Below are 72,089 nucleotides of genomic sequence, written 5' to 3' on the forward strand. Positions count from 1 at the left end.
CGTTTTGATTTTTGTTTAATTTTTTAACATGATGGTTTACTATAATCTTTCAGATTTTATATTTTGGGGGAAAGCTGAATTTGTCAGCTAAAGACTGATTAAAAATTTTTTTTTATTAACCATGAATATGATTGCTGTGTTTTTTTGTTTTGGGTTTTTGTTTTTTTATATGTCTCTGATTAGTATTTTTTTGTAACAGTTGCTTCACAGTTATGGTGTGATTTGCAAATCAGAAAAGAGAGATTTGAATAACTACTTTGATAAATGTAGAAAACCAGAGTAGTCTGATTTTTTTTTAAAGCTCAGTCATATATCCTTAGGGGATCTATATCTTAGACAAGCAATAGCACAGGCTACCTGATTGAGTTTTTATTCTTAATGAACAAAAGCTAGGTGCTACACACATGGTCCCATTTTCCTCCTACAAGATATTAAAGTTGAAAAGAAAGCAAGAACATGCAAATTTGGACATAAGAGCCATCAGGCATCAGCTTCCTACACAGATGTAGCCAGCCCCCATCTTTTTACATAGAATTTATAGGTAGAAGTGTGGACAGTTTTAAGTTGGCTTAAAACTCAACATTCAGAAAACTAAGATCATGGCATCTGGTCCCATCACTTCATGGCAAATAGATGGGGAAACAATGGAAACAGTGACAGACTTTGTTTTGGGGGGCTCCAAAATCACTGCAGATGATGACTGCAGCCATGAAATTAAAAGACACTTGCTCCTTGGAAGAAAAGCAATGACCAACCTAGACAGCAATTAAAAAGCAGAGACATTTGCCCCCAAAGGTCTGTCTAGTCAAAGCTATGGATTTTCCAGTAGTCATGTACGGATGTCAGAGTTAGACTATAAAGAATGCTGAGCACTGAAAAACTGATGCTTTTGAACTGTGGTGCTGGAGAAGACTCTTGAGAGTCCCTTGAGCAGCAAGGAGATCCAACCAGTCCATTCTAAAGGAAATCAGTCCTGAATATTCATTGGAAAGACTGATGCTGAAGCTGAAAGTCAAATACTTTGGCCACCTGATGGGAAGAACTGACTCCTTGGAAAAGACCCTGATGCTGGGAAAGATTGAAGGCGGGAGGAGAAGGGGGTGACAGAGGATGAGATGGTTGGATGGCATCACCAACTCGATGGATATGAGTTTGAGCAATCTCCGGAGGCTGGTGATGCACAGGGAAGCATGGCATGCTGCAGTCCATGGGTCACAAAGAGTTGGACATGACTGAGCAACTGAACTGATGGACCGAAAGAAGAGAATGCATGTTCGAAAGCTGTGTATTAAATAAGAGCACACAAATGGGACGCTGAGAGGATATAACATTTTGCTCAGGAGAATCCAGGCTTAGATTTTTCTACTAGCCTTCATCTTGCCCTCTGCCCAAGACTGGCGTATTCCATCAGAAGAAGTCCAGGGAATTGGAAGATCAACAAACATTGTTCTGTCTAATTTATGTCTCCAAATTGTTATAATGGAGAAAGTCTATTGTCTGTTGGGCCAAGGAACAAAATGTGTAGTTGATGTTGTTTTTAGCTGCCCTGAAAATGAATATTTAGGGACAGATCCCACCAGAGCTTGTAATCAGGGCTTACTTCTTTCAGTGCTGAAGGGTAGGGAGAAGCCCTGGCAGCCAGGACCCCAGAATGTAACCAAGGCTTGGCTAGTTGGATGCTCCAGCTTGATGTTCAGTGGTACTCAGTTGGAGTAGTTAGAGGTCATTCTTATGCTGCAGTGGAGTTCAGTACAGGATTCAAGCTGTTAGTACAAGTGGTGACTCTTGTACTAATTAATGGTTATTGCAGTGTTACTATAGACTGTATTGGTTCTAGCAATTTTTTAGTCTTCTGGTTTGTTCTGTGAATTATCAATAACCTTCCAATAAATCACTTTTCTGGTATTTGCAACCAGTACCTTGGCTGGTACAAAAGAAAAAGGAGGACATCCTTTTTAAAACACTTAACGATGTTCAAGTATCATGTTTTCCTGGTAGTTTGAGATTTCCTTTGAATAGAGAGTGAATGCTTTATTTGAAGAAAAAAAAATTCTTGATGTTGTTGAGACTTCAAGTAAGACCCCAGTTAAATATGTCAGGCCTGTGGGATCCCTCTAATGTCTTCACCAGCCTGCGATATAGCACCTGTACCATCTATGTAATATACACAGGAACATAAGGTATCTGCCTGTATTGATTCCAGGGAATGAAAGCAAACAGTAAAAATGTTTATGATATAAATTAAGTCCACATTGCTACTTCTAATCTTTTGAGGAAACAGAAGATTGTGTTTGTCAGTATTTCATTTTTGATCAGTTATTTGTGGTGGAAAGAAATCCATTGATATTTCATAGATGACCCCAGGTAGAACTGCTTGAATCTGTGTCTTCAGCCTTTGCTTGTGAAGTTTGACAGTCTTCTAAAGTGTCTCTTTAATAAAACACACCTTTAAATAACTCTCTCAGATTCATTCCAGCTTCTAAAGTGAGAAGGTGGCTTGAACTACCACTGCTGCCAGCTCAGCTGTGGATCTGAAATATCCAGCTGTGCCTTCTCTGCCTCTCTCATCACAAGTAACAGACTTTGCAATCAGAGTCTGTCTGACACGTGTGTTGATGTGTGAGGCGAGATAACATCTAGTTCACTGTATTGACTCTTCTGAGTTAGACCATAGTAAACATTTGTCTTTGTCAGCAGTTAAAGCAACCTGATTGGAGGATGCTCAAGAATTAGAGACACCACCACCACCCCCTTCCCCTCGCCAATAGTGTGCTTTTGTCTAGGTCTGCATAGACATAGCAGGAGATTTCATAATCAAAGAGAATTGATTTAACTGTTAAGATAGACCAGTCATGTTTAAAAGCTCTTTCTCCTCTCAGGAAGAAAAAATCTAGTAATGGCCCCACTCTGCATCATATTATGTATGATCTCTTTTAATAGTTATTATAGCAAATCAAAAGGACTGTTTTTGTGATTAGCCACCATTCATACTTACCATATCCCCACTCTGCATCATATTATGTATGATCTCTTTTAATAGTTATTATAGCAAATCAAAAGGACTGTTTTGTGATTAGCCACCATTCATACTTACCATATCAGATCAGATCTTTGACCAAATGGACAAATGAAATAAATCCAGACCCTGAGTTATCTTGAATTGTACACTGTGAGAAGAGTCCTGATGGGTGGTCACAAAATCAGTTTTTAAGAAAGCACTATTCTAAGTGAAAAGTCTAATAACCACAATCACAATAGATAATAATACCTATTATTGAATACTGTTCTGAGTATTTTATATATAGAATCTCATTTACTCCTCCCAAGAATCCTTTGAGATGACCTTTGCTTTCTAGATTAGGAAACAAGTATTGGTGAAATAACATTCAGATTGTAATAGGTTTGGATGTCAGGCTTGTCTGACCATGCACTGAATCAAACCATGTGGTGAATTACTGGGGAGCATATTCTACCACGTGATAAATGCTGTACCAGACACTTAGGGTCCAAAACTGAATCAGAAGTGGAACCTGCATTTAAGTGCTCCAAGCCCAGTGGGGGAACATTGACTAAAGATCACCTTTATTTGATAGAACAGTGAATATTAGGACAGTGGAATAGAAAAGGTGCTAAGAGAGTTTAAAGAAGGTCATCTCAATCAGATTAAGGGTTGTAGAAGTCTTCCTGGAAAAAATGATCATGTAGCTGAATTTTAAAGGATAGCTATGTGCCAGCCAGAGAGAGAGAGTGGAAAATCATATATAGGCAGAGGGTCAACTCCTTTGACCTGGAGCATGAAGGAGGCTGGGTCAGGAACTGCAGATAAGTCTGTGTGGTTGGCACGAGGACTATGTTGAACCCTGGTTTGGATACTTTATAAACATTATGAACATTATGTCATGTCATCTCTCTAACAACCATTGAAGGCCAGAAATAAAGCAAAGTCCGGATCATAGAGAGCCTATCTGCTTAGATAAGGAGTTTGGTCATTTTCCTGACAGCTATTAGTAGTGCTAGAGAAGACTCTTGAGAGTCCTTCGGACTGCATGGAGAAAAAAACAGTCAATCCTAAAGGAAATCAACCCTGAATATTCATTAGAAGGACTGATACTGAAGCTCCAATACTTTGGCCACCTGACGTGAAGAGCTGACTCACTGGAAAAGTCCTTGATGGTGGGAAAGATTGAGGGCCGGAGGAGAAGAGGGTGACAGAGGACGAGATGTTTAGATGACTTTACCGACTCAGTGAACATGAGTTTGAGCAAACTCTGGGAGATAGTGAAGGACGGGGAAACCTGGTGTGCTGCAGTCCATGGGGTCGCAAAGAGCTGGACACGAGTTAGCAACTGAACAACAACAACATGGTAACCATGGAAAGATTTTACATCATGGGAATGATTGATGTGCTTTAGGAAGATCATTATTAGCATTTTGTAGACAGAGTTGGGGAGAAGGCAATGGCAACCCACTCCAGTACTCTCGCCTGGAAAATCCCATGGGCGGAGGAGCCTGGTAGGCTACAGTCCATGGAGTTGCGGAGAGTCGGACATGACTGAGCGACTTCATTTTCATTTTTCACTTTCATGCATTGGAGAAGGAAATGGCAACCCACTCCAGTATTCTTGCCTGGAGAATCCCAGGGACTGAGGAGCCTGGTGGGCTGCCGTCTGTGGGGTCTCACAGAGTCGGACACGACTGAAATGAGTTAGCAGCGCAGCAGCAGACAGAGTTGGATAAGACCCGAAGTAAGGACACCAATTATGGAAGAGACAGTGTGTTTTCCAGGAGATAATGTTGACACCCTGATAGTGGCTTTAGGGCTGGAAAGGAACAGGGAGATGGTAGAGACCAAATTGGGCAGATTTAGAGTAATTGGTGACTGAGAGCTCTGTGGGGCTGAGCTCCATCTTCTTGGAGCCTAAAGGTTGTTAAGTGAAGGAATGCTGTATGGTTCCAAAATATGAAATAGGATTTCCACTGTTCAGGTCTACAAGGAAAACAACTTTGATTTGATTTGTTCTCCTGTTGACTATTCCAAGGCTTCCCATCTCCAGTTCCAAAAGCATGAAGAGCAGAGAGAATCTGCTTTGTTGGGATTTTTCCTGGGAGATTATTAGATGACCCGTAAACCCACTTGAAGATCTACCTAGGGATTCTAGCTCTTTTTAAATATTTGCATCCCCTGATTTTTCCTAAGTGTACTAAGTATAGAAAAATGCCATTGCTAAGGAATTGTAAACGCGTTTTTGGTAGTGAGTGTATTTTTATGCACTACTTTTCATTTAGAAAAACTGTTTAGAAAGTGACCAAAAAAGAGGTTCAATACAAAATGTATTACTGTCTCTTTCATGTTCAGCTAAATTTGTATCTCTTTGCTTTTTTAGGGGAAAACATAATTAATTGTCTGAAAATGACCTAGGTGAAGCCCTGATTTGTATACATCTATGAATGTGCATTTAGCTTGTATCATTACACACAGTCATACCTGGGGAATTTACTGCTAGTTTTATTGGATAATTCTGTCATTAGAAAAATTAGATACTCTGTCCAGCCATTGTAAAAGAAAAACTACATCTTAAAAACCAGAAAGATGTTTATTTTCTACTTAGCTTCCTCTTTGAGTTTCATTTTTATTTATAGAAAAATATCCCCCTAATCTATTTCTTACATGAGAAGACCTGAACTTATGGATTGCTAGAATATAGGAGAATCTTGAATTAGAGTGCCTTTAGTCTAATTATCAGATACACGCCTCAACTTTTAAAACTCAACTTGAGGCTTATCTGGAAATACGTGTACCGGGACTCGTGAATGCCACTGATCAGGATGACTGATGCGCAGACTGGGAGCCACGTGGGCCCCTGGTCTGGTTCAATGCCGCGGCACTCTCTTCCATTCAAAGTCTCAAATGTCTGCCCCTCTGCAAAGCCGTGAGGCCAATGTCTGTAGCTGCTAAGCATGAAATCCCCTGCTTCTGTTTGTTTCTTTTGTTGCCACGAGTTAATAGGGACAGAGACAGGAGACAGCCCAGAACAAAGCAGAAATAATGGAGTATTTCACCCCAAAAAGGAATGTGGATTGAGAAATACAAAGGGGAAGGCAAAGACAGACTTAGTGTCCTGAGGCAGTGTGATGTATTGGACAGAAGCCTCAGCCCTGAGACAATTCTGGGCCAAAGCCTTCATCTATGAGCTCAGAGCAGCCTGCATGGCCGAAAGGTTTGACCCATCTTATGTAAAAACAATTTATTGTTTTTTCCCCAACTAGGGTCTTAAAGGGCCACAGGATTTTTCACCTCAAAAAGTGGATTGCCCCTGTAACATGGAGAGGAGTCGTCTGCTGGGATCTGCCTGGTGATCAAGGGCCTCTTCACAGTACTCTGTCACCCTGCTGATTATTTCTGTAGCCGAGGGTGCCATTTTGAATTTATATTCTTCTCACATCTTTTGCAAGACCTACTATGTAATCCCAGACATAGAGCATTTTTGAAATTCATTTTTCTTCTTGCATATGGAAAGAAAGGGTTAGCTAAGAGCTTGCATGTTCATATAGGCTGTCTCTTTGACATGAATTTCCAAATAGCCCAGTTTATTCATGTATTTTCTCCTATACTCTTCCCTGACATGTTTTATTTTGTGTAGTATTTGCTTGTTTTATTTACTTTATTAAAGTATAATTTACATGCACATATATTTTAAAGGAGAAAATTTGAAGACTCTTCCTTTAGAGGTTTTTTCCCCCTTATTTACCATGCTCAGAATCAGAAATCTCTGCCATTAGCATGGGCTTTTCGTCAGAGACAGGCTTTGACCTTTCCATAGGACAAAAAAAGAGTTAAATGCAAGAAGCAAACAGCAGGAAAAAGACTCTAGCAGCCCTCCAGCGTCCTCTTTTCTTCCAGTCCAGCCAGCTCCCCCTCCTTCTCTGCTCCCTAAAGTCAGCCTGAAGGAACCCAGTTCCTTTAACTCTCCTGGAAGAAGGATGCAGTTTTCTGCCTGGAATGAAAGGTACTTCAGCCATGAATGGGACAGTGCAAAGAAGGAAGCATCACTGAGACTCACATCTTCCCCTTCCTTTGCCAGACATCTGTCCAGTTACACAGGCAGGCTTGTTAAAGCCTCCCTTCACTCCCTCAGGACAACATCCCTGACTCCAGACGTGGCTGTACCAAGGCCAAGAGGACATGAGTAAGAGCTCTGGAGCCGAATGGCCCTGGTTGGAGCCCCAACTCTTGTCTCTTACAAACTGTCTGGCCCAGTTTTGTATCTGTACATTGCCCTGTTCACAGAACGCCCCTAATTTCGCCTCTGTATGACACACCCTCGGGTATTAGAGGCTTTTCATTCCCATCACTCAAAAATTCCTCTGGAGCCAGACTGCCAGAGTTCAAATCCTGGTTCCACTTAAACAACCATATTTAACTTCTTTGGGCCTCCCTTTCCCCATCTTAAAATGGGAAGTGCAAAGTACTTTTCTCATTGGTTTGTTCCTAAGAGTAAGTGAATTAACACTCACAAATCATTTATATCTTGTGCTTAATATAGTACTGATCACCTTTGGTTTTGTTTTTGTGTTATTAGGACACAATTCTTCCTCATGTCTTTTTCAGAGTTTAAGAAGTTCTTTCAAGCTGTATAAACATTTAGTTGTATTTTCAAAAGATAGACTCGTATTTTATTATTATAGACTTGGGAAATATTTAAAAATAATATTTTGTATATTAACACAGTTAATATTTTTTTTCAGTGAACGTGTTTAGCGTTAGAAAACATTCTAGAAATTGACTTCTTTTCAAAATCTTTTTTGTCATTGTGAGAGTTGGTAAAGGTCAGAATGTATAGGTATCTCTTTGGTTTTGAAACAAAACCACCTAAGAAGTATACCCATTTCAAGTTATGGGTGACTTTTCTCTTGCTTTTAGGTACCAATTAACTAATTTTTTGTTAATCTGACAAATATTCATTGAGCAAAGTGCTAGGCCCCATCTGAGGGCTCCAGGGAAAGATGTAGTCATCCACCATAGGAAACCTCTGGGTTTTGTTTGGCAAGACCTGTTTTACTGATAAATAAGGAGGAGATAGTATGGGGCTTGGGCAGTGACTATATAGCTGTGGGAAGCCCCAACACTGACAGAAGAAAACTTTCCAGGAACTCTACAGAGCCTCAATCAAACTGAAATCATGTACAGAATAAAGTCAGGTAGTCAAGATGAAAAACAGAGCATCACTTGAAGCAAATGCCATGTCCCCAGAGGCTAGGGATTAAGTGAGACGGGATGGTAGGAGACACTGGCAGTGCAAGGGCCAGTGCCGGGGGGAGGATCTCGAGCAGGACTCGGTCTAGAAATGTGAATTGGATGGCAGCTCTGCCTCTCTGCTTTGGTGCCTGGCCACCCTGGGTGGCTGTAAAATTAAACTTTTTGACCGAGTAATCAGACCAGGGATTATTGGGTCAGTGTGCATAAATCTGTTATCTAATAATTCTTGCAGGAGTCAGGAAAAAAATACATGTGGCCTAATATTAACCACAGTGCTGGAAGTATGTTAAAGGACCATGAGTGGAAGAAAGGAATAGTTCTCTCTGATGGAATTGGAGACCTTCTGGAGGAGATGTCATCTGAGCAGAACTTTGAACAGAAATTTGTCAAGTAGAGAAGAGGAAGAGCCTTTCTTTCTGAGTACACAGGACCTGGGTGGCATAGAAACACAAAGTGCTCAGGCTGTTTGAGGGACTAAGAGTGATTTGGAGGATGGCTGGCATCATTAAGGTAGAGCTGTAGAGGGAAGAGTGATGCATGGCAAGTGCTTCATTAGTGCTTTACAGCGTCGGGTTGTTGAACAGTTGTTCAGTGAGTCCTGCCATGTACAGTTCTCTGCCAGTTTACCAATGTCTGGTACTGTCCCTAGCAGAAATGGGGATATTTTAAGATAATCTTGCTGCCTTGGTGCTAGACCACCAGGCTGAAATACAACTCTTCACCCTGGCGATTTAATCTTTTGCTTTTTTTTTTTTTTCCTGATACATGTATGTGATCATCCTCCTTCAAGAAAATATTCTTGAATATTTTGGCTTAGGCTTTTTGGCTAATCTGCCTTTCGGCTCAGGCGTATACAATTTGTCCAGAGTCTACAACACAGAGTTACTACTGGTGATTCAGTGTTGCCCTCTCTCAAGACATTGGCTCACCGTTTCTCACATACAGTGTTGGTAGAAGCTTGTGAACTTAAGCTGGCGGGAAACAACCTCTTAACATCATGGGAGAGAGACTTGGTTCTTTTGGAAAGGAACAAGTCATAACCGACCCTATGTGAACAGACCTACGAACTGAGCAGTCTAAGCAAGAGACCATGACCTTGGTTGTCTGCTGGCATCCTCCATGCAGACTCACCCTGTTCTCTGTTCACTTCCCTGCTGCAAGTGAAGGTTAAGCTTTGTGTCTTTTAGTGTCTTTGGTTGGACTGGGATGGCATGTGGGGCAGCTGTGGGCCGGTGGAAGGGAAGTAGCATAGACTGGGCTGCATGGTGGACTGCCAGGCCCTTACCCAAGAGAGATGACAATCATCTAAGATATCTTAGTGAGATGAGGCAAGGTAATAAAAACACTTACTTACTTGTATGTTACCATCTTGTAGCATAATGCATTGAACTAATGCCTCATAACATCCTCCTAAAGAAAGGAAGTGGCTGATAGTATTAAAACGTTACTGGTTAATCATGGGGAGACTGAAGCCGGCTAGGTTTATGGGCCTGCACAGAATCATACAATGCCTCAGTGTCTGGCCTGGGAATGAGGCCTGAGTTTTCTGTGTGCTGTCAGGACAGCCGACAGCTTTGTGTTTAGCATTGTACACCGCTGAAAGGGGCTTACTCTTAACAATGCACAGGCTGCTTTACGAGACAGACACAATGAACTTTGGTACAGTATAGTCTAGAGGCCAAAATGAGTAATTTTAAGTAAATTGACTACGAGATCCAAAGCTTCATTAAGTATTAAAGTGAAAACCAAGTGAAAACTGTAGTTTTTAGGGACTGACTCAAAAAACATGAACATTCTTCCCTCATTTGAAGTAACATAGTTTTAAGTGTCTTATTTTGTTGGCTTCAAATCTGACACTTTCCCTGTCAACCATTGGATTTATTTATTTCAAATAAACACCCAAAGAGTCTTATAATAATTGTCAGTTTAACCTTTATGCTTTTTATGTTCCAAAATGTCTTATCTCTATAGCCTGTGTTTTTGGGGTGGGTTGTTTTATTCGGATTAAGTTTGAATTCTTTCAGAACAGTTGAAATACAGAGCCTGAAATTCAAGAAAGAGATTGGGGGCAGAGGGGAAATATTATATTAGGTGTCTTTACCAGGCTGAAAACATGGGGTGGAGATGGCATCATAGGAGGATAAAGAGACGAGATAAAAGACAGGAGTAGAGTAGAATGTCACTCCTCAATTGCCTTTTATGTCAAACACATCTTAGGTGACCTAGAATAAATGAGCAGATGATGTAGATATTTCTGGGTTTGGCTGCAAAGTTTTTACGCTCTGGAATTTAAAAAGAACATGAAGATAAAATTCTGGAACATTTTCCAAAATATGTTGAGTAATATTGGCATATGAATGATAGACTGGGCAATATATGGCAGTCAGTTCAGTTCAGTCACTTAGTCGTGTCGTACTCTTTGGGACCCCATGAACTGCAGACGCCAGGCCTCCCTGTCCATCACCAACTCCCGGAGCCTACCCAAACTCATGTCCATCGAGTTGGTGATGCCATCCAACCAGCTCATCCTCTGTTGTCCCCTTTTCCTCCCGCCCTCAATCTTTCCCAGCATCAGGGTCTTTTCAAATGAGTCAGCTCTTCGCATCAGGTGGCCAAAGTATTGGAGTTTCTGCTTCAAAATCAGTCCCTCCAATGAACACCCAGGACTGATCTCCTTTAGGATGGACTGGTTGAATCTCCTTGCAGTCCAAGGGACTCTCAAGAGTCTTCTCCAACACCACAGTTCAAAAGCAGCAATTCTTCGGTACTCAGCTTTCTTTATACTCCAAGTCTCACATCCATACGTGACTACTGGAAAAACCATAGCCTTGACTAGGCAGACCTTTGTTGGCAAAGTAATGTCTCTGCTTTTTAATATGCTATCTAGGTTGGTCAAACTTTCCTTCCAAGGAGTAAATGTCTTTTAATTTCATGGCTGCAATCACCATCTGCAGTGATTTTGGAGCCAGGAAAAAAAAAGTCATCCACTGTTTCCACTGTTTCCCCATCTATTTGCCATGAAGTGATGAGACCAGATGCCGTGATCTTAGTTTTCTGAATGTTGAGCTTTAAGCCAACTTTTCCACTCTCCTCTTTCACTTTCATCAAGAGGCTCTTTAGTTCTTTTTCACTTTCTGCCATAAGGGTGGTGTCATCTGCATATCTGAGGTTATTGATATTTCTCCCGGCAATCTTGATTCCAGCTTGTGCTTCCTCCAGCCCAGCGTTTCTCATGATGTAGTATAAGTTAAATAAGCTGTGTGACAGTATACAACCTTGACGTACTCCTTTTCCTATTGGGAATCAGTCTGTTGTTCCATGTCCAGTTCTAACTGTTGCTTCCTGACCTGCATATAGGTTTCTCAAGAGGCTGGTCAGGTGATCTGGTATTCCCATCTCTTGAAGAATTTTCCACAGTTTATTGTGATCCCCACAGTCAAAGGCTTAGGCATAGTCAATAAAGCAGAAATAGATGTTTTTCTGGAACTTTCTTGCTTTTTTGATGATCCAGCAGATGTTGGCAATTTGATCTCTGGTTCCTCTACCTTTTCTAAAACCAGCTTGAACATCTGGAAGTTCATGGTTCACATATTGCTGAAGCCCGGCTTGGAGAATTTTGATTATTATATTACTAACGTGTGAAATGAGTGCAATTGTGCGGTGGTTTGAGCATTCTTTGCCATTGCCTTTCTTTGGGATTTCAATGAAAACTGACCTTTTCCAGTCCTGTGGCCACGGCTGAGTTTTCCACATTTGCTGACGTATCGATGCAGCACTTTCACAGCATCATCTTTCCAGATTTGAAATAGCTCAACTGGAATTCCATCACCTCCACTAGCTTTGTTCATAGAAATGACTGGAAACATGTATAAGATGGAATTACAGGATCCAAGGATGCATGCGTGGTTAGTGCTGCCATCGCATGTTGCCAAATTGCTTCCCGGAACGTGTTCACCATATATGCCACCACCACCACCGTATTCACCAGACGGTAGCACTGAACACTGTTAAACCTTGGTTAGTCTGATAGGTGCAAAGTGATTGTTTCTTTCACTTGAAGTCTCTGTAGTTGGTTAGTAGTGAGTCTGAACATTTTCTGCGGTTTATTAGAGCATGTATTTTCTGCCAGTTGTTGGCTTGACGCTTTTATGCCTCCTTGTCTTTTGGGATTTCAGTGTTTCTTGTGGACTTGTACATGTGAATTCTCCTCTAAGGACTTTAACTCTTCTTTGTGATATTTTTCTTCCAGATTTGTGTATTTCTTTCATTTTATTAACAATGTACTGAAGTTCTAAATGCTTGTAGAATTAAGATCACTTTGTAAAAGTGATTTGTAGAAGATTCAGAAATGTGTGTGGGGGTGGGGGTGGAGGAAAGGAGAGAACACTGCATGCTTTGCCTGCTTTATAATTTCGCCTGAGAGTACAAGTCTCTGAGTGCATCTGATCCCCACCATTACCTTCATGGTCACAGTTTACCTGTCATGCACGGTTCAACAATTCCTAATCCAAGTAATGACTATCAAAGCACCAACAGCCCTCTGGACCTCAGGACTGACTCAGGATTAAATTGAAATCCAAGAGGTGTGGTAACATTGTCCTTATATTAAATTTTTTTCTCATAGCTCCTAGCACTGAATGATCAAACCACAGTTAGATAATATCTCTTTGATCAATAGCCAACTAAATAAGAGCTTTTTAACTCTCCCTCTGTGAGTGCTTAGTCACTCAGTTGTGTCCAACTCTTTGCGACCCCATGGACTGTGGCTTGCCAGGCTCCTCTGTCCATGGAATTCTCCAGCAAGAATACTAGAGTGGGTTGCCATGTCCTCCTTCAGGGGATCTTCCCAACCCAGGGATCAAACCCAGGTCTCCTGCATTTGAAGGCAAATTCTTTATTGTCTGAGCCCCCAGGGAAGCCCATGAATACTGGAGCAGGTAGTCTATCCCTTCTCCAGGGGATCTTCCTGACCAAGGAATTGAACCGGGATCTCCTGCATTGCAGGCTGATTCTTTACCAGCTGAGCTACCACTGAAGCCACTTTCCCTCTAGATCAACATAAGAGTAGAAATATCAGATAATCTCTAAGGAATTTTCAAGTGGATCTATTTAATAAGTGTGAACCCAGAGAGTTACCATCATTCATTATGAAACATTCATACTTGCTGTATTGGTTGCTATCATACATAAGAATTCCCTATTCTACACCTATGTTCTCTGAAAAGTAAATCTTGAGAACCTCTTCTTAAAATGACTTGTTAACATGGAGGGAAAATGTTCATGTCTTAGAATCAGTGTTAGAAAATAGTAAAGATATTCGAGAATAGCCTTAAATATTCAATTTGTTAGGTTTAAAAATAATGGAAAAACTGATCTTCACAGATGGTACTAACTGTGTGACTCTGGGAAAATTGCTTTATTTCTGAATCTGTTTCTTCTTCTATAAAATAGGAAAAAATTAAATCTTTACTCCAGTCCTACGTGGTATGAGTTGTATCAAAATTTATGAATTGTAAATCATTAACCCCATCATGCTCAGATATTCTTTGATTCTTAAGCCAAGAAAATTAATTGGTAGATCAAGTGGCATAATTCCTCAATGACTCCATTGAGGCAGAAGAATGGAGGACTATTGCTTGTTGCTCAAAGCACAGCGCTGGGCACTTTTATTTATACCTTCTTATTAAACCTGCAGAACACAGGCTGCTGCCCCCATTTCAATGATGAGGAAACTGAGACTTGAATAAATTATCCTGCTTTTCTCACAGTGACAGATGCTCACCTGTGACTCATTTATGGAATTTTTTCCATTTAATTAGTGCCTAATTTGTTGGACTTGTTAACCAGTGACCTACATGACATGTCCATTTTGATAACTAATAAGCATCTCAAACAAGATGAAAGACAAGCTCCTGAACAGTCCTCAAAACATGTCCTTCCCACTCAGCAAATGACAGCTTCCTTATTCCAGGTGCTCAAACTGAAACCTCAAGAGTTGTTCTTAATTCCTTCAATTGTCCATCACATTAGCATATGAAATTCAGTTCAGTTCAGTCACTCAGTCATGGTTCATTTCTGCCCTTTTCCCTCTAGCCTGTTTGCGCAGAGCTGCCAGAATGAGATCAGCCCTGGGATTTCTTTGGAAGGAATGATGCTAAAGCTGAAACTCCAGTACTTAGGCCACCTCATGCGAAGAGTTGACTCATTGGAAAAGACTCTGATGCTGGGAGGGATTGGGGGCAGGAGAAGAAGGGGGCGACAGAGGATGAGATGGCTGGATGGCATCACCGACTTAATGGACATGAGTTTGAGTAGGCTCTGGGAGTTGGTGATGGACAGGGAGGCCTGGTGTGCTGCAGTCCATGGGGTTGCAAAGAGTCGGACACGACTGAGCAACTGAACTAATCCCATTAGTTGGAACTGTGTATCCAGAAGCCAGCCTATTCCACTCCACACAACAGAGCCCAGGGGGCTCATGGGCTGTCAGCTGTACAGTGACATTTACCTACAGGGGTCCTTCTGATGTATTGGCACATGGAACCAGGAACGGTGAGTCTCCCCCTCCCCTCCACTTTCAGTAGTCCCTACATCGTCATATCAGCCACGTCAATTTTCCACAGAAGTCCCAAGGAGGACAACAGCAACATCTCATTGCACACCCAGCAATTAGACATATCTCGCAGTAAGGCCAGTGTTGCTGCTCCGTCTACAAACAGATTTCCTCCCTCAGACAAGGGAGAAAATGTAAGACATCTAACAGGCACAATACAGGGGAGATGATGACCAGAAAGCTTAATGCAAGCAGTAAGCACATTCTAAGATAAACCACACCTGCCTGTGAATTTTGTCCTCATCTGCAATACAGTTCAGAAAACTCAATGGTTCAAGGATACAAGAACATGTCTAAAATCACATATACAATGTCACCTAGTTCTACTTTGGATGTATAAACCACAACTACTCCATTTTGACTTTCAAAATGATTTCCTTCCTCAATGGCCAAAGCAGATGTACAATGCATATCTGAACGATGACAGAATGGTTGCTCTGGTCAGTAAAATTTACGTGAAACCATGTGTAAACCAGAATGACTCCCCCCACCTCAATATGTGCAGATTTTTCGATCAGTTCCCCTTTTGATGTCACATCTTCCAAATCAGAAAGCAGTGATGATCAAAATACCCATCCCTTGATGCTGGGGTGCTGGCTCCTACCCCAGGTTACCCCAGGTTCAGATTATGTCCCTCAGTGCGAGGTCTCCTCTGTATTTCACTAGTTATTCATATTGCAGGAAAATTAATCAGATCTTGTGAGCAGGCTCAGAGGTATATTGATGAGGAAACACTTTATTTTTATAACTGAGAGCCAATGTGTTATCACTTATACCCAACTGTCACACAAGCATGTACATGTGCTTTTAGCAGAAGACTTAAAGCAATGTTGCACTTCATGAGCAGTTACACTCTGTGACAATTTCACTAGATCATTTTCTTTCCAGAACATCAGGGCAAAAGTATGGTTAACACAATAACCTTCATAAACACAGACCTCAATTAACAGAACTAGAATTTAACATCCACCAAAATATAATATTTGGAGACGGCAATGGCAACCCCCTCCAGGATTCTTGCCTGGAGAATCCCAGGGACGGCAGAGCCTGGTGGGCTGCCATCTGTGGGGTTGCACAGAGTTGGACACAACTGAAGCGACTTAGCAGCAGCAGCAGCAAAATATAATATTGCTCTAAAATTACCCTCATCTCCACCAAACAGCCGAATCAAGACTAATTTGCAAAATAAGTCTGGTCAACTGACCATATATGCGCCTCCAAAATGGACAGAGGAGCCTGGTGGGCTACAGTCCATGGGGTCAGAAAGAGTGAGACACAACTAAGTGACTAACACACAGGCATTAGGCCTGCATAATTGCCATGTTACTTTTAGGTAGGGGTTCTCTGGTGGCTCAGATGGTAAAGAATTGGCCCATAACACAGGAGATCTCTGGTCAGGAAGATTCCCTGGAAAAGGGAATGGCAACTCACTCCAGTATTCTTGCCTGGAGAATTAAATGGAAAGAGGAGCCTGGTGGGACCATGGTGTCACAAAGAGTCAGACACAACTGAGCGACTAAGCACACAGGACACAAAGTGGCTGTGGTGGAACTCTTCAGAAGTCTCAGACCAAATTCCCCAAAAGCCTCTCAAAGCCAGGAAAGCCATGCCAAAACCTGCTCTCACGCTCCACCGCAGTGAACTTCTCTCTTCTAGAGGTCCCCAAAATACCACAATTCCTGCACATGACAGGAGACAGTCTTTCCCATTCATCTGCTAAGGCTGCTCAGAACCCAAGAGTGTCCAGTATCTGGAGGGACCAGGCAGAGAGAAAGAAAAAAGTGTCAATTCTACCCACAGGTGTAGTTTACCAAAGTGCTATAAATCAAAACCAACTTGAGGGGAAGGGCTTCCTTAATCTGAAAAACACACATCAAAACCAGCAATATTCTAGACAAAACTCGTAAAAGTTATAACCATATTCACTAGTTCACTCAGTAACCAACCCTTTTGTCATTTTTTTATGAAGCCGTCAGGTCTTCCACTGGGTCCACGGTTCCCTGTCTGCTCCACACTCTCAAGGGAAGAGCCGTGTGGGGGCCCCTCCTCCCAGGCAGGGTGGGGTGGCCGGCATAGAACCTCACAGCTGTCGAGAGGGTGAGAAAGAGTCTAAAGCTGCCTTCCATAGAAAACAGCACTTCCTGTTTGTCCAACTGTCCATGTGCGCTCCCAGCGGGCAGTGCCCAGGGTCACAGAGCCAGGGCAGGGCCCAGTGTCTGCATGGCCAGAGGAGTGCCGGTGGAGAATGGGGCACGTTTGCACCTTGAGGAGGTGAGCAGGGTGCTGTCTGGCAGGGACCCTCCCCTTCCAGGCCACGGTGTCTGGTGGCCACCCCTCAGATGGCCTAAGCACAGCAGTGTCACCCTGGAAGTGCCCGCCTGCCTGGTCACCACTGGCCATCCCCAAGTCCAGATGCCCGCCCATAGCTGAGCTTTGCAGCACTTTTTGCAACCAAACTGGCTGGAGTCAGAGGTTCCTCATTTTAATTAGATAGTTCTGGTACCACTTATCGAGTTGTTTTGGGGGCGGGTGGCCCCCTTAAACTTTGGGCCCTCCAGGCTCAAGTGCAGAAGGTGCTGCACAAGCTCTGATAGAAAATGTGGGTGGAAAGGTGAGGGGTCCCCAGGAGTAGGACAGAGTGGCTGAGAAAACACAACCCCGCCCCCCAGGGAGGCCGGCATGTGTCCTGAAGGCAGGCTTCGGGGGTTCTCATATCTTCCGGGTTGAATGGGATAAAGTGGACAGACAAGGGAAGGTGCTGGTGTGTGTATGTATGTGTGTGCAGTATGTGTGCATGTGTGTTTGGCATGTGTGTGTGCATGTGTGTGTGTGTGTGTGTGTTCAGTGTGCGTGTGTGTGTGTGTGTGTTCAGTGTGCCTGTGTGTGCCTGCATATGTGCATGTTTGGCTCTGAGGCTTACCACACTTGAACCCATCTCGCAGTCATACCCCCGTGGAGCTGAGCCTGCAGGGCCTCACCTGGGATGGAGAGGTGGTGCGGGGGCATGTCCCAGAGCTGAGAACTCAGCGCTGACATCCAGTCGGCATTCACCTTGGTGGCACAGGAAGGAGCCGGGCAAGCTCACCTGCCAGCCCATCGGAGGCCGAGCCTGGGCGATCTTGGGGAGGAAATGGGGTGTTGCATAATGAAAACAGGACATACAGAAGACCCGGTGCTGGCGGCGTGGGGGCATGACTCTGAGAAACCAGTACCTGTGGACTTCTCTCCAAGAGAAAGGAGGATGGGCTGGTGGAGAGGGGAGAAGTGCTTTAGAGACAGAAAAACTGAGACACAGAGAGAAATGGACAGAGACATGAAGAGAGACAGACAGAAGTACGGCGAGGGGGGAGAGAGACACAGGAGGTTAAGTGGGGGTTTGAGGAGGAGCAAGGGAGCGGGGAGACAGGGACCAACAGACAGACCCCAGCAGCTCAAGTCTGTTCTCCCTGAGGCTAGAGCTGGCGACTCCCTCCAGAGGGTCCCCCTTCCTCGCACTGTGCACCAGCCCCCTCCTTTTGGGGCTGAGAGGGGCCCAGTCGAGCCTGTGGGCTCCAGGTATGGGAGCTTCCATCCTAGGGGCGATGGAGCCCAGGCACAAGGTCACACGCCCTTCACTCCCCAGAGGCGGTCTCTCCATCTGGTGGGTGTTGCTGCAGTAAAAGTGACTGGACAGGCTCCCAGGATGAAGCACCCACCTGAGCAGCTAAGAAGCTGGGAATGCCTCCAGTCAGGGTCTGAGTGTCCCCTCTCTCCTGTTATGGGTGGGTGTCCTGGTGGTCTGCATGCCATCAGGACTCCTTTCATGGCAAACACATGCCTGGACCTTTATTTTTGTGTTTACTGCTCTCCATGGACAGGGGTTGTCTCTATTCTTAAGGTCCCCTCTCTATAGTAATAGTCCCCTTCTGTTGTCATAGTCCCCCCTCTACAGTAATAGTCCCCTTCTGTTGTCATGGTCCCCCCTCTACAGTAGTACTCCCCTTCTATTGTCATACTCTCCCCTCTACAGTGATAGTTCCCCTTCTATAGTAAACAGCCCCCTCTAATATCATAGTTGGAGAAAGGCATGGCAACCCACTCCAGTATTCTTAGCTGGAGAATCCCATGGACAGAGGAGCTTGGCGGGCTCCATGTGGCCAGTCCATGGAGTCGCAAGGAGTAGGACACGACTGAACGACCAACACTAATGTCATAGTGTTTAGAGAAATAGCCTTCTATTCTCAAAACTTGACTTGTACAGTAAATGTGCTCTGCTACTGTCGTAGTCGCCCCTCTGTAATAATAGTCCCCCTTCATTGTATTACTCCTCTTCTATTGTCATAGCCCCCCCCCCACAGCAATGGTTCCTCTTCTACAGTGTTAGCTCCTCTCTATTGTCATAGTAACAGTTCCCCCTATAGGGTAACAGTTCTCTATTAGAGATCTAATAGAGTAATGAAAGTGAAAGAGAAGTTGCTCAGTCGTGTCCAACTCTTTGCGTCCCCATGGATTGTAACCTACCAGGCTCTTCCATCCATGGGACATGGGATTCTCCAGGCAAGAGTACTGGAGTGGGTTGCCATTTCCTTCTACAGGGGATCTTCCCGACCCAGGGATTGAACCCGGGTCTCCCGCATTGTAGGCAGATGCTTTTACTGCCTGAGCCACCAGGGAAGGCAAGAGTAATAGGGTAGTAGTTCTCCTTTACTGTCATAGTCTTCCACCCCATACACTAATAGTCCTGTCTCCATTGTCATACTTCACTTTCTGTTGTAATAGTCCCCCCTCTGCAGTAAAAGTATCTCCTCTACTGAAATAGCACCCCCTCTAATGTCATAGTCCTACTATATAGTGATAGTTCCCCCTCTATTGTCAAAGTTCCCCTTCTAGTACTGTCATAGTCCCCTCTCTGGAATAATAGTCCTCCTTGATTGTGGTAGTCCCCTTAAATTTTAATAGTCTGCCTCTAATATCCCCCTTCTAGAGTAAAAGTCCTCCATTGCTGTAATCTCCCTCTACAGTAAATGTCCCCCTCTACTGTCATAGTCCACTCCCTATTGTAATAAGTCTGTCTCTGTGGTAATAGACTCTCATCTAGTAATCTCCCTCTGTTGTCAGTATTCCCCTTCCACAGTCAAGTCCCCCTTCTACTGTAACAGTCCTACCTCTTTTGTCATAGTTTCCCTTCTCCTCTAATAGTCCCTTTCTGCTGTCTCTAGTGTATATTAATAGTCCCTTTTCTATCTTAGTAGTCCCCACTCTATAGTAATAGTCTTCCTCAATTTCAGTAGTCCCTTTCTATTGTAATAGTCCCTGTCAGCAGTAATAGACCGCCATTTATTACAATAGCCCCCCCCCAAGGAAATAGTCCTTTTTCTGTTATAATAGTCCCTATCTCTTTGTCATAGTTCCCTCTGTTCAGTAATAGCCCCCCCTCTATAATGATAGACCACCCTCTACTGTAAGAGTCTCATATATGCTATAATAGTCCTCTCTCAACAGTGAGAGTCCTCCTCTATTGTAATAGCCCCCTCTGTGGTAAGAGTCTTCCCTCCATAAATAGTTTTGCCTCTTCTGTAATACAGCAAAGCAGAGACATTACTTTGTCAACAAAGGTCTGTCTAGTCAAGGCTATGGTTTTTCCAGTGGTCATGTATGGGTGTGAGAGTTGGACTATAAAGAAATCTGAGTGCCAAAGAATTGATGCTTTTGAACTGTGGTGTTGGAGAAGACTCTTGAGGGTCCCTTGGAATGCAAGAAGATCCAACCAGCCCATCCTAAAGGAGATCAGTCCTGGGTGTTCTTTGGAAGGACTGATGCTAAAGCTGAAACTCCAATACTTTGGCCACCTGATGCGAAGAGCTGACTCATTTGAAAAGACCCTGATGTAGGCAAAGATTGAGGGCAGGAGGAGAAGGGAACGACAGAGGATGAGATGGCTGGGTGGCATCACCAACTCAGTGAACATGGGTTTGAGTTGACTCCTGGAGTTGGTAATGGACAGGGAGTCCTAGCGTGCTGTGGTTCATGGGATGGCAAAGAGTCAGACACGACTGAGGGACTGAGTGACTGAACTGAACTTCTGTAATCGTCCCCCTCTACAGAATGGTCCCCCTCTATTGTAATAGTTCCCTTTATTATGATAGTTCTCTGTATTGTCATAGCCCCTCCCCTGTGTAACAGCCCCCACAGTATCAGAGTCCCTCTATTATAAATTTTCCCCCTCCACAGTAATAGTCTCCCACTACAGTAAGGGTCCTCCTTTATTATGAGTCCCCTCTCCACAGTAGGGCTTCCCTGGTGGCTCAGCTGGTAAAGAATCCACCTGCAATGCGGGAGACCTGGGTTCACTCCCTGGGTTAGGAAGATCCCATGGAGAAGGAAAAGGCTACCCACTCCAGTATTCTGGCCTGGAGAATTCCATGGCCTGTATAGAGTCGTATACGAACGAGTGACTTTCACTTTCTCCACAGTAACATCCCCCCCTACATGGTCATAGCCCCATTTATTGTTGTATCTCCCCTCTATCATATTAGTCACCTCTCTACAGTAATATTGCCCCTACCTCTATGGAAGCATGCCCTCTCTAGAGTAGTAGTCCTCCCTGAAGGACTCTTATCCTCCTGTAATAGTCCCCTTTCCTCTTCACAATAACCCTTCAGAATAAAAGTCTCTTTTCTAATCCAAATATTCAATGAGATGCAAGTAGAACACGCAGCAAAACAGTATGTCAGAACCCCGAGCACAGCACCGTGGGGAGAACCTGTGGGTGTGTGTGCCCTGTCACGTAGGGTTCCTTTGGTGCATCTGTGTAACCACCCTGGGGACACCTGTGGGTGTGTGTCTGTCTTCCCCTCACAGAGGAGACCTCCCCATAATACAGGTCACCTGCCCACTGGGTGTCCTGTCCACAACTCTCCCCATAACACGGGTCATCTGCCCACTCCTGAGCCCTCTTGTCTCCACATCCCTGGACCTGTGTTCCATCAGAATCCAGGTCAGAGTGTCACAAGCCCTTCATCCTCCCATTTGCGCTGGCCTGAGATGGTGGTGGGTTCACTGTGATGGGAGGAATAATGTCCCATCGCCTGTGGACACCAGTCCTGTACTTGCAAGACACTCTCCCTTCCCCCAGGTACATAGGTGTGGGTCACCCACCCTCTTTTCCTTGTCTGTGAACCCCAGCTGCCTGGTTTCCAAGTGCAGATTCAGGAGTGCTCGGCAGGAGTGCCACCCAGCCTTGGGGCCTCGGACAGCACCCCAGGGAGCAAGCCGGGTGCACCTGCACACCCCGGTGACTTCCGCTCCACGGGGCACTTCCTCCTGTGGGTCTGCCATGCCCTCTGCGTTCTCAATGCACTCAGGTGAGCAGGTGGGGCGTGTGCCACTGAAGTCAGATTCTGCCCCCGTGGGCCTGCAGTCAGACACTGGAGGAGGTTCCATGTGACCTCGTGCACGTCTGTGGGTGGGGATGGGCACGGAAGCGCTCAGAGAATAGTTCTCTGGTGAACGAATGGATGGAGCCATGCAGGGCCACTTCACAAACACCAGGCTCCTAGACCTTTGCTCAGGCCCCCAAACTCACCAGCCCCCTGAAATGCTCACTGGGTCCCCCAAACTCGCTGGCCCCCTGAAATGCTCACTGGGTCCCCCAGATACTCACTAGCTCCTGAAACACTTACTGGGTCCCCCAGACACTCACCAGCCCCCTGAAGCACTCACTAGGTCCCCCAAACTCGCCAGCCCCTTGAAACACTGGGTCTCTCAAGCTCACCAGCCCCCTGAAAGGCTAACTGGGTTCCCCTAACTCACCAGCCCCCTGAAACACTCACTGGGTCCCCCAAGCACTTCCCAGGCTCCCAAAATGTCCATCCACTCTGAAAAGCCCATGGTCCTACCCCCTCAATGTAGGGGCAGGACACAAGGCCTGGGTCATCAGGTGTCTTCCCCTAGTGGCACTGGCCAGCACAGGGTCAGCACCAGCTCAGGACTCGTGAGGGGCTTGTCACTGTGCCCCACGAGCTGCAGTCCAGGGGCTCCCTCGGACTCCGTGCTCTGACCCAGAGGGACTCAACTTCCACGTGGAGATGCCAGGTGGCCGCCTCCCTTCCCCCAGGTGGTCCCAGCCCTCCAGCCCCTCCTGTGCACAAACACACACACACACACACACATACATATATGATGCTGGGAAAGATTGAGGTCAGGAGGACAAGAGGGGGTGACAGAGGATGAGATGGTTGGATTGCATTCACCGACTCCATGGACATGAGTTTGAGTAAACTCCAGGAGTCGGTGATAGACAGGGAGGCCTGGACTGCTGCAGTCCATGGGGTCGTGAAAAGTCAGACAAGACTGAGCAACTGGACTGAACTGAACACAGCTTTTAGAGTTGCTGTTACAAAAAATGGCCACAAGGAGTCAGCATTGCTTTTGCATCACACTCCACTTCTAAATTTCTTTTTTTAATTAATTTATTTATTTTAATGGGAGGCTGATTACTGTACAATATTGTAGTGTTTTTTGCCATACATTGACATGAATCAACCATGTGTGTTCATGTGTTCCCCATCCTGAACCTCCCACCTACCTCCCTCCCCATCCCATCCCTAAGGGTCATCCTAGTACACCAGCCCTGAGCACCCTGTCTCATGCATCAAACCTAGACTGGTAATCTATTTCACATATGATAATATACATGTTTCAATGCTATTCTCTCAAATCATCCCACCCTTGCCTCCTCCCACAGAGTCCAAAAGTCTGTTCTTTACATCTGTGTCTCTTTTGCTGTCTCACATACAGGGTCATCATTACCATCTTTCTCAATTCCATATATATGTGTTAGTATACTGTATTGGTGTTTTTCTCTCTTACTTACTTCACTCTGTATAATAGGCTCCAGTTTCATCCACCTCATTAGAACTGATTCAAGTGTATTCTTTTTAATAGCTGAGTAATATTCCATTGAGTATATGTACCAGAGCTTTCTTATCCGTTCATCTGCCGATGGACATCTCGGTTGCTTCCATGTCCTGTCAATTGTAAGCAGTGCTGCGATGAACATTGGGGTTCTCAATGTCTCTTTCAATTCTGGTTTCCTCGGTGTGTGTGCCCAGTGGGATTGCTGGGTCGTATGGCAATTCTATTTCCAGTTTTTTAAGGAATCTCCACCCTGTTCTCCGTAGTGGCCTTACTAGTTTGCATTCTCACCAACAGTGTAAGAGGGTTCCCTTTTCTCCACACCCTCTCCAGTATTTATTGCTTGTAAACTTTTTGATAGCAGCTATCCTGAGCGGGGTGAGATGGTACCTCATTGTGGTTTTGATTTGCATTTCTCTGATAATGAGTGATGTTGAACATCTTTTCATGTGTTTGTTTGCCATCTGTATGTCTTCTTTGGAGAAATGTCTGTTTAGATCTTTGGCCCATTTTTTGATTGGGTCGTTTATTTTTCTGGAATTGAGCTGTAGGAGCTGCTTGTATATTTTTGAGGTTAATTCTTTGTCAGTTGCTTCGTTTGCTATTATTTTCTCCCATTCTGAAGGCTGTCTTTTCACCTTGCTTATACTTTCCTTCGTTGTGAAAAAGCTTTTAAGTTTAATTAGGTCCCATTTGTTTATTTTTGCTTTTATTTATATGACTCTGGGGGGTGGGTCATAGAGGATCCTGGTCTAAATTTCTTTTTCTGTGCATTCATTGTTTTATTTTGAAATTGGGTTGATTTCCGATACTGTGTTTGTTTCAGGTGTACAGGAGCTGGATTCAGTGATACATGGACATTTATCAATTCTTGCTTGGGTTCACTTTCCCCAGAGAGGGGAGTACAGTGTCTCCAGTAGGCTGCCCTTTGCCATTCAATACAGTTTTTCCTGATTATCTGTTCGATGTATATTAACGCCTGTTTGTTCCTTGCAAATTCTTCATTTATCCCACATCTCTAACTTTTTTTTTAATAATCATAAGTTGGTTTTCTAAGTTTGTGAGTCCCTTTCTACTGTGTAATAGCCTACATTTGCATTAATTTCAAGAAGATACCTGTCAGTAAAACCTTCTGATATTTGTCTTTCTCTATCGGCCTTCCTTTTCTTAGTATGGTATTCACTCTATCCATCCACGCTGTTGTCACTGGCATTATTCCGTTGTGATTCAGGGCTGGGTAGCATTCCAGTGCAGAGGTGCACCACTCTGACTTCATTTTCCTGTCGATGAATAACTTCATTGAATTTGTTGCAGGGAGGGCTTCCCTGGTGGCCCAGCCAGTAGAGAATCCACCTGCCAGTGCAGGAGACGTGGGTTCAGTCCCTGAGTGGGGAAGATCCCCTGGAGAAGGGCATGACAACCCACTCCAGTATTCTTGCCTGGAGAATCCCATGGACAGAGGAGCCTGGCGGGCTACAGTCCATGGGGTCACAAAGTGTTGGACATGACTGAAGCGACTGATAATACGTGCAAAGGAAAAAAAAGAGAAATGAGTATTTTATTCTTTCCCTTTTTTGAGAACAAAGGAGATCAAGAAAACAGTGAGCAGGCCTGAACATTCCTAGTTTTTTTACTTTAACTGCTCATAACTCTGAATGTCTATGACTGTTTGCTTTTCTGCCCCCTAACTCTGCAGGAGCTATGAGTAACATTTTTTCCTTGGACTCTATGCTAAATACATCACCTATCTGGTGGTTACCCTTACAACACCCTTCCCCTTGTACTTACATATCAGAAAGAAGGCCGCGGAGCCACCCCAACTGCCAGAGTCAGTTACTGGGTTATTGACTTCAGTCTAAGACTGTCTTTGAAAAATTGCAGGAGGAAGAGATCTAGATCCTACCCACTTTGTTCCTCATCACTGACACCTGACTGTGAGCCATTCCCTTATATAAGCCCCTAGACTCTTCATGGGCGGGCGGTGGGGGACACAGTCCTTGAGGCATGACCCTACTGTGTTCCCCTCTCTGCTGGCTTGAGAATAAAAGCCACCTTCGTATCTCCTTCAAACTCTGTCTCCGTACTTTTTATTTGGCTTCACTGGGCAGATAAAGCCAAGATTTTGGCCAGCAACAATTCTAGTTCTTGGCCATTGCCAATCGAGCTGCCCTGAAAACAAGGTGCATGGGTCACTGTGAATTCTGATTTTCTCTGGGTCTGAGCCCAGACATGGGATTGCCGGGCCATGTGGTTTCTGGGTGTTTAGTTGAAAAAGAACCTCCTTGCTGGTTTTGATAGTTCCTGCACCCATTTACACCCCCACTGAGAGTGTAGGAGAATTCCCTTTTGCTTCCATCCTCTGCAGCCTGTATTCTCTGTAGATTTTTAGACAGTGGCCACTCTGACCTGTGGGAGGGGATTTTTCATGGGAGTTGTGATTTGCGTGGATTTAATACATAGTGGCATGCTGCAGTCCATGGGATTGCAAAGAGTAGGACACAACTGAGCAACTGAACTGAGTACATAGTGAGCTGGATGAACTTTCTAGATGCTTTTCGATACTGTACAGAGTGACTACAGTTTACCTCTTGATGTTTTCTTGAAAGGTGGCCCTGTTTTGAATTCCTGTCTGATGATCTACCCTGGGACATGACTGGAAGGGAGGGGTCATTTACAGTCCCACAGGCCTTGTGAATATGAAGAGCCCAACAGCACTAGGTTTAACGTTTTTCTGGAAGATGGTTCTAAGGAAACAGCATTTGCTTCCTGCCCCACTCTGGTCCTCAGTCATTGAGTCTCATGGAAAACTCTGTTCATTGATTGTCAGCTAGAGTGGAATGTGCCAAGGCTTGAGCCTCATTTCTCCTTCCCCCTTACCCAGGGTGCCCAGGACACATCCCAGTTTGTGGACACCACTCTGCAGAGGGTGCTGTCATCTGTAGGTGGGGTGACCCTAAGGATGGAGGCTGGAGGTAGGAACCCCAGCCTAGGGGACATAGAGTGGCCAGGGGACCTTGCAAACCTGTTCCAGCCTGGAGGCTCCACCAATTCTTGGGTGATATAGGCTTAGTTTCTCTGCAGGAGGTTCCACCTGCATCTGGAGATTGGGTGCTCATGCAGAGGGAAGGAGGCACCCCAGGTCCATTGTGGAGTCACATTTCCTGGCACATGCTCCCAGCTCCATCTGCACTGAGGCCCTCCAGTCATGGGACCAAAACTAGCTCAGCCTTCAGGGATGTGACACCATCCAGGTCACCATGTCCTGAGGGCAGTAGAGTCAGCCTTTCTGATTCCTTTTTGTATACTTTCATTCCCTATTTTGAATTGGTGGATATAGTTGAAAGACAAGGTTGTCGGTGTTTTTTGTTTTTATTTGGATCGACAGCAATTTGATTCACTTGTACGTAGACGTGTATATCTTCTCTTCCAGGTTCTTTTCCGATATAGGATGTTACAGTGTTGAATAGAATTCCTGTTTACACAATGGTTCCTGGTGGATTGTTGTTGTTGTTTTTTAATAATATAAGCCTCCCTGTGTTAGATTGAATCAGTTCATTACTCCCTGTCCCACAGTTTTTTTTTTTTTTTTCTTTCTGGGGACCATTTACTATTTTCTGAGTCTGTGAGACTGTTTCTCTTTGGTAAAGAAGTTCATCTGTATCCATTTTTAGATCCCAGCTACAAGTGATATCTTATGCTAATATTGCTCCCTGTCTCCCTCACTTCACTTGCTATGATCACCTCTGCTTTATTCCCTGGGACCTCCCATGGCATTCTTTCCTCCTTGTTATGGCTGAGTGACAGTTCATCCTCTATGTACCCCATCTTCTTTATTCCTTATGGGCGTCTTTGGTTGCAAATATTTTTTCCCATTCTGAGGACTGCCTTTCTCTTTCACTTAGGGTTCCTTTGCTGTGCAAATGCTTTTAAGGTTAATCAGTCCTGTTTTCTTAGTTTTGGTTCATTTTTCATTCTTCTGGGCACACTTGGTGGAATTGATGTTGCAGCATGTCGCCCCCATATTGTCCTCAAAATTGTATAGTATCCGTCCGACATTTAGATCTTTATCTTCTTTGAAGTTTATATTTGTGTATGGTTTGAGGGATATTCTAATTTCATTCTCATTTTCATTATTGATGCACGTCCACTCTCTCCTCCATAGTGGCTTTCTCCTATTTTCATTTTAGCAATGGAGGTGGATGGTTCCCTTTTCTTCATAGCATCTGGCAGATTTAACCTTTGTAGAGTGCTTGACAATCACCATTCTGATTGGTGTGAGGTGATACCTAACACCCTTTCCTAATATTTAGCAATTTTGACACCTTTTCATGAGATATTTTTAAAGTGTGAGTTAAAGGTACCTGTTAAAATTGGCTTTGTGATGGTCTACCCAGTTATGAATTCTTTTTTGATGACCACCCCTAGGAGACTCCAGGAGATCAGTTGTTGTTTACTTAGAAACGCTTGGACCTTATGAATATTAAATGCCCATTCAACAGGGCTTTCTGTTGATGGATGGGACTGTGGCCCTCCCTGTTGTTTTACCTGAGACCAAACTATGGTGGAGGTAATGAAGACAATGGCGACCTCCTTCAAAAGGTCCCAGTGCCCCCAACACTGCAGGAGGCTACAACTGACCCGCGCCATGTCCGGAAGCCCCTGGGCACTCACGGGTGAGTCTGGGTCAGTCTCTTGTGTGGTCACTGCCACTTTCTCCTGGGTCCTGGTGTGCACAAGCTTTTGTTTGTGCCCTCCATGAGTCTGTTTCCCTAGTCCTGTGGAAGTTCTATAATCGAATCCCAATGTCCTCCAAAGTCTAACTCCTCAGAATTCTCAGTCCCTTTGCCAAGTCCCCAGGTTACGAAATCTGGAGGTGGGGTGGTCTGTGTACCGACCTGGAATGGATGGACCTGGGGTGGTCTCTGCACTGACCTGGCCTGGATGGAGCTGGGGTGGTCTGAGTGCTGACCTGGCAGGGATGGATCTGGGGTGTCTCTGCACTGACCTGGCATTGATGGATCTGGGGTGGTCTGTGTACCGACCTGGAGTGGATGGAGCTGGGGTGGTCTGTGTGCTGACCTGGCATGGATGGATCTGGGGTGGTCTGAGTGCTGACCTGGAGTGGATGGAGCTGGGGTGGTCTGTGTGCTGACCTGGCATGGATGGATCTGGGGTGGTCTGTGTGCTGACCTGGCGTGGATGGATCTGGGGTGGTCTCTGCACTGACCTGGCATGGATGGATCTGGGGTGTCTCTGCACTGACCTGGCATGGATGGAGCTGGGATGGTCTGAGTGGTGACCTGGTGTGGATGGAGGTGGGGTGTCTCTGCACTGACCTGGCATTGATGAATATGGGGTGGTCTGTGTGCTGACCTGGCATGGATGGAGGTGCGGTGGTCTGTGAGGTGACCTACCATGGATGGAGGTGGGGTGGTCTATGTGCTGACCTGGCATGGATGGAGCTGGGGTGTCTCTGCACTGACCTTGCATGGATGGATCTGGGGTGGTCTGAGTGGTGACCTGACGTGGATGGAGGTGGGGTGGTCTGTGTGCAGACCTGGCATGGATGGAGGTGGGGTGGTCTGTGTGCTGACCTGGCATGGATGGAGCTGCTGTGGTCTGTGGACTGACTGGCATGGATGGAGGTGGGTTGGTCTGTGTGCTGACCTGGCATTGATGGATCTGGGGTGGTCTCTGCACTGACCTGGCAAGGATGGATTTGGGGTGGGGCCAATCTATGTGTTCCTAAGTGACAAGAGTTAAGCTGTGGTTGACTGATGGGTGGGAGAGCTTGTTTATGATCAGGCAGGGAGGAGGCATATACCTGGAGCTTTTAAGTTACCTAGGTCTGCTTTGTTTATTTTTGTTGTTCAGTCCTTTGGGTTTTCGCCATGTTCCTTCATCTGCTGGATGTTTCTCTGTCATTTCGTTTTGTTTAATTTACTGTGTTTGTAATACCTTTCTTGGTTGAAAAGCTGTAGTTCCTCTTAACTATGGAGTCTACCTCTCCTGGGTGGGATTGAACCAATGCCTTGTGATGGTTTCCTGGTTGGGGGGATTTGTGTGTGTGTTCTGGTAGGTGGAGCTAGATCGTGTCTTTCTGAAAGGCAGTGGCTGTGTCCACTAGTGTGGTTTGGAATGTAGGGGTTCAGTATGGCTTTGAGCAGCTTGTCTGCCGATGTGCAAGGCTGAGCTCCTATCTGGCTGAAGGATAGGTGAGGGGTGTTTGGCACTACATCTTGCTGGCTTTGGGGTGTGGCTTAGGCTTAGCGTTGAGATGGAGGCTTTTGGGTGGGCACTCACCTATTAATGTTCTGTGGGGCCAGGAGTTCTCTAGTGATCAAAAGTCCTAATGTCGTTAGCCATCAGCCACTTCCTTCCCCAGGGGATTTTCCCCACCAAAGGATCAAAGCTAGGTCCTTTGCATTGTAGGCAGATTCCTTGCTGTCTGAGCCCCCAGGGAAGCCCTTAGAAAATGCCTGCTGGCACTTATTAAATATTAAACAAATATGTGTTGAAAATGCAGAGTATAGTGATGATTAGCAGAGACTGATTATCATGATAATTATTGTTATTTGACAAGTCTTTGCTGCCAGATTATAGCAGGGATGTGTATGGTAGCATATAGGAACACAGTACAGTTTCCAACTGTGTGTTCATCTGAAAGTTTCTTAGGGTGACGGCAGGTCCTCAATTACCTTCTAAAGACAGTGACAGGATTTCATTGCTTTGTGTTCTTTTTTTTTTAACCTTCCTTAGCTTTTTCATCTGTTTGTTGTTGTTGTACTGGCTAAGTCATGTTAGACTCTTTGTGAACCTGTGGACCGTGGTCCACCAGGCTCCTCTGTCCATGGGATTTCCCAGGCCAAAAAAAAGAAAAGCCAGGTTTTGGGAAAGAGTACATGGGCAGAGACCTCTGAGGACACAGGGATGGAAAGGCCTGCCAGGAGGGGATGAGGGTCAGAAAACTTTGGGTTTACGCAAGGTCTGGGCAGGAACCATGGCTCCCAGGCCTGGCCGTGGACACTGCCCAACACCCGTATGCCTGCCCTCTGTCTGTCCTGCCCCACATTTGCCAGGAGCCCTGCGGTCTAGACTGTCATACTTGCTGAGCTCTAGACACAGCTGTCTGCTTGCACGTGTGTGGGAGGGATGGAGTGCTCTTAACGACTTGTTACGACTCTGGAAAGTGGGACCAAGAGGCTGGGGTTAATCTGGCTCCAAGGAGCTGAGGGCCCTATGTCAGTCCCAGAGCCAGAGGTCAGACCAGAGCTGCTGAAGAAGGAGCCCAGAGGATTTATTGAAAAACCAGTGAAATTGGTTGTTAGAAAGCAGCACTGAAAAGATTACAAACAAAAACCTGATATGAACTAAAGTGTGAAACAAATGTGAAGTGTTGTCACTGGTGTTTTGAAGAAAGCTGGATTAAATGTGTTCTATAATCAGCACGTTTATCCCAGAACTTTCAGTTTTATTTCCACCACACAGCATCAGCAGTGGGCGGTGGCTGTGCAGCGCTGGAGCAGCGAGCAGCTGAGAGGAGATACCCCACGCCAAAGATCAGGAGTGGCGCTTGTGAGGAGATAGATACCCCATGTTCAAGGTAAGGAGTGGTCTAATCACATGGGCCACAGCTTGCTTAACTCAATGAAACTATCAGCCGTGCCATGTAGGGCTGCCCAAGAGGGATGGGTCATGGTGGAGAGTTCTGACAAAACGTGGGCCACAGGAGAAGGGAATGGCAAGCCACTTCAGTATTCTTGTCTTGAGAACCCCATGAACAGTATGAAAGGCAAAAAGATAGGACACTGAAAGATGAGCTCCTCAGGTCAGTAGGTGCCCAATATGCTACTGGAGATCAGTGGAGAAATAACTCCAGAAAGAATGAAGAGACAGAGCCAAAGCAAAAACAACACCCAGTTGTGGATGTGACTGGTGAAGAAAGCATGGTCGAATACTGTAAAGAGCAATACTGCATAGGAACCTGGAACGTTAGGTGCATGAATCAAGGCATATTGGAAGTGGTGAAACAGGAGATAGCAAGAGTGAACGATGACATTTTAGCAATCAGCAACTAAAATGGACTGGAATGGGTGGATTTAACTCAGATGACCATTATATCTACTACTGTGGGCAAGATTCCCTTGGAAGAAATGGAATAGCCATCATAGTCAAAAAAGAAGTCCAAAATGCAGTGCTTGGATGCAATCTCAAAACGGAATGATTTCTGTTCGTTTCCAAGGCAAACCATTCAGTATCATGGTACTGAAAGTCTGTGCCCCGACCAGAAATAAATACTGAAGGAGCTGATGTTGAATTGTTCTGTGAAGACCTACAAGACCTTTTAGAGCTGACACACAAAAAAGATGTCCTTTTCATTATAGGGGACTGAAATGCAAAAGTAGGAAGTCAAGAAACATCTGGAATAACAGGCAACTTTGGCCTCAGAGTACAGAATGAAGCAGGGCATAGGCAAATAGAGTTTTGCCAAGAGAACACACTGGTCATAGCAAACACCCTCTTCCAACAACCCAAGAGAAGACTCTACACATGGACATCACCAGATGATCAACACCAAAATCAAATCGATTATATTCTTGTAACCAAAGATGGAGAAGGTCTACACAGTCAGCAAAACAAGACCAGGAGCTGACTGTGGCTCAGATCATGACCTCATTATTGCCAAATTCAGACGTAAATTGAAGAAAGTTGGGAAAACCACTAGATCATTCAGGTATGACCTAAATCAAATCCCTTATGATTATACAGTGGAAGTGAGAAATAGATTTAAGGGACTAGATCTGACAGAGTGCCTGATGAACTTTGGATGGAGGTTTGTGACACTGTACAGGAGGCAATGACCCAGACCATCCCCAGGAAGAAGAAATGCAGAAAGACAAAATGGTTGTCTGAGGAGGCCTTACAGATAGCTGTGAAAAGAAGAGAAGTGAAAAGTAAAGGGCAAAAGGAAAGATATACCCATTTGAATGCAGAGTTCCAAAGAATAGCAAGAAGAGATAAGAAAGCCTTCCTCAGTGATCAGTGCAAAGAAAGAGGAAAACAATAGAATGAGAAAGTGTAGAGATCTCTTCAAGAAAACCAGAGATATGAAGGGAACGTTTCATGCAACGAAGGGCTCAATAAAGGACAGAAATGGTATGGACCTAACAGAAGCAGAAGATATTAAGAATAGGTGGCAAGGATACACAGAAAAACTGTACAAAAAAGATCTTTACAACCCAGATAGTCATGATGGTGTGATCACTCACCTAGAGCCAGATATCCTGGAATGTGAAGCCAAGTGGGTCTTAGGAAGCATCACTATGAACAAAGCTAGTGGGGGTGATGGAATTCCAGCTGAGTTATTTCAAATCCTAAACAATGATGCTGTGAAAGTACTGCACTCAATATGTGAGCAAATTTGGAAAACGCAGCAGTGGCCACAGGACGGGAAAAGGTCAGTTTTCATTCCAATCTCAAAGAAAAGCACCGTCAAAGAATGCTCAAACTATTACACAATTACACTCATTGCACACGGTAGCAAAGTAATACTCAAAATTATCCAGGTCAAACTTCAACAATACGTGAACCGTGAACTTCAAGATGTTCAAGCTGATTTTACAAAAGAGAGGAACCAGCGATCAAATTGCCATCATCCACTGGATCATCAAAAAAGCAAGAATTTCACAAAAACTTCTATCTCTGCTTTATTGACTAGGGCAAAGGCTTAGACTGTGTGGATCACAATACACTGGAAAATTCTGAAAGAGATGGGAATACCAGACCACCTGACCTGCCTCTTGAGATATCTATATGCAGATCAAGAAGCAACAGATAGAACTCGTCATGAAACAATAGACTGGTTCCAAATAGGAAAAGGAGTACATCAAGGCTGTATATCGTCACCCAGCTTATTTAACTTTTATGCAGAGTACACTGTGAGAAACACTGGATTGGATGAAGCACAAGCTGGAATCAAGTTTGTGGGGAGAAATATCAATAACCTCAGATATACATATGACACCACCCTTATGGCAGAAAGTGAAACAGAACTAAAGAGCCTCTTGATGAAAGTGAAAGAGGAGAGTAAAAAAGTTGGCTGAAAGCTCAATGTTCAGAAAACTAGGATCATGGCATCTAGTCCCATCACTTCATGGCAAATTCATGGAGAAACAGTAGAAGACTTTATTATTTTTTTTCACGTGAGCTGTGTGTCCTTGTGTGACTGTGTGGAGAAGTGCCCCTGGTACCCCCAGTGGTTCCCGTAGCCCACCCCATCCCCTAGGGCAGCTCCTGTCGACCTTGCCTTGTGACCGTAGCCACCTTGCAGGCACCAGCAGCAACTTTATTGAAGCCTGAGTGACACCTGCCCCTGTGACATGTGGCCACAATGTCCCAGGGAAAGTGTGACCCTGGTGCCCATGAGGAACACACCCGCCCTGATGCTTGGGTTTGGCTCGGTCTGCCATAGCACCATGTCCAGGGTCACAGGCTGGCTGCCAGTCAGCCACTAGCTCCCTCTGTATGTGGTGTAAGACCAAGGGCTCAGCAGCGGTAGCCCATGGAACTTTTGGGTCTTGTCTGTGATGGTGAAAATGACCTGCAGGCAGACGGGGCGCTGGGAGTGCTCACAGCCTGGCCCAGTGCTGCCCGGGGCCCAGCATCCCAGGGTTGGAGTCGGGGGACAGGAGCCCCAAGGCCAGCTGGGGCACTTTGGGTGGGTCTGGGGCCTCCCCAGAGGAAGCACTCGGTTTGAGGGGCCCCTGGGCCTGGAGGTTCCTAAGGGTTAAGACACACTGAACAGGTTATGCGAAGGGGACAGGGAGCTGCAGGGGTTTGGGTGAGCCTCTGTCCACAGGGGGTGAGTCAGCCTGACCTTGAGGTTGGGTGGCATGGGCATGGAGTGGTCAAAGCTGGGGGCTCAGAGCTGGTGCCCATTCGGATTGTGGGGGTAGGACTGGCCTGTGGGTCAAAGTGCATCTCAGGGCTCCACCCGTCTGGCCCTCATGCCCATGTATGGTAGAAGCTCTCCTGGCCCCTCTTCTTCCAGTAGCCCTAGGTGTCAAAGGACAGCTTGCCAATAAGCACCTTTATCTGGCCTGGTGGCAGGAGCCCAGGACAGCGGTCGTCCAGGTCTGTGCAACTGGGGAGGGGAGGGGGCGGTGCAGAGGGGCCCCTGCCTGGTCTCCGGGGTCTGTGTGCTCAGTGGCCTGACTTGGACCAGCGTGAGCAGGGCCTGGATGGCTGTGGAGCAGGGCAGCACCCAGGAACCGAGGCTACACTGCCTCACTGTCCCTAGGGAATCCCAGAGAAGGCAGAGAAGCTCCCCGTCCACCCACAGGCAGTTATCACTTCATGTCTGACATGAACAGATTTTCTCTATGAGTAAGTGTACTTATTTACAAACTTAAATAAACTGGGTTGTTCTAACCATACTACCCTGCCCTGGAAAGGGCCAGGAGCCATGTGTCCTGCCAATCCCCGGGAAGAACGGAAGGTGCCCACCCAGGGGGTCCCAGTGGGGTTCTGGGTGGTGGTTAGGGGGTCAGCAGAGGGATTGCAGTGTGCAGACCTGTAGGTCCATGGAGGCTCCTCAGGACAGTAGAGAGCATCAGGACTGGGACGGGTGAAAGAGGAGTGGCCCGGCAGCATAGTGCTGAGAATTGGGGTGAGGTAGGAGGGTTTGGCCTCTGGTAGAATTTCTGCTCCAGAAGGACTGGGGTTATTGTCTTTCTCCTCACGTCTATCCCGTGCCTGGAACACAACCTGGCCAGAGGCAGGTGCTAAACAAATATCTGTCACTGAATGGACAGTCTGAGTGTGAAGGTGCACAGGAAAGGTGGCGTCAGGCGACAGACTGGGGTTAAGCAGATGAGGAGGCAGAGACGAGAGAGGCATACAGGGTTTCTGACTATGGACTCCGAGCCCCATTGGGCTCAGCTCCACCCAGCCTGTCTGTTCCCCAGATAATCTGTTTTTAACAGAAAACTCCCTCTGGCCTTCACTCACTTGCCTGTCCTGCCCTGCATGACTTAAAAAGAAGCTCCGAGGCTGTTCCCAGCACCTGAGCCTGAAGACTCTGAAGCCTTTTCCACATCTACTTGTGCAGTGGTGATGAGTGGCCAAGTTTTGGATGTAGCTTTGTGGTTTTCTGTTTGCAGAGCTCATCTCCACCTGAAGGGCCGCCAACAACTCCAGCGCCTCCAGTGGGGGCCGGTCGCTGGGGACTCCTGTCCTTGGATGTTCCTGGCCCTGCTTCTCCGGCTTCCCCTCCCGCTCCTGTAAGGACAGCTTCCCCTACTTCTCCTCCACCACCACTTCAACCTCCTGAAAGATGTCTTCCTCTAGCAGCTGGAACACTTTCCAGACCGCAACACCTCTCCGTCCTCCAGGGACGCTGCTTCCTCCACTGCCTCCCCACTGAAGAAGGCATCCTCCTCGCCTGGTGGGCCGCCTGCTGCCAGTGACATCCCTGATGGCCCTGGAACGCTGGCAGGTCTCAGGGTCCCAGCACCCTGAATCGTCGGGCTCACACTGAAGAAGCCCTGGGGTCTCCGTGAGCAGAGGACCCAGGCAAGGATGATGCCGACAAAGGTGCTTAATTCAGCCTGCCTCCATGAGAATCACCCGGGTCTCGCGTGCTGTAAGTAGAGCTGCTCTGAATGAGACTAGGACACCTGAAGCCCCCAAGCCTCCAGTCTCAGCCTGTCCCCTGCTACTCGCATGACCTGAATCCAGGCTGTGCATGCAGGCTGCATGAGCCTGAGCTTCCCCACTGGGGAGAGGAGAGGGTTCTGGCCTCTACACAGATCTGCTTTCAGGCCTCACCTCCTGACCCCCCTCACAACCTCTGTGTCTTGTCACTTACCTCTCATGGCAGGACCTTCCTCCTGGGGCTAATACTGCAGGGAGTTGACTCACAGGCCCTCGCCAATGACCTGCTGGCCACACGGGGGAGGTCGTCATACGGATGAGCAGCCCCGAGCCCTCCCATGGGCAGCCAAGAACCCCAACACCAATCGTCCATTCTGGGGAGGCCCAGATGGACCCCACCTCAGCAATCCTGCTACATCCTGGAGAGTTGTGGTCCAACAACCAGTTGAGGAAGTTCACGCTGCGGGTGTCCGGCCTGAGGCTGGGAGCCCCCATCCATCTTCACAGAAGCAGTGGACCAGGGAGGACATCTATGCCCTATATCCTGATGGATGACCAGGGAGACAGGAAAGATTCAGGTAGGCGGCGCGTCTGACTCCCTCTCCCACCCACCCACACCACCCTGGGAGCCAGGTCGGACCAGTGATGCCAAAGGGGTACTCCTTAACGATCTCTCTGTTCCTGAAGGACGGGTTGTCCCGAGAGGAAAATACCAGCTTGCAGCGGGACTGGGGATGGACTCATTCCGGCACCCGTCGGGACCGGGAGGATGGAAAAGGTGAAGGTGCACAAGCTTCTAGGGTCCGCAGCTTGCCTGCCAGGCAGGCATCCGCATCTTTCGTTTTTCCTTTCCAAAGCCTCACGGTGAACACATGCACCTGGGTCATGGGATCCCCTGACCCCACGTGCCTGCCCAGCTCTGCCCCCCACCTGTCTTCAGGCTCCCTCCCTGCCCTTCAGAGCCATCGTTGAGCTAAGCAAGTCTTCATCTCGGTCGCTGATGATGACGGGCATCTGGCGGTGGTTCATAATCTGCTCGAAGTCAAGGAGCCAGTCATGCCACATGCTGGGGAAGGAAGAGTCTCGAGGAACAGGGTCAGTCTCGGGCAGAGCAAGGGCACCGGAACAGGCTTCTGTATGTACTCCCTTTCAGGAGTACTTGTTTCCTTTCTGGACCCCCATACTTCAGGCACAGAGAGGTCGGATGGGAGTGCCACTTTGGCATCACTGGTGCTCTGCATCTGGGTACTCCCGCTTGCCCAGCTGCCACACTGACATCCCTGGCCCCTGCGAAACCATGCAACTCGCTCATCTCTCTGGGTCCCCTGTGGTCTTCTGGGACCTTTGTCCGCATTCCCCAAGGGAGGATCTGTTTCTGACCACTCTTGATGTATGCCTGGCATGTGTGTCCTGGCAAGTGGCATGTCAGTTGGCTGAAACTTCAGGATCTGCAGTCTCTGCAGCATGCATTCTCCATGCGCAAGTGCGTGTGTCTGTGCGTTTAGCAAGAGAGGCCTGGGTCTCTTCCCTGCTCCCTGTCTTGACAAGAAGTGGCAGAGATGTACTGCAGTCATTTGCCAGACTGTCTCCAGTCACTGATGACATCCATTCCCTGCTAAAGTGTGCGGCTCCTAGTGAGATGCGAGCCAAACTCAGCCTCCCATAGTCATTTGCTCAGACACATACAGGTAGAGAGGTTCCAAGGCTCTGCTGGCACTGTGCCTGTGGTGATCACAGCACCCCCGAACCACAATTCCCATGCCCCCCAGTTCCCTTGGCCTCCCCTCAGCTGGTGGGTTCCCTCACCCCCACCCCTCCTCCTGCTCCTGTTCCTTCTCGTCCTCCTGAGCATCTGACCTCTGAGAAGTGGCACTAAGGATTTGGCATTGGCCCACAAGCCAGGGTTGCCCTGGATGATGGCACTTCTCTGACTCAAGGGGCGCTTTCTCCTCTGATGGTCCTTCCTCTGGAGCCGAAGATAGGCTTTGGGGTCTGTCTCGTGTGTGGAGCTCAACTCCACCTGCAGGACCGCCAATGCCTCCAGCGCCTCCAGTGGGGGCTGGTCACTCGAGGCTCCTGTGCTTGGATGTTCCTGGCCCTGCTCCTCCGGCTTCTCCTCCCGTTCCTGCGAGGACAGCTTCCCCTGCTCCTCTTCTGCCACCACTTCAACCTCCTCAATGATGTCTTCCACCAGCAACAGGAAGACTTGCCGGACGGCACCACCTCTACGTCCTGCTGGGCCGCTCCATCCTCCACTGCCTGCCTCCTGAAGAAGGCAGCCTCCTCGCCTGGTGGGCCACCTTCTGTCACGACATCGGGAGTCCTACAACCCATCCCAGTGAGTTTGAGCGCCTCCAGTTGTTTGCTCTAGTGAAGTGCAAAAGCAGGAAGTTGTCGACACGCCAGTTGGAGGTGGAAGGGGCGACGTCCTCCAACAAAGTCAGTGCTGGATGATTCCAGTACATCCATGCCACCCCTTGTGAAGACAGGGAGCAGTTCAGAGACTCAGGGCTCTCTTGCGAAATGCACAGACACACGCACTTGCCCACGGAGAACGCATGCTACAGGGACTGCAGATCCCACAGTGCTGGCAGGTCTCAGGGCCCCTGCACCCTGAATACTCGGGCTCACACCGAAGAAGATCCAGGGTGGTCCTGGGGCACTCCTGCCTTCCTCTCGTCTCACTCTCCATGTGGCCCTTGCCATGGCCCACACCTGTGAAGGACCTGAACACCTGAGCACATTAGTTAACCGGCAAAATCGTTGCAAAGGCATAAGCAGTCCCCCCAAATTGGTTGCTGGCCCAAAGCCTATTAACAGGGAAGCTGAGACACACGTGCACTGGGAGCCTTGTGATGTCACACCAGTGTAGTATGCTGGCAGGTGGGGGCCGACTTCCACAGCCTGACCTCCAATCCCCAGCAGGAACCAATCAAATGGAAGCTAAAGACCTTTCCTTACAGGGACACACCACTTGGAATTCTGGGCACTCTGGCAACCGTGATCCAGTTGCCAGTCTTAGCTCAAGACTAAGTGGTGGGCGGTTCCACCAAATCTGTTTGCTTGAGCCACAGGGCGAATGTGCCAGACAAGCAAGTGGAACACTCCGGCCAGTTGGGAGGTAAAGGCAAGGAACCTGACCCTGATGCTGCAATCCTCCTCAAGCTTGAAACTGCCTCTGAGTCAGCGGGTGACTATGTGTGAGAAGGAAATGGCAACCCACTCCAGTGTTCTTGCCTGGAGAAACCCAGGGACAGGGGATCCTGGTGGGCTGCGGTCTGTGGGGTCGCACAGAGTTGGACACGACTGAAGTGACTTAGCAGCAGCAGTAGCTATATAAACTCCGGCTAAAGCCTAGCAAAGGGTCACTCTTTCTGGCCCCTTCTGATGTGTATGTTGATGAAGCATCCTCCCTGGCCACTGATTGAATTCCTGTCTTTTTTAAGCCAGGAATCCCAGAGCCTTTCACAGCTCATAAGCAACTTTTCAAATCACGGGTACCACTGAATTGGAGTGGAATGAGTTGCTCGGTATCCTGCAGGAAAAGGAGTATCAGAGATGGACCTAAATCACCTGCCATGTTCAACTCACGCCTTTCTGCGCCTACCTACCGGGGTCCAGCCCCGGTTGAATCCAGGGATATCCTCAGGGGGACGGCATTGGTGATTGAAAGGATACATAAAAGGAGAAAGAGACAGAGGCTTGATCTGACTGATCTACGTGGGAAACTAATAAAGTTCGTGACACTGAACTTGCTCTGACCACGGAGGCCGCAGGCGCCCTCTTGAATAGCTGAAGGTGCCCCACCTTAGGCACCTTCTCGAGTGGGTCTTAGAAGCCCAGGCAGGTAAGTGGCCTCAGAGGGCCCCCATGCTCCCTTCAGTCATACTGAAGGAAGAACAGAGAAGAAAAGGAGAGAAAAGGAAGCAAGAACAACACAGGGAGACCAAGCCTGATGAGCAGGGCCCGTAGCTTTATTTTCAAAGGTAGCTTATATACCTTAAGTTGTGCATAGAGGATAATAGGGGGTGTAAAGTCACGCAAAGTCAACAGTCTTTGATCCTTTTCGAGACCAGGCTTGCTTTTCTGCAAACTTATTGTATACAAATGCTTTAGGTGATTTACATCATCTTCTGGCCAGAAGGCCTATTAACATTTTATGACTCTTAGTTCCTATAAAAGTTAGTTAACCAGGAAACTTGTTTTTTTCTAAGAGTAATTTTTCTAAAGTTTGGCGCCACTGTCCAAAAGCACTAAAGTTCCATTCTTATAGGGCAAAGGTGCAGTGGGCTGTAGTAAGGAAAGAATTTATTACCTTAAGGGTCTAAAGTTGTTAACACCAAGGCCTCCGCTTATTTTTTCTATATACCAACTATATTAATTAATATACTCCCAAGAACACAATACAGGGGATGTGGAAACTTGGCAGCAAGCATTAGCTCAATAATGAAATCTTCTACTAGTTCTATTCTAATAATTTCTAACTCCCCGAGAGGCTCTATACTATTTGAATATCTTAAGCTTCCCGTGCCTCTCACAGTTGGGAGGCTGTAAACAACCGTATGCATAGCTGTAGGAGTCCGGATAAACCTGTCAGGCAAGTTAGAGAGCCATCTGAGGGGTTTGGCTTGAAACACTCCTATAATGCCCAGGAGGCTAATTAACTAGAGCTCTAAGTTGATTTTCTTCAAAGAAAGGTGGTCGGGGATAGCCCCCCGTTAATGTCAGAGGAGTTGGTGAAAGTCATAGAGTAGTAAAACAGACAGATTCTGGTTTTGGGGTAGACGTTCAGGCAGGTCCAGGGGGCCCCTCGAGTCCTGACTTGCCTTTGCATATCAGGCCTCTCCGCATGACCTTTGTCATGGGTGGAAACTCCCATGCTGGGGTTTCCCGGAAACACCCCTGAAATCCAGGGAGCTTCCTCTTACCAGTGATGCTAATGATTTACTCCTTGACAGTCACTTCATTCTGGAATTGCTGGTTGTTCCAAAATAACAATATGATCTTGTAGCACTCAGTGGATACCTGAGTTCCTCCACTTGCCAGGACAAAGTGGAGGGGTGGTAAGGTGTGAAATCGCTTTACAGGAGAGCTGTCCTTTCCTCTTTGCAGGGATAAATCATGTTCTCTCCCCTTCACAGTGACCTCTCTTTCACATTGTGGTGTCCACAGCCTGACCTTCAAGTGTTTCCTGTAGCTAAGCATGTCTTCTTGGTCACTCATCCTGACCATCACCTGGGGGTGGTTCACAAACTGCTTTAAGTCAAGGAGCCTCTAGATGCCAGAGGTGACAGGCCTATGCCGAGGTCCAGCCCCGGCTGATCCAGGGAGTTCGAAGTGGGTACGGCGTCGGCGAGGATCAGGATACAATAGCTTCAATTAGATATTAATTAGAGATATAAAGAGTAATAGAATGAGGATAGCTCAGCAGGAAAATTCAGTGGAGAAAAGAGGCTGAGTAGCTTGGTTTACGCGGGAAACCAATAAAACTTCAAGACAAGAAGCTTGCACCACTTACGTAGGCCTCAGGCGTCCTTCCGTTCTCCCAAAGGAGAGGAGACACTGAGGCCTCCCTGGTCGGATCTTAGAAGCCCAGGCAAAGTTAGTAAGCATGGCGGGCTCCGCGCTCCAGATGGAGACTCAGCCAGAGTTTGAGAGAGAGAGAGACATGGGGAGACCAGTATTTCAAGGAACTGATCCCCATTCTTTATTTTCCATGGTCTACTTTTATACACTGGGATGTTATTCAAAAGTCATGAGGGGTCAGCAGTCCTGACTTGTATCAGAGTCAGGTGCTTCATACAAATGTATACAGAGGTCTTAGGGGTGTTACATCATCTTCTGGCGAGGGGGCCTGCTGATAATTTATGACCCTCTCCTTGTGACAGTGGTCAGTCAAGCAGGACACTTATTTCTCCAGGGGTGATTATTCTTTAAAAAGACTCCACCTTCCGAAGGTACCAGATAAAGTTACATTCCTATAGGGTGAGGGTGTAGTGGGTTTTAATTAAGGAAAGAATTTACTTAGCCTAAGGTCTAACATGATTAATATCAAAGGTTCATACTTATTTCTTCTATATATCCATTAATGTGTGTAAGGGCAGGGGATGTGAAGACTTAGCAACAAACATTGGCTCAACAAATGAAAAACCCTTCACCAATACAATTTCTAATCAGCCCACTATACTTATACTAATGGTTTTCTAACTTTTCTAAAGAACCTGTTTTTAGGAGGTTTAAAGCATCTCGTGCCTCTCACGGTTGGTAGGCTGTGAGCAATCACATGTGGCCAGACAAGCCTGTCAGGCAGGCTAGAGAACCTTCAGAGGAGTTTGTAGGTTAAAACACTCTTGTCACACCCAGGAGTTTTTATTAACTGGAGCTCTAAGTTAACTCCTTCTCCAAAAGAGGTGGTGGGGGACAGCCCCCTGTAAAGTCAGAGGTGTAGGTGAGAGCACAAAGTAGTAGAGTAGGCAGACTCTGGTTTTTGGGGTAGATGCTTGAGAATTTCCAGGGGGACTCCTGAGGCTCGATCCCGCCTTTGCGTATGTCGAGCCTCCTTCCTCATGACCTTTGCCATGGGTGGAGGTCCTCATGCCAGCTCCTGGCAGGCCTACATGACAAAAGCTCGAGCGGTCAGAAACAAACCCTCCCTTGGTGGATGCAGAGAGGGGACCCAGAGTGCCACAGGGGACCTAGAACTTTTAGCATGTCTGATTGATTATGGGAACTGACTACTGTCATGCAGTTCCTGATCTTATGGGTGATGCCCTTGCTGTTCTGATTAGCACAAATTGATATTTGGTCGTTCCTTGCAGCAGTCCCTAATCAGAATTGTCATTAGCACCAGAGATGGACTCTTCAGAGAAAAGGGTTGTCTACTACACAGATCTTCTCCAAAAAGCTGAATGAATTTGGGTGTGAGGTTGGGATACCTAAGTGCTCATGCTACTTGTAGCTAGGAGTGTTTGTTTCCAGAAATAAGCTAATTTTTAGAAGGTCGAGATGGTGTTTAGGGCCTTCCTGCTAGAAACAGCACCTCCTTGTGATAGTGCCTTGATATGCACAACCTTGGGGCTTGTTGGGCCTTCATACAGTCTGGGCTGGCGGAACTGACTAGTGCTAGTAGAAAATTGAAGTCAGACAATGCCGGACTACCCTTTAGGCTGAGTTGGCACAACCACAAGGGCTCAGACTGACCGGGATGGGTTGTGGAACTGCCAGTGTTTCTGCTACTTTATCAGATAACCCACAATTTCAAGAATAAGTCTGGAAATGCTCCTCTGGCACACTGTCTCTGGTCACTGATGACATACATTCCCCGCTAAAGTGTATGGCTTCTATTCAGATGCGAGCCATAAGGAGCCTCCCATAGTCAATTGCTCAGACACAGGTATAGAGATTCCCAGGGTCTGCTGGCACTGTGTCTTTGGAGATTGCAACACCCACAGCCCCCAACTTCCTGGCCCCCCTTGCCTGGCCAGTGCCCCCACCCTGACCCCTCCTCCTGTTCCTGTTCCTTCTCCTCCTCCTAAGCAGCTGACCCCTAAGAAATGGCAGTAAGGATATGGCTTTGGCCCCAAAGCCAGGGATGCCCTGGATGATGGCACTTCTCTAATCAAGGGACACTTTCTCCTCTGATGGTCCTTCCTCTGGAGCCAAAGATAGGCTTTGGGGTCTTTCTCATTCACGGAGCTCAGCTCCTCCTGCAGGGCTGCCAACGCCTCCATTGCCTCCAGTGGGGCCTGGCCACTTGAGGCTCCTGTCCTTGGATGTTCCTGACCCTGCTCCTCTGGCTTTTCCTCCCACTCCTGCGAGAACACCTTCTCCTGCTCCTCCTCCACCACCACTTCAACCTTCTCAATGATGTCTTCCACCAGCAACTGGAACTCTTGTCCAGTTCCTGACACCTCTCCCTCCTCCAGGGCCTCACCTTCCTCCACCACCTCCCTGCCTCCTGATAAGGGCAGCCTCCTCGCCTGGTGTGCCACCTGGTCCGTGAACATTCCCAGATGGCTGCATCATGCCAGCGGGTCCAGAGCCCCTGACAGCGTTCCTGGGTACCTCAGGGACAGAGGTGCTCACCTTGGATCCAAACTGCAAGCCCTGGGCAGGACGTGGGGGTGGGGAGGTCAGGTGCTGCAGAGTCCATCCCAAAACTTGTGCATTAGGCTAGAGCAGTGTCGGGAATGCAGCCAATCTCTGAGGAAGGAGTACACCATTTGCCTTGGTTCCCTGCCTGGCCCCCACATGGCACCCCCTAACCAAACCTTCCTGGAACACCTGGCCCAACATCTGTCAGCTCCAGGCATAGGGACACAAATGGAAACAGGAAACACAGGTGTTTCAGTAGATGAAGTACCAGTGGCTCACATAAATACAGAGATTTCCTTATTTCTTAGGAAAATAGGAAAATCTCCATTCTGATCTTCAGATGTGAAATATAGAGAATTCCAACTTCCATGAAGGAGGATTAGTGCCTAGATTTTGATACAGAACATACAGAGAATTTCATAGGGGAAAATTGTTGTCTAGATATATATGAGAAATACAAAGAATTCCATATTTCATGGAGACTTTCTGAGGAACATGACCTAAAGGAAAGGTCTTGGAGGCCGATGGATGTCCTAAGTGTAGGAAAACACAAAACAAACCCCCCACCCCACCCCACCTGGTCACCTCATACATACAAGGAGAAAGGGTCATTTAAATTAAATAAATGAAGTAAAAAGTACACTTGGGGAGGATGTGGGAGAATTGAGAGTTAAAAAACAAAAGCATTTCATTGGGGAAAAAAAACCAAACAGGACTAACCTCCTTATAGGAAGTCTACTAGTAACAGGTGTTAAGAGGCCAACACATTCATTTACCTAATTGCTACAGTTTCATTTCTTGCTCTTGCTGTAATAATTATGCACCAATCTCTAGTCAAAGACTCAATCAGATAAAACACAGCAGTGGGCAAAATCCATTATGTTATATAACATTTTCATCTAGCTGATGAGACCAAATGCCTTCTCCACCTTTCTGGTTGGTTTGTGGCTGCTGAGATTCTGCTTCCTTTGAAAGCACAGAGTGCGTCCACGGCGATCTGTTTAGAAGCAGCTCGCCTGCAAGACCACAGCAGCACACCACACGGGGAGGGGCTTATATGCAGATACAGCAAAGGCTGGAATTCATTTTGCAATTGTGGTAAAGTCATTTACTGCCCTATGGCCTCTGGGAGAAACACTTTACAGACAGACCCATTAATTTAATAATGACAGGACGACAGGCAGTGTCGATATGTAACCAACACACAATCTGTATTCAATCTGAAAAATAGCTTAAATGCTACGAGGTTCTACAGAGTTAAACTGCATACCTGCTGTGACTTTTCCTTGTTTTCTCTTCATGGCAGGCAGGAGAGCTTCCTGAAGGGAAGCCTGTTACACTTCTAAAAACAGACATCATCATGCTCTAACACGTTGAACATGTAGAATCACACGTAATTGGCTTTTTTGGTAATCCTGAAAAGAGCAACTCAAAATGATGGAAATTCTGAAGCCCCCTCCAAGGAATTCCTTTTATAGCTTTTGGATTTCAGCCTCCGGGCTCTAATTCCTATTACACTATTAGGGCGAATTGTTTTCTGCCCTTTCCAATGTCAAAAATCAGCCCGCCAAATGCGAATGATTTACAGACAGCAGGCCTAGCCTTTACTAAAAGTAAGATAAAAATCCTAACTACATCATACAGTCATAACGTCAGCTGGCATGATAATGGAATTAAGACCCCCCCAGTTAATATCCCTCACTCTCCCCCTTCCAGAGATGGGTTAGTCAGCGGCACCTGACACAAAGCACTCCTCCTCCCCGGGGCACAAGGACACGCATAGTGGCGTGAACTGAAGGACAGGCAAGCATGCAGCGTGTCAGGTCTGCAGGGGAGAGTTTCAGGTTTAGTCACCATGCTGTGGACAAGCACCCACGCAATGAATTAATTGGTAGTGTGTGCCCTATTCCCCCAAAGAAGGGGTCAAAGCAACAGCAGAACCTGGACTCCCAGAAAGCCTTCAGTTTCAGGGGCCCACTGTGCCATTTCTAATAACTGCCTTCAAGCTTTCACAATGTGGGGCAAGGATGTTTCTAGAAACGTGCTCCTGACCAGAGGTTGGGACCCTTGATCAGAGCAGCCTGGGAAGGTTGATAGGAACCTTGAGGAAATACTTTAGTTTTGATTCATGCTTGTGATCCCCGTGAGTCTGTCTCAGAACTGTGGCTTGATGTCCCAGATCAGCTTTGAATCTTTACTGCTAGGTTTTCTAGTATGCTCACAGAACACATGCTCCTAACCTCTGGCAACACATTGCCAGAAGCCACAAGGGAGATTCTGAGATTTGGCAAACTCTTTATGGCAAAGACGCTCAAAACAGTTGTGCCTCCAACCTCTGGGGTGGATGGCAGCCAGGAAAGCCAACGATTCCAGACCTGAGTCCCTTGGCAGAAGCCTGCCCTGAACTTGAACAAGCCCAGCTCGAAAAGGAGCAACTGCTTTCATGACACAACGTCGTCATGAGGGACAAGATTCCTCTACACATGATTTTCATAACTTCTTAGGTGTACAGAGGGCTAAAAAGGGAAAACCAACAGGGGCATGGAAACATGATGTGACTTTGTATTCTTTCCAGGTATACACTGAAACTGGATTCCATTTGCCACTGCCACTGTTCTCAATTGTGCTCGACAGAGGAGAGGCCGGAGAGGGAGGAGAATCAGAGCCTGTGGTTCTTTCTTGAGGATGGGGGCCGACTGAACGAGGGACAGAACCAGGGGCTTCCAGGTTATTTCCAACCATGACATGCCCTCTTCTTTCTGCTGGTACAGATGGGAATCTGGGGCATGACACCTGCCCTAGTCAGTTGAAAACAGGTCACCAGCAGAGGGCAGGGGGGCCAAGCCCCCTGTGACGTTGGGCAGCAACAAGAGGTCTGGCAAGCTCTGAATGTGGGACTTGAGTTCGTTGCGGACCTGGGTTACCCAAGCAAGCTTCTGTTTATATTCTTCCAGTTTTTTCTCCTTTTCTGACAAAACGTCTTTCTGGTTCTGGGTGTACTCCACCAACATCCGAGCCAGCTGGCGTCGGTCTTCCAGCTCCACCGCCAGGCGCCCGTTATATTCGGCTAGTAACAGACATGCTTCATCTACTGTTTTTGAAAGACGTTCAGCTGCCTCTTTGTCTGTTATTTTTTCCAAAAGAGAAACATCTTGCACTTCCTGGGGTAAAGAAGCAATTTTCTGTCGGACAGTAGCATCCCCTGATGCAGCATTTTCTAGGTCCTGCAAAGCTTTGATCAGCTCCTCAGTCAGGAGGGGCCCTGCAGAAGGATCCTGGGGAGAGTAGCTGCCAGGATAGTCGTCATCCTCCTCCTCTTGTATTTGCTGAAAAGTCCGCTTCAGAGATTTCTTCTCCTCTGTTGCTTTGGGGGGAGGGCTCTTGGAGTCCTCCATAGACAGCTTCAGCTGCTGGATGAACTCGCCGCCATACACACTTCTTTCTTGCCAGATGTTCAGCAATCTTTCTAAAGGTTTTTTACAGCCTTCATCTGCCTCTCTGGCAACGTGAGAAAAAGCATCCACAAGGACAGATTCAAATTCCCTCGTGAATTCGGGTCCTTTCCTTTTACTGTTTTGAATGACATCGTTGGCTAAGTATAGAAAAGTAAGCTTTCTATTTGATTTGGCTTTGCGGAGCTCGCGATGCCACACCGAGACGATGGGGCCCGCGTGCTTGCGGTGGTGGATGAGCCACAGGGAGAGGGTCTGCACGCTGTGCTGAGAGTTGCTCAGCTCTGAGAGCTTCTTCTCCAGCGCCAACTCGGAGAAGGAGGACATGGTGGCGGCGGTGAGGCCCGGCAGGGAGTGGCCTAGGCCGCCCAGTGCAGAGGGAAGAGTGACAGCACGAGGCCGGGGCCTCACTCCACCCACCTGCGGGACTCTTTATGGACTGACAGACGGCCGGGGGTGCCCGGCGGGGGAGGGGATGGGTCTCTGCAGTAACAGCCACCCGCACCACCACCACAAGATGGCCACCGACCTCTCACCCCGCCGCGAGCGCAGGGTCAAAGGGCAAGCGCAGAAGTGGTGGGACACCGGGGGGCGGGAGTCAGAGTGTAGAAAACACCCTAGTGTTGAAGGCCTCTTTGAATCTCGCTCTTGAGTACTCCAAGAGCGGCAGACCGGGAAAAAAGCGCAATTCGACGGCCTCCGGAAGGCGCTTTGACCGCTCGCGCCCGCACGCCGACGCAGTGAGTCTCATCGGAACCCTTTCTCCTGCTCCCGCAGAACCTTTCTGGCGCTGGGCGGTGCGTGAATTATGTGTCACTTCAGAAATGTTTAAAAATATGACAAATCAACTATACTTCCAACAGTGAATAAATAAATGGTTCCCCTGTTGGCAATATATATGTCCTTGAGGACATTATGCTAGGTAAAATACTAGGTTAGCAGAAGACAAAAATTTTATAATCACATGACATTGTTAAAATACCTGAGTTATAGAAACAGAGTGGAACGTGGTTTCTGAGCTAGTGGAAATGGACCATGATGATCCAGGTTACCAACTTTTAGTCATAGGTTAAATAATCTCTTCAAGGAAGACTGGAATAGAAGCAGGATGGACATGGAATGGCAGACCTTAGGACAAGAACACAACTGAAGTTTGAAGTCCATCTCCATCAACAGTCAGCCTTTCAGCAGAGTGTAGTGAAAGTCTCTGGCCTTGGGCTGGGTAGCGAGCAGCAGAGTTTCTGAACCGGCGGGGTCTTGCAGAGGCTTAGAGTCCTTGCGTGAGCCACTCACTGACATGACATGTTTCAAAGCACTAGCCAATGTATCCCATCCCCACATTCATGACCTAATGGTTGTGGCAATTTGCATGGGTCACTGTCTGTGGGACCCAGTGCCCTATTTGGCTAAACTGAGGAGACTGAATGCCAGCTGCATACCAGGCACCTGTACCCTCATTGAAGATGGCGGGGTTTAGTATGGGGATCTTGGTAAGTGGAGGGCACAGAACTGAGAGTTGCCTCCTCAGCTGGGACTGGGCGCTGGTGGGAAGACCAAGAATGGGTGCTAGATGAATGCACCCAGACAGGGTAGCCAGCCTGCACAGGGACACCATCCTCCTAAGCAGGACCTTGCAAGGTGAAAGTCAAACTTGGGTCCTTTCCTTTCAGGATAGGGAATAATATTTGTTTCCATGGAGATTTACAGGAGTACCGTTACCTGAACCTGACCTTACCTCAAGAACAGAGGATCTACAGGAAGAAGTTTGAAACAGTTAGCTGTTTTTTTTTTTTGAACAGATCTATTCTTTATTGTCACTTCTATTAACAATATGAGTGTCATTGCTGACAGCGCTTCCTGAGCGGGGTGCTCAGCCAAGCCTGATTGAAGCAGGAGCCAAAGAGGGGGCTAGTGACCCCCCAACCAGGAGCTCTGGGGCCTTGAGGCCTGGGTCTTCCATCTGAGGTCTCTGGATGGGGAGGGGCTGGAGAGGAGGTAGGCTGGACCCCTCAAGACTCAGGCTCTTCCCCCAGGAGGAATTCAGCCCATTTTCCCCCTGGAGAAACTGATGCAGGACAGGCTTGGCTGGGTGAGGAAGGGCTTACCCTTCCTGAGCTGAGGCTGGGTGGGGGCCCAGGGACACCCCACATCTGCCACATAGCTTCTTGGGCTGCACATTTTTCCTGGGCACCAGCCAGCAGCTAGAGCACCGGGTGCCATATTTCTTGTACCTGATGCCACAAGCGTTGCAGAGAGGGGTACCATCCTCAGCATATCTCCATAAAGGGGTCCTCTCAGTCCTGCAGGAAGCACAGTGGCGGGGTGCCAGGGCCTTGCTGCCTCCCGGGTTGGCCTCTGGGCCTCTGGCAGGGCCTGGAGTGGGAGGCCCTGGAGAACGGCTGCTGCAGGCCAGGCTGTAACTGGGTATAATCTGTAGGCTGGAATCCGGCTTTATCTGAAACTTCAGGGTCACCCCCTCAAAGAGAGGGTCCACTTTTTCGGCACCCCGCTGGGGGTTTGACTGCTTCCGGGGCCTCCTCTGTGGTTGGGCTGGAGAAGTCAGGGGAGCCCGTGGGGGCCCCAGGTTGGGGCTCTGCTGGCTGACTGGGGTCAGCATGTTCTTGTCATCCTTGGCCTGAGGTAGGGGTCCCAGGGTCTCCAGGGCCTTCGGCTCCCAGTAGGGCCCCAGGGCCTGGGTGTCCCAGGGGGTCTGGGCCAGCTCCTCTGCTGTCTCTTGGAGGAAGCGCAGGGCGGTGACCGAGTCTTGGTGTGCAGGCCAGAAGGACCTGCCACTGGGTCTGAGGCATGCTGGGGTCCTTGGTGCCTGCTGGATCGGGGGTTCCGGGGGCGGCTCGGGGTTCAGGCAGGGCGGTGCTAGCAGCTCTCGCAGCATGGCGAAGTCCGGGGCTGGCTTGGCCTCCATTCTCACCCTCTCTCCAGTCACACCCTTCCCTCACCTTTCCTATAAGTGTGCTTTGCTGAAAGCTTTTGGGAAGTTAGCCTTTTTTAAAGGTGTAAGCCACCCAATTCCTTTCATGCCCTGCAATAAAAAAATTCCTCTGTTTTAAACGCCAATGTTCTGATATTGCTTAGCTTAACTATGGGTATTTGGTAACAGTAGTACCTTATCTCAAGTCTTTGGAGGGTAGCAGACTATCTGAGAGAATGCCTCACTCCAAAACCAGATTCTCTCATGAAAGGATGAGAATGTATTTTATCCTTCTTCTGTATAAAGCAAACTAGGAAAGGCTGATGGTTACCTCAATTACCGAGTGACTTTAGGACAAACTGAAAAATGTTGTCATCAGCTCTTATTTAAAGACTACTTATTATTTTGAAAATTCTGTAATGAACTGAGTTGCTAGGATACACATATACAGTATATCTTTTGTCTTTACGATTTTTAGTAGTTTCCATATCATGAGCATCACATTATGGTTTAATATTCATTCAAAAACAAAAATGTTTTCCTTCCCTTATGTCTTTGTGGTGAGGATTTCTGATTGTTAAGAAATTTTGAATTTTTGTTTCACCTGTATTACCCCTGGACAACCCATTTTTCTTAACCAGCTGCTTTCTGGGTTGGGAATACCTGGTTACTGGGGTGAACCTGGGAAACAGATGCATATATAGCAGTACCAAGTGGAAAGAAGAAAATCAATATAATGCAATAAATTGTGTTCTCTCCAAATTTGTGTGTTGAAGCTCTACCTCTCTGTACTTTAGTCAAACTGTGAGTAAATTATAATTTCTTTCTGACCCTATTTGGAAATAGGACCTTTAGATAGGTAGTTGGGTTAATACGATTGGCACTTTGTAAGAAAAGGAGATCGGTCAGAGACAACACAGAAACATGACTACGTGAAGACGAAGCCAGAAAATGGCCACTAAAAATCCAAAAGAGGTCTCAGATGAAAACAAATCAGCTGACCCTTTAGTTACTGGCTTGATCCTCAGAAGTTTGGAAAACATTTATTGAAGCTCCCTGGTATGGGACACTTTGTTATGGCAGCTTTAGCAAAACAATTTATGCATTTCTCTTGAAAAGAATCTGTCAATTCCAAAAGAATCCACCTTTTCTTACATAGATTTTCAGGGAATGGGAACTGGAAAAGAATTCTCCTACCCATCAACTGATAATCCTCACAAAGTCCTAGTGCTCCCTAAGAGTTTTCATTCTTTGTTTAGAGATTCAGCTGGGTTAGAACTTATTCCTACTTCATGGGTAAAGATGACATAGGAAATATTAAGATGAGCATAATTTACAGGAAATGGTAGAAGAAAATAAGCACAAAGGAAAGCAGCCTGACCTTGTGGAAAAGATACAGGCCTCTCCGTTTATCCTTCCCATACATCTTTTTTAAATCCTGGGGAGAAAAAGGGTAGTGACCAAGGCATTGCTGCCTACTGCTTTGGGGAAGTCACAAAAGTGTGAAGTTGTGGTAACCATGCCAACCTACACCTTCCCTAACCCAGACACTAAGGTGCAGTAGCCATGGGGCAGCCTAGAGAATAACAAACCCTCCAAAACCGTTGCAGCCACCTGGGCCTCTCCACAAGACAGTTGACCAGGCGTGTTTGTGTCACCATTTCCATGGTGGAATTTGTAGTCTATGGCTGCCACTCTTATCACCAGCCGTCTCGATTCCTGAGAACCCCAGGAGACCACCATTCTAGCTTGTAATCTACATATCCTAAAAATATAGGGATACAATCCAATCCAAACTGAAGGTCTCCAACCCATGGAGATGCACGTGGTCCTCAACCACACCAAGGGCTGTTGTGAGCAGCAAAACCACAACTCCAGGCAAGCTCACCGTTAACACCTGCAGCCATGCCAGACACATATCCCCAGGATTGATAGAGAGGGTAGGTGTTAAGTCCTCTACCAACTAGAGAAACAAAACCTCTTGACCTTCTGTCTTAGCCAAGAATAAAAGACAGAGTCTGTTCTCCATCACATCATACCCAAGACATGCATAACTGAGAATATTTGGAGGCAACAGTACCAGGTACAGGACACCTTGGAGAAGAGGTACAACCAAAGTGAAGTAATATAAAAGCCTTTAGTGCCAGTTTCAGAGAGAAAATGTTCATCTCCCGGCTGACACAGTCGATATGATTCAAATCACTAATAACATTCAACTTAGCCAGAAGGTAGTGCAAGTTCCCTCTATGGAACTTAATCAAGAAGTTTTCGTTCAGGCCACTCTGCAGGCTCACATTTCCATTCCTCAAATGTTTTCATTCAATCAGCAGACAGTTCAAAATATGGACAATGTACATGCACTCTTGGAAGATGACGAAGACTGCAAGAACAAAGAACCTTTCCAGGGCAAGTGACAGAGAGTGCTACAGGTTGGTGATTAGATGGAGGAAGATGGAGAGGAGAATCAAACAAGAGATTTCAGGGCTAGGACCTGGCTTTCTGAGCTGGTGGGAGCAGCTCCAGACCTTCCTGCAGACCACAGGGACACACTTCAATATTTAATAAGCTAATGTGATCTCGCCTCAATGAGCTTTTGCAATCTTAACCCTGGGAATACTATACTAGACCAAGTGCAGTGCCACCACTTAGAAATTCAGGAGATATTATTTGGGGGAAGGGGGGTCTTGTGGGAGACTTCTCTATCTGATTTGTTCCAACAAATCTTACTTAATAGCATACTTAATCAAGCTGGAGCCAGAATTCACATATATATCCCATTCTCCTAGAAATATTTCAATTCAGTTCTCTTCAGTCGGTCAGTCATGTCAAATCTTTGTGACCCCGTGGCCTGCAACATACCAGGCTTCCCTATTCATCACCAACCCCTGGAGTTGTTCAGACTCATGTCTATTGAGCCAGTACTGCCATCTAACCAACTCATTCTCTGCCATCCCCTTCTCCTCCTGCCTTGAATCTATACCAGGCATCAGGGTCTTTTCCAATGAATCTGATCTTTGCATCAGGTGGCTAAAATTTGGAGCTTCAGCTTCAGTCCATCCAATGAATATTCAGGGCTGACCTCCTTTAGGATTGACTGGTTTGATCTTCTTGCAATCCAGTTCACTTTAGTCACTCAGTCGAGTCTGACGCTTTGTGACCCCATGGAGGGAGCACACAGGCCTCCCTGTCCACCACCAAATCCCAGAGTCCACCTAAACTAATGTCTATTGAGTCGGTGATGTCCCCCAACTATCTCATCCACTTTCCTCCTACAAAGTGAAAGAAAGAAAGTGAAGTCACTAAGTCATGTTTGACTCTTTGCGAACACATGGAATGTAGCCCACCAGGCTCCTCTATACACGGAATTTTCCAGGCAAGAGTACTGGAGTGGATTGCCATTTCCTTCTTCAGGGAATCTTCCTGAACCAGGGATTGAACCCAGGTCTCCTGCATTGCAGGGAGACGGTTTACCTTCTGAGCCACCAGGGAACTCCACAAGGTGGACTTAAAGCTCCTTGAAGACCATTTAATCCTGGGGCACGTACCAGAAAACTTCCATCCCACCTCATTTTCTCAGTGTTCACTTAGCTCGCCTCAGTTTTCTAGTTTCCAGTCTGAAACCCCTGTCTTCAGGCTGTGAGAATGCACTGAATACGTTTGCCCTTGCTCCACTTGGGGTTGTCTTTTGTCATTTTGAAGACTCGCAGTGGTATGCTCCAGGGCCCCTGAGCACTCCTATATATATTCCTCTTGAGGGGGCCACACCCTTATGATTTATGAGCTCAGCAAATAACTTCCCCAGCCAATGGTGGCCCTGGGTGAGCCTTGGCATCACAAAGCCCGATCCTGACAATTCTAGGGGAGGACAGGGAGAAATTCAGAGGGTTTGGTGGGATAAAAGAGGCATTTTAAATGCCCCTGAGGAGACCTCGAAACTCATCTGCCATCTTCATCTCTAACTCCCCACTGATGTGTCACATGGCAGGGGTAGTGTGTCTCCTCCAAACCTGGCTTCACAGCCACCGTATTCAGGCTTTCGTTCTGTTATCTCTCTCCTTTCACCATTATCTAGTTTTGAATATCTTGCCTAAAGTCCCTCCTTGATAATTAGTCTGTATTTAAATGTCTGTGGAAATGAGGATCATTCCACTTTCCTCCTACAACATGAAAGAAAGAAAGTCAAGTCACTCAGTCATGTCAGACTCTTTGCGACCCCATGGACTGTAGCCACCAGGCTCCTTCGTCCATGGAATTTTCCAGGCAAGAGTAGTGTAATGGATTGCCGTTTCCTACTCCAGAGGATTTTCCTGACCCAGGGATCTAGCCCGGGTCTCCTGCATTGCAGGGAGATGCTTTACCGTCTGAGCCACCAGGTAATCCCACAAGGTGGTCTTAGAGCACCTGAAAAACCATTTAATGCTGGGTCACCGACCAGAAAACTTCCATCCCACCTCCTTTTCTCAGTGTTCAGGTAGCATGCCTCAGTTTTCTAATTTCCAGTCTGAAACCCCCATCTTCAGGCTGTGAGAATGCTCGGAATGCCCTTGCCCTTGCTCCACTTGCAGTTGTCTTTTGCCATTTTGAAGACCTGTAGTGGTCTGCTCCATATCCCCTGAGCATACCTATATAGACCCCCTCCGCAGGCGGCCACACCCTTATGCTTTATGAAGTCAGCAAGTCACTTCCCCAGTTCATTGTGGCCCTGGCTGAGCCTTGTCATCACACAGCCCCATCCCGACACCTCAATGCGGGGGCAATGCAGAGAAAGTCAGATGGTTTGGGGGGGATAAAAGAGGCATTTTACATGCCCCTTATAAGCACTCAAAACTCACCTGCCATCCTCATCTCTCTAACACCACCCCGATGTGTCACATGGCAAAGGTAGTGTGTCTCCTCAAACCTGGCTTCAGTTCAGTTCAGTGCAGTCCAGTCACTCAGTCATGTCAGACTCTTTGCGACCCCATGAATCGCAGCACGCCAGGCCTCCCTCTCCATCACCAACTCCCGGAGTTCACCCAGACTCACATCCATCAACTCAATGATGCCATCCAGCCATCTCATCCTCTGTCGTCCCCTTCTCCTCCTGCCCCCAATCCCTCCCAGCATCAGAGTCTTTTCCAATGAGTCAACTCTTCGCAGGAGGTGGCCAAAGTACTGGAGTTTCAGCTTTAGCATCATTCCTTCCAAAGTAGTCCCAGGGCTGATCTCCTTCAGGATGGACTGGTTGGATCTCCTTGCAGTCCAAGGGACTCTCAAGAGTCTTCTCCAACACCACAGTTCAAAAGCATCAATTCTTTGGCACTCAGCCTTCTTCACAGTCCAACTCTCACATCCATGCATGACCACAGGAAAAACCATAGCCTTGACTAGACGAACCTTTGTCAGCAAAGTAATGTCTCTGCTTTTGAATATGCTATCTAGGTTGGTCATAACTTTCCTTCCAAGGAGTAAGCGTCTTTTAATTTCATGGCTGCAGTCACCATCTGCAGTGATTTTGGAGCCCCCAGAAATAAAGTCTGACACTATTTCCACTGTTTCCCCATCTATTTGCCATGAAGTGATGGGACTGGATGCCATGATCTTTGTTTTCTGAATGTTGAGCTTTAAGCCAACTTTTTCACTCTCCACACTCACTTTCATCAGGAGGCTTTTGAGTTCCTCTTCACTTTCAGCCATAAGGATGGTGTCATCTGCATATCTGAGATTATTGATATTTATCCCGGCAATCTTTATTCCAGCTTGTGTTTCTTCCAGCCCAGCGTTTCTCATGATGTACTCTGCATATAAGTTAAATAAGCAGGGTGACAATAGACAGCCTTGACGTACTCCTTTTCCTATTTGGAACCAGTCTGTTGTTCCATGTCCAGTTCTAACTGTTGCTTCCTGACCTGCATAAAAATTTCTCAAGAGACAGGTCAGATGGTCTGGTATTCCCATCTCTTGAAGAATTTTCCACAGTTTATTGTGATCCACACAGTCAAAGGCTTTGGCATAGTCAATAAAGCAGAAATAGATGTTTTTCTGGAACTCTCTTGCTTTTTCCATGATCCAGCGGAAGTTGGCAATTTGATCTCTGGTTCCTCTGCCTTTTCTAAAACCAGCTTGAACATCAGGAAGTCCATGGTTCACATATTACTGAAGCCTGACTTGGAGAATTTTGAGTATTACTTTACTAGCTTGTGCTCACACCCACAGTATTCATGCTTTCATTCTGTTCTCACTCACCTTTCACCATTATCTAGGTTTTAATATCTTGCCTAAAATCCCACATTGATAATCAGGCTGTATTTAAGTGTCTGTGGAAGTGAGGATCATTCCACCTTCCTCCTACAAGGTGGTTTTAAAGCATTTTGAAGACCATTTAATTCTGGGTCACCTACCAGAAAACTTCCATCCTGCCTCCTTTTCTGTGTTCTGGTAGATTGCCTCAGTTTTCTAGTTTCCAGTCTGAAACCCCTGTCCTCAGGCTGTGAGAATGTACTGAATACACTTGTCCTTGCTCCACGTGTAGGTGTCTTTTGCCATTTTGAAGACTCACAGTGGTTTGCTCCAGAGCCTGTCAGCACCCCTATATATAAAGCTTACCCAGTGGGCCACACCCTTCTGCTTTATGAGGTCAGCAAGTCAATTCCCCAGCTCAATGTCACCCTGGGTGAGCCTTGATATCACAAAGTCCCATCCTGACACCTCTAGGGGAGGATCGGGAGAAATTCAGATGGTTTGGCGGGATAAAAGAAGCATGTGACATGCCCCTTATGAGCCCAAGAAACTCACCTGCCATAATCATCTCTCTAAATCCACACTGATGTGTCGCATGTCAGAAGTAGTGTGTCACCTACAAACCTGGCTTCACAGCCACAGTGTTCGGGCTTTAATTCTGTTCCCTCTCACCTTTCATCATTATCTAGTTTTTAATATCTTGCCTAAAATCCCTCCTTGATAATTAAGCTCTATTTAAGTGTCTGTGCAGATGAGGATCATTCCACTTTCCTCTTAAAAGGTGGTCTTAGAGCACCGTTAAGACCATTTAATTCTGGGCCACCAAGCAGAAAACTTCCATCCCATTTCCTTTTCTGTGTTCACCTAGCTCCCCTCAGTTTTCCTGTTTCCAGACTGAAACCCCTGTCCTTAGGCTATGAGAATGCACTGAATTAGCTTTCCCTTGCTGCAATTGGAGCTGTCTTTGGCCATTTTGAAGACTCGCTGTAGTCTGCTCAAGAGCCCCTGAGCACCCCTATATATACCCCTACCCAAGGGGCCACACACTTATTCTTTATGAGGTCAGCAAGTCATTTTATCCAGGCAATGGTGGCCCTGGGTGAGCGTTGACATCACAAAGCCCCATCCTTACACGTCTAGGGGAGGATGGGGAGAAATTCATATGGTTTGGTGGGATTAAAGAGTCATTTTACATGCCCCATATGAGCCTGCGCAACTCATCTGCCATCTTCATCTCTCTAACTCCACACTGATGTGTCACATGACAGGGGTAGTATGTCTCCTCCACACCTGGCTTCACCACCACAGTATTCAGGCTTTAATTCTGTTCTTTCCCACCTTTCGCCATTATCTAGTTTTAAATATCTTACCTAAAATCCCTCCTTGATAAGTAGTCTGTATTTAAGTGTCTGTGGAAACGAGGATCATTCCACTTTCCTCCTACAACCTGAAAGAAAGAAAGTCACTCAGTAGTGTCAGATTCTTTGCGAATCTGGGGTAATGTGTCAGGGGTGTGATGTGTCACATGTCAGGGGTAGTGCATCACCTACAAACCTGGCTTTACAGCCACAGTGTTCAGGCTTTCATTCTGTTCTCTCTCACCTTTCATCATTATCTAGTTTTTAATATCTTGCCTAAAATCCCTCCTTGATAATTCAGCTCTATTTAAGAGTCTGTGCAAATGAGGATAATTCCACTTTCCTCTTAAAAGGTGGTCTTAAAGCACCTCGAAGGACATTTAATTCTGGGCCACCTACCAGAAAACTTCCATCCCATCTCCTTTTCTGTGTTCACCTAGCTGTCCTCAGTTTTCCCGTTTCCAGGCTGAAACCTCTGTCTTCAAGCTGTGAGATTGCACTGAATAAGCTTTCCCTTGCTGCAATTGGAGCTGTCTTTTGCCATTTTGAAGGTTCGCAGTGGTCTGCTCAAGAGCCCCTAAGCACCCTTATATATACCCCTCCCCACGGGGGCCACACCCTTATTCTTTATGACGTCAGCAAGTCATTTCGTCCAGCCAGTGGTTGCCCTGGGATAGGCGTGACATCACAAAGCCTCATTCTGACACCTCTACGGGAGGATGGTGGTAAGTTCAGGTGGTTTGGTGGGTGCCCCTTATGAGACCACAAATCTCACCTGCCATTTTCATCTCTCTAACTCCACACTGTTTGACACTTGGCATCGGTAGTGTTTCTCCTCCATACCTGGCTTCGCAGCCACAGTATTCAGGCTTTCATTGCTTTCCTTCTCAGCTTTCACCATTATCTAGTTTTTAATATCTTGCCTAAAATCCCTCCGTGAAAATTAGGATATATTTAAGTGTCCATGGAAATGAGGATCATTCCACTCTCCTCCAACAAGGTGGACTTAAAGCACCTTGAAGACCATTTCATTCTTGGCCACCTATCAGTAAACTTCCATCCCACATCCTTTTCTCAGTGTTCACATAGTTCTCATCAGATTTCGAGTTTCCAGTGTGAAACCCCTGTCTTCAGACTGTGAGAATGCACTGTATAAACTTGTCCTTGCTCCACTTGGAGCTGTCTTGCGATTTTTTAGACACACAGTGATTTGCTGCAGAGGCCCTGAGCACCCCTATATATACCCATCCCCACGAGGACATACCCCTATGATTTATGATGTCGGCAAATCACTTTGCTGGGAAATGGTGGCCTGCGTGAGCCTTGACATCACAAAACCCCATCGTGACACCTATAGGGGAGGATGGGAAGAAATTTAGATGGTTTGGTGTGATAAAAGAGCCATTTTAAATGGCCCTTATGAGCCAGCAAAACTCACTTGCCTTTTGCATCTCTCTAACTCCACACTGTTTGACACACACATACACAATGTATATATACACATATATGTGTATAACTGAATCACTTTGCTATAAAGCAGAAAGGAAATGGCAAACCACTTCAGTATTCTTCCATTGAGAACACCATAAACAGTCAGTCAGTCAGTCAGTTCAGTCACTCAGGCGTGTCCAACTCTTTGTGACCTCATGAATTGCAGCACGCCAGGCCTTCCTGTCCATCATCAACTCCCGGAGTTCACCAAAACTCATGTGCATCGAGTTGGTGATATCATTCAGCCATCTCCTCCTCTGTCGTTCCCTTCTCCTCCTGCCCCCAATCCCTCCCAGCATCAGGGTATTTTCCAGTGAGTCAACACTTCGCATGAGGTGGCCAAAGTACTGGAGTTTCAGCCTCAGCATCAGTCCTTCCAATGAACACCCAGGACTGATCTCCTTTGGAATGGACTGGTTGGATCTCCTTGCAGTCCAAGGGACTCTCAAGAGTCTTCTCCAGCACCACAGTTCAAAAGCATCAATTCTTCAGTGCTCAGCTTTCATCACAGTCCAACTCTCACATCCATACATGACCACTGGAAAAACCATAGTCTTGACTAGACGGACCTTTGTTGGCAAAGTAATATATCTGCTTTTTAATATGCTATCTAGGTTGGTCATAACTTTTCTTTGAAGGAGTAAGCGTCTTTTAATTTCATTGCTGCAGTCACCATCTGCAGTGATTTTGGAGCCCCACAAAATAAAGTCTGACACTTTTTCCCTATCTATTTCCCATGAACAGTATGAAAAGGCAAAAATATAGGACACTGAAAGATGAACTCCCCAGGTCGGTAGGTGGCCAATATACTACTGGAGATCATTGGAGAAGTAAATCCAGAAAGAATGAAGGGATGTAGCCAAAGCAAAAACAACACACAGGTGTGGATGTGGCTGCTGATAGAAGCAAGTTTCAATGCTGTAAAGAGAAATATTGCATAGGAACCTGGAATGTTAGGTCCACGAATCAAGGAAAACTGGAAGTGGTCACACAGGAGATGGCAAGAGTGAATGTCGACACTCTAGGAATCAGCGAACAAAGATGGACTGGAATGGGTGAATTTAACTCAGATTACCATTATATCTACTACTGTGGGCAAGAATCCCTTAGAAGAAATGGAGTAGCCATCATAGTCAACAAAAGAGTCTGAAATGCAGTACTTGGATGCAATCTCAAAAATGAGAGGGTGATCTCTGTTCGTTTCCAAAGCAAACCATTCAATATCACGGTAATCCAAGTCTATGCCCTGACCAGTAACGCGAAGAAGCTGACGTTGAATGGTACTACAAAACCTTTTAGAACTAACACCCCAAATAGATGTCCTTTTCATTATAGGGGACTGGAATGCAACAGTAGGAAGTCAAGGAACACCTGGAGTAACAGGCAAATTTGGCCTTGCAGTACAGAATGAAGCAGGGCAAAGGCTAATAGACTTTTGCAAAGAGAATGCACTGGTAATGCAAACACCCTCTTCCAACAACACAAGAGAAGACTTTACACATGGACATCACCACATGATCAACACTGAAATCAGTTTGATTGTGTTCTTTGCAGCCAAAGATGGAGAAGCTCTATACAATCAGCAAAAACATGACCAGGGCTGATTGTAAGTCAGATCATGAACTCCTTATTGCCAAATTCAGACTTAAACTGAAGAAAGTGGGGAAAACCACTAGACCATTCAGGTATGAACTAAATCAAATCCCTTATGATTCTAGAGTGGAAATGACAAATAGATTTAAGTGACTAGATCTGATAGACAGGGTGCCTGATGAACTATGGATGGAGGTTGGTAACATTTTAAAGAAGACAGGGAGTAAGACAATCCCCAAGAAAAAGAAATGCAAATAAGCAAAATGTCTTTCTGAGAAGGCCAACAAATAGCTGTGAAAAGAAGAGAAACTAAAAGCAAAGGAGAAAAGGGAAGATACACCCATTTGAATGCAGAGTTCCAAAAAATAGCAAGGAGAGATAAGAAAGCCTTCCTCAGCGATAAATGCAAAGAAATCAAGGAAAACAATACAATGGGAAATACTATAGATCTCTTCAAGAAAATGAGAGATACCAAGGGAATATTTCATGGAAAGATGGGGTCAATAAAGGACAGAAATGGTATGGGCCTAAAAGAACCAGAAGATATTAAGAAGAGATGGCAAGAATACACAGAAGAACTGCACAAAAAAGATCTTCACAACCCAGATAATCATGATGGTGTGATCACTCACTGAGAGCCAGGCATCCTGGAATCGGAAGTCAAGTGGGCCTTAGGAAGCATCACTATGAACAAAGCTAGTGGAGGTGATGGAATTCCAGTTGAGCTATTTCAAATCCTAAAAGATAATGCTGTGAAAGTGATGCACTCAATATGCCAGCAAATTTGGAAAACTCAGCAGTGGCCAGAGGACTGAAAAAGGTCAGTTTTCATTCCAATCCCAAAGAAAGACAATGCCAAAGAATGCTTAAACTACCACACAATTGCACTCATCTCACACGCTAGTAAAGTAATTCTCCAAGCCAGGCTTCAGCAATATGTGAACCGTGAACTTCCATTCAAGCTGGTTTTAGAAAAGGCAGAGGAACCAGAGATCAAATTGCCAACATCTGCTGGATCATGGAAAAAGCAAGAGAGTTCCAGAAAAACATCTACTTCTGCTTTATTGACTATGCCAAAGCCTATAACTATATGGATCACAATAAACTGTGGAAAATTCTGAAAGAGATGGGAATACCAGACCACCTGACCTGCCTCTTGAGAAACTTGTATGCAGGTTCAAAAAGCAACACTTAGAACTGGACATGGAACAACAGATTGGTTCCAAAGAGGGAAAGGAGTACGTCAAGGCTGTATATTGTCACCCTGCTTATTTAGCTTAGATGCAGAGTACATCATGAGAAACGATGGGCTGGAAGAAGCACAATCTGGAATCAAGACTGCTGGGAGAAATATCAATAACCTAAGGTATGCAGATGACACCAGCCTTATGGCAGGAGGTAGAGAAGAGCTAAAGAGCCTCTTGATGAAAGTGAAAGAGGAGAGTGGAAAGTTGGCTTAAAGCTCAACATTCAGAAAACTAAGATCGTGGCATCTGGTCCCATCACTTCATGGCAAATAGATGGGGAAACAGTGGCCGACGTTATTTGGGGGGGCTCCAAAATCACTGCAGGTGGTGACTGCAGCCGTGAAATTAAAAGATGCTTACTCCTTGGAAGAAAAGTTATGACCAACATAGACAGCATATTAAAAAGCAGAGATATTACTTTGTCAATAAAGGTCCATCTAGTCAAGCTATGGTTTTTCCAGTAGTCATGTATGGATGTGAGAGTTGGACTATAAAGAAAGCTGAGCACAGATGAATTGATGCTTTTGAACTGTGGTGTTGGAGAAGATTCTTGAGAGTCCCTTGGACTGCAAAGAGATCCAACCAGTCCATCCTAAGGGATATCAGTCTTGGGTGTTCATTGGAAGGGCTGATGTTGAAGCTGAAACTCCAATACTTTGGCCACCTGATGCGAAGAGCTGACTCATTTGTAAAGACACTGATGCTGAAAAAGATTGGGGGCAGGAGGAGAAGGGGATGACAGAGGATGAGATGGTTGGATGGCATCACCAACTCAATGGACATGAGTTTGGGTAAACTCTGGCAGTTGGTGATGGACAGGGAGGCCTGGCATCCTGCGGTTCATAGTGTCACAAAGAGTCAGTCATGACTGAGCGACTGAACTGAACTAAACTGAACACAACATTGTAAATCAACTATACCTCAATTAAAAAGTAACATGACTGGGAAAAAAAAAGATTGGTTTATTTCATTGTATGTAAAGTTTACATCCAAAGAAAATTGCTGTAAACAAGCACAGCTCACTACTTAATGGCAGGCTTGTTGAAATACGTATGGAGAGATATACTGATGTCTGCAATGTACCAGAAAATTCACCAAGGAAAAAGGTCGATTGATGATTGGACAGGGGCATGAAGAAATGCATAGATACATGACAAAGGAAGTATTTTAAAATTGTTATGAAAGCAGACCCCTACACATGCTGTCTACAAGAGACCCACCTCATACCAAGGGACACATACAAAGTGAACATAATAGTTTAGAAAAAGGTATGTCATACAAATGGAGATCAAAAGAAAGCAGGAGTATCAATAACCATATCAGATAAAATAGACTTTGAATGAAAGGTTGTGAAAAGAGACAAAGAAGGACACTACATAATGATCAAAGGATCAAATCAAGAAGAAGATATAACAATTATATATATACACCCAACACAGGAGCACCTCAATATGTAAGGCAAATGCTAACAAGTATGAAAGGGGAAATTAACAGTAACACAATAATATTGGGAGACTTTAATATGCCACTCACACCTATGGGTAGATCAACCAAACAGAAAATTAGCAAGGAAACACAAACTTTAAGTGATACAATGGATCAGATCAGATCAGATCAGTCACTCAGTCGTATCCGACTCCTTGCGACCCCATGAATCGCAGCACGCCAGGCCTCCCTGTCCATCACCAACTCCCGGAGTTCACTCAGACTCCCGTCCATCGAGTCAGTGATGCCATCCAGCCATCTCATCCTCTGTCGTCCCCTTCTCCTCTTGCCGCCAATCCCTCCCAGCATCAGAGTCTTTTCCAGTGAGTCAACTCTTCGCATGAGGTGGCCAAAGTACTGGAGTTTCAGCTTTAGCATCATTCCTTCCAAAGAAATCTCAGGGCTGATCTCCTTCAGAATGGACTGGTTGGATACAATGGATCAGTTAGACCTAATTGATATCAAAAGAACATTTCATGCCAAAACAACGAATTTCAACGTTTTCTCAAGTGCACACGGAACATTCTCAAGGATAGATCACATCCTGGGCCATGAATCTAGCCTTGGTAAGTTCATTAAAATCGAAATCATTTCAACCATCTTTTCTGATCACAATGAGTTAAGATCAGATGTCAACTTCAGGGAAAAAAAAACTATTAAAAATAAAAACATATGGAGGCTAAACAATGTGCTTCTGAATAACCAACAAATTACAGAATAAATAAAAAAGGAATCAAAATATGCATAGAAACACATGAAAATTAAAACACAAGAACCCAAATCCTATGCCATTCAGTAAAGCAGTGCTAAGGGTAAGGTAGATAGCAATAAGAGCTTACCTCAAGAAACATCAAATAAATGACCTAGCTTTACACCTAAAGCAACTAGAAAAAGAAGAAATGAAGAACCACAGGGTTAGTAGAAGGAAAGAAATCATAAACATTAGGGCAGAAAGAAGTGAAAAAGAAACAAAGCAGACTATAGCAAAAATCAACAAAACTAAAAGCCGGTTCTTTGAGAAGATAAATAAAATAGACAAACCATTAGCCAGACACATCAGGAAAAAGGGGGAGAAGAATCAAATCAACAAAGTTAGAAATGAAAATGCAGAAATCACAACAGACAACACAGAAATACAAAGGATCACAAGAGACTACTATCAGTAGCTATATGAAAATAAAATGGACAACTTAGAATAAATGGACGAATTCTTAGAAAAGTATAACCTTCCAAAACTGAACCAGGAAGAAATAGAAAATATAACCAGACCCATCAAAAGCAAGGAAATTGAAACTATAATAAAAAATCTTCAAACAAACCAAATCCCAGGACCAGATGGCTTCACAGGTGAATTCTACCAAACAATTCAAGAGCTAACACCTATCCTACTCAAACTCTTCCAAAAAATTGCACAAGATAAACTCCCAAACTCATTTTGTGAGGCCACCATCAACCTAATCCCCGAACCAGACAAAGATGCCACACACACACAAAAAAACTACAGGCCAATATCACTGATGAACACAGATGAAAAATCTTCAACAAATTCTAGCAAACAGAATCCAACAACATATTCAAAAGGTTAGACATCATGACCAAGTGGGTTTATCCCAGGGATGCAAGGATTCTTCAATATTTGCAAATCAATCAATGTGATAAATTGCATTAACAAACTGAAAGATAAAAACCATATGATTATCTCCATAGATGCAGAGAAAGCCTTTGACAAAATTCAACATGCATTTATGATAAAAAACGCTCCAGAAAGCAGGCATAGAAGGAACACAACTCAACATAATAAAAGTCAGATATGATAAAACCATAGCAAACGTTATCCTCAAAGGCAAAAAATTTAAAGCATTTCCCCTAAAGTCAGGAATAAGACAAGAGTGCCCACTCTCACCACTACTATTCAACATAGTTTTGGAAGCTTTAGCCATAGCAATCAGAGAATAAAAAAATTAAAGGGAATCCAAATTGGAAAAGAAGAAGTAAAACTCTCACTGTTTGCAGATTCCATGATCCTCAACACAGAAAGCCCTAAAGACACCACCAGAAAATTACTAAGGTAATCAATGAATATAGAAAAGTTGCAGGATATAAAATTAATACACAGAAATCCCTTGCATTTCTTTACACTAACAATGAGAAAATAGAAAGTGAAATTAAGAAACAATCCCTTTCAGCTTTGTGATGAAAAGAATGAAATACTTTGGAATTAAACTACCTAAAGAAACAAAAGACCTATATATAGAAAACGTTAAAACACTGATGAAAGAAATCAAAGATGAAACAAATAGATGGAGAAATATCCCATGTTCATGGATCTGAAGAATCAATATAGTGAAAATGAGTATAGTACCCAAAGCAATCTATAGATTAAATGCAATCCTTATCAAGCTATCAATGGTATTTTTCACAGAACAAGAACAAATAATTTCACAATGTGTATTGAAATACAGAAAACCTCGAATAGCCAAAACAATCTTGAGAAAGAAGAATGGAAGAGGAGGAATGAATCTGCCTGACTTCAGACTATACTACAAAGCTACAGTCATCAAGAGAGTATGGTACTGGCACAAAGACAGAAATATAGATCACTGGAACAAAATAGAAAGCCCAGAGATAAATCCACACACCTATGGACACCATATCTTTGACAAAGGATGCAAAAATATGCAATGGAGAAAAGACAATCTCTTTAACAAGTGGCATTGGGAAAACTGGCCTAACCAAATGTAAAAGAAGGAAAGATTTTCTAACACCATATGCAAAAATAAACTCAAAATGGATTAAAGATTCAAATGCAGGACTAGAAACTATAAAATTCCTAGAGAAGAACATATTCAAAACACTCCCTTACATAAATCACAGTAGGATCCTCTATGACCCACCTCCCAGAGTAATGGAAATGCAAGCAAAATTAAACAAACCAGGTCTATTTAAACTTGAAAGCTTTTGCACAACGAAGGAAACTATGAGCAAGGTGAAAAGACAGCCTTTAGAATGGGAGAAAATAACAGCAAATGAAGCAACTGACAACAAATTAATCTCAAAAATATACAAGCAGCTGCACACCAGAAAAATAAATGACCCAATCAAAAAACGGGACAAAGAATTGAAGAGACATTTCTCCAAAGAAGATATACACATGGCTAACAAACACATGAAAAGATGATCAACATCACCCATTATCAGTTCAGTTCAGTTCAGTCGCTCAGTCGTGTTAGACTCTTTGTGATCCCATGAATCGCAGCACGCCAGGCCTCCCTGTCTATCACCAACTCCCGGAGTTCACTCAGACTCCCGTCCATCGAGTCAGTGATGCCATCCAGCCATCTCATCCTCTGTCGTCCCCTTTTCCTCCTGCCCCAATCCCTCCCAGCATCAGAGTCTTTTCCAATGAGTCAACTCTTCGCAGGAGGTGGCCAAAGTACTGGAGTTTCAGCTTTAGCATCATTCCTTCCAAAGAAATCCCAGGGCTGATCTCCTTCTGAACGGACTTGTTGAAGCTCCTTGCAGTCCAAGGGACTCTCAAGAGTCTTCTCCAACACCACAGTTCAAAAGCATCAATTCTTCGGTGCTCAGCTTTCTTCACAGTCCAACTCTCACATCTATACATGACCACAGGAAAAACCATAGCCTTGACTAGACGGACCTTTGTTGGCAAAGTAATGTCTCTGCTTTTCAGTATGCTATCTAGGCTGGTCATAAGTTTTCTTCCAAGGAGTAAGCGTCTTTTAATTTCATGGCTGCAGTCACCATCTACAGTGATGTTGGAGCCCCCCAAAATAAAGTCTGACACTGTTTCCACTGTTTCCCCATCTATTTCCCATGAAGTGATGGGACCAGATGCCATGATCTTAGTTTTCTGAATGTTGAGTTTTAAGCCAACTTTTTCACTCTCCTCTTTCACCTTCATCAAGAGAGAAATGCAAATCATAACCACAATGCAGGATAATCTTCCACTGGTCAGAATGGCTGCTATCAAAAAGTCTGCAAACAATAAATGCTGGAGAGGCTGCAGAGTAAGGGAACCCTCTTACACTGTTGGTGGGAATGCAAACTAGAATGGCCACTATGGATAATAATGTGGGGATTCCTTAAAAAACTGGAAACAGACTTGCCATACAACCCAGAAATTCCACTGCTGGGCATACACACTGAGGAAACCAGAACTGAAAAAGACATGTGTGCCCCAATGCTCATCGCAGCACTGTATACAATAGCTAGGATGTGGAAGCAACCTACATGTCGTTCAGCATATAAACAGAAAGGAAAACATATGGTACATATGTGGTACATATGACTCAGCTATTAAAAAGAACATATTTGAGTCACTTCTAATGGGGTGGATGAAACTGGAGCCTATTCTACAGAGTGAAGTATGTCAGAAGGAAAAACACCAATAGAGTATATTAACACATATATATGGAAATTAGAAAGATGGTAATGATGACCACATATGTGAGGCGGCAAAAGAGACATAGATATAAAGAAGAGACTTTTGGACTCTGTGGGAGAAGGCCAGGGTGAGATGACTTGAGAGACTAGCATTGAAACATGTATATTATGATATGTGAAACAGATCACCCATCCAACTTTGATGCATGACATAGGGCACTCAAAGCCGGTGCACTGGGAAAACCCTGAGGGATGGGATGGGGAGAGAGGTGGTCGGGGTTTCAGGATGGGGAAGACATGTACACCCATGGCTGATTCAACTCAATATATGGCAAAACCCACCACAATACTGCAAAGTAAGTAGTGTCCAATTAAAATAAATACATTAATGTAAAAGAAAAAGACCCATGTACATGCCATCTACAAGAAACCCACTTCAGACCTAAAGACACATGTATACTGAAAGTGATAGGATGGAAAAATATATGCCATGCAAATGGGAATCAAAAGAAAGATGGAATAGCAATCCTCATATCATACGTTAAACTAAAGAGGATTACAATAGATAAGTAAGGACACTACATAGTGATGAAGGGATCAATACAAGCTGAAAACATAGCAATTGTAAACATCTATGCCCCCAACATAGGAGCACCTCAATACATAAGACAAACACTAACAGACATTAAAAGAGAAACTGACAGTAAAATAATCATAGTCGACTTTAACACCCCACTCACACCAATGGACAGATCATCAAAACAGAAAATTAATACAGAAACACATCTTTTAAATGATAAATGAGATGAGATGAATCTCATTGATATCTTGAGAACATGCCATCCAAATGGAGAAGAATACACCTTCTCAAGTGCACATGGAACATTCTCCAGGATAGACCACATCTTGGGTCCCAAATCAAACCTCAGTAAAATTAACAAAATTGAACTTGTATCAAGCCTCTTCTCTGACCACAACACTATGAGACTAGGTATCAATTAGAAGAAAAAAAAAAAACTGTAAGAAACACAAACACGTGGAGATTAAACAACACGTTTCTAAATAACTGACAGGTTACTGAAGAAATAAAAATGGAAATCGAAAACTTTCTAGGAATAAATGACAATGAAAACACAACAACTCAAAACCTATGGGATGCAGGAAAAGCAGTTCTAAGAGGGAAGTTTGTAGCAATACGACCCTAACTCAAGAAACAAGAAAAGCATCAAATAGACAACCTCAATTGACTCCTAAAACAACCAATAAAGAAGAACAACAAAAAAATAGCCAAAATTAGTACATGGAAAGAAATCATAAAGATCTGAACAGAAATAAATGAAAAATAAATGAAAGAAACAATAGCAAAGATTAATAAACTAAAAGCTGGTTCTTTGAGAAGATAAACAAAATTGATAAACCTTTAGCCAGACTCATTAAGAACAATAGAGAGATGAATCAAATCAACAAACTTAGAAATGAAAAAGGAGAGGTTACAACAGAAAATGCAGAAATACAAAGGATTATAAGAGACTATTATGAACAACTCAATGGCAATAAAATGGATAACCTGAAAGAAATGGACAGATGCTTAGAAAAGCTCGATGTTCCAAGACTGAACCAGGAAGAAATAGAAATTATGAACCACCCAATTACAAGCTCCAAATCGAAGCTGTGATCAAAAAATTCCCAAAAGCCCAGGACCAGATGGCTTCACAGGTGAATTCTATCAAACATTCAGAGATGAGCAAATGCCTATCTTTCTAAAACTCTTTCAAAACACTGCAGAGGAAGGAACACTTCCAAACTCATTCTGCAAGACTACCATCACCCTGATATGAAAACCAGACAAAGACAAGACCAAATAAGAAAACTACAGGCCAGTATCCCTGATGAACATGGATGCAAAAAATCCTCAGCAAAAGTTTAGCAAACAGAATTCAACAACACACCAAAAACCATTATCAAGTTGGGTTTATTCCAGGGATGCAAGGATTCTTCAATATTTGCAAATCAATCAATGTGACAGACCATATTAACCAAAGGAAAGCTAAAAATCATATAATAACCTAAATAGATGCAGAAAAAACTATTAAATTTAAAATTTTTTAATTATTAAATTAAAAATAAAGTTTAAGAAGAAATAAACTAAAAAAAGTTTAAAAAGTTGAAATAACTCACATGTCCATCAACTGGTGATCGAATAAAACATGCAATGCAAAATTATTTGGCCATCAAATGAATGGAGTTCTTATACAAGCTATTACATGCTAGCTCTCTGAAATGATTATGTTAATTAAAAGAAGCCAGGAACAAAAGGCTGTGTATTGCAGTATACTGTTTATGTGAATGCATATGTCCCAGATTAGGTAATGCTCTAAAGACCAAAAATAGAGGAGTGAATGAAAGGGCTCAGATGAAGGGGCAAATGGAAAATGTCTACCAACTGGAGAGTGTTTCCCATTGGAGGGATGAAAATATTCTAGAATAAGGCTGTGGTTATGGTTATTCAACCTATGAATAAGTTACAAATCAATGAATTATACAGCTTAACTAGTAAATCCATGGTACAGGTACAACATGTCAACAAATAAAATGCTTTTAAAAAAACAACTACTGAAATTAACTTCTACTTCCAGGAATATTATCCTTCAAAAACAAAGGAGAAGGAGATATTCTCATATCAACAAAAAATTGGGGAATTCATTCTCAGAAGATATCTTGTCTATAAGAAATGTTAAAAGAAGTTATTGACACAGGATAAGATGATATTGAAGATAAACTATGAGTTAAGAAATACTGTTATGTTGAAGTTTGACAGAAAACACCAAAATTCTGGAAAGCAATCATCCTTCAATGAAAAGTTAATTGAAAAAATAAAGGAGGGCAAATTGAAATGAAGGGTATTTTTCTTATTATTAATTGGTAAAAGATGAATGCTTGTTTGGGCTTCTCCATCTTTGCTTTTCGCCAATTATGAGTCTTCATAATTAGAGTGGGTTTCATGTATACATGATCTATTTTCACTCAGTGGTAAAGAATCCGCCTGCAATGCAGGAGCCGTAGCAGGTGCGAATTCCATCTCTGGGTCAGGAAGATCCCCTGAAGGAGAGCATGGCAACCCACTCCAGTATTCTTGCCTGGAGAATCCCCGTGAACAGAAGAGACTGGTGGGCTTACAGTCCATGGGGTGGCAAAGAGTTGGGACACGACTGTGCAAGTAAACAACAGCAGACATATGCCTAACAGAGAGTCTGAAGATACTAAAAATAGATGAGAAAATTCTCAGCCTAAACAAAGCAAAACAAACAAACTAAAAACCCTAGATCATAGAGCTGAATTATGAAAGGTTTTAGGCAATAAAATGTCTCCCAACAGTAGTGTAAACAGTGTGTTCCACACAG

General features: G+C 45.4%; 2 protein-coding genes and 2 pseudogenes across 2 annotated transcripts; all 4 read right to left on the reverse strand.

Annotated features, from left to right (window-relative positions):
• Window positions 1-37,352: 37,352 nt before the first annotated feature.
• On the reverse strand, window positions 37,353-38,750 carry LOC129640217 (testis-specific Y-encoded protein 1-like; annotated as a pseudogene).
• Window positions 38,751-41,360: 2,610 nt separating this feature from the next.
• LOC129640218 (testis-specific Y-encoded protein 1-like) lies at window positions 41,361-44,441 on the reverse strand (annotated as a pseudogene).
• A 2,730-nt stretch (window positions 44,442-47,171) lies between these two features.
• On the reverse strand, window positions 47,172-48,289 carry LOC129639807 (regulation of nuclear pre-mRNA domain-containing protein 1B-like). The gene has a single exon (XM_055565044.1). It carries the CDS (start codon window positions 48,287-48,289, stop codon window positions 47,309-47,311), a length of 981 nt encoding a protein of 326 aa, XP_055421019.1. The 3' UTR covers window positions 47,172-47,308.
• A 1,454-nt stretch (window positions 48,290-49,743) lies between these two features.
• On the reverse strand, window positions 49,744-50,885 carry LOC129639808 (GATA-type zinc finger protein 1-like). Its single transcript, XM_055565045.1, has 2 exons — window positions 50,068-50,885; window positions 49,744-49,931 (listed from the first exon to the last, which is right to left on the reverse strand). The coding sequence occupies exons 1-2, from the start codon at window positions 50,883-50,885 to the stop codon at window positions 49,871-49,873; spliced, it is 879 nt and encodes a 292-aa protein (XP_055421020.1). The 3' UTR covers window positions 49,744-49,870.
• Window positions 50,886-72,089: the final 21,204 nt, after the last annotated feature.

Source organism: Bubalus kerabau, chromosome X, assembly GCF_029407905.1.
Source record: "Bubalus kerabau isolate K-KA32 ecotype Philippines breed swamp buffalo chromosome X, PCC_UOA_SB_1v2, whole genome shotgun sequence".
Classification (NCBI taxonomy): domain Eukaryota; kingdom Metazoa; phylum Chordata; class Mammalia; order Artiodactyla; family Bovidae; genus Bubalus; species Bubalus kerabau.

Coding starts and splice junctions, on each gene's coding strand:
- LOC129639807 (XM_055565044.1), bottom strand. CDS start 48,289: ATGTCCTCCTTCTCCGAGTTGGCGCTGGAGAAGAAGCTCTCAGAGCTG.
- LOC129639808 (XM_055565045.1), bottom strand. CDS start 50,885: ATGGAGGCCAAGCCAGCCCCGGACTTCGCCATGCTGCGAGAGCTGCTA. Junction 49,932..50,067: donor CCAGCCTCAGCTCAGGAAGG/GTAAGCCCTTCC, acceptor CTCCCCATCCAG/AGACCTCAGATGGAAGACCC.